At 36.6% G+C, this 72089-nt stretch overlaps 3 protein-coding genes and 1 long non-coding RNA gene across 8 annotated transcripts; 2 read left to right on the forward strand and 2 right to left on the reverse strand.

Annotated features, from left to right (window-relative positions):
* Positions 1–306: 306 nt before the first annotated feature.
* Positions 307–8040, reverse strand: LOC137823349 (cytochrome c1-2, heme protein, mitochondrial). Of its 3 annotated transcripts, none has more exons than XM_068628446.1 (8): positions 7829–8040; positions 6707–6773; positions 5992–6206; positions 4948–5227; positions 4792–4863; positions 974–1090; positions 805–870; positions 307–713 (listed from the first exon to the last, which is right to left on the reverse strand). In XM_068628446.1, the coding sequence occupies exons 2-8, from the start codon at positions 6761–6763 to the stop codon at positions 597–599; spliced, it is 924 nt and encodes a 307-aa protein (XP_068484547.1). In that variant the 5' UTR covers positions 6764–6773; positions 7829–8040; the 3' UTR covers positions 307–596. The 3 variants fall into 3 exon arrangements, with proteins under 3 accessions (XP_068484547.1, XP_068484548.1, XP_068484549.1); XM_068628447.1 differs by having other exon boundaries at positions 7689–7917; XM_068628448.1 differs by lacking the exon at positions 7829–8040 and adding an exon at positions 7772–7790.
* A 4522-nt stretch (positions 8041–12562) lies between these two features.
* On the forward strand, positions 12563–16133 carry LOC137826816 (kelch repeat-containing protein At3g27220-like). The gene is made up of 7 exons (XM_068632954.1): positions 12563–12955; positions 13659–13847; positions 13936–14165; positions 14520–14690; positions 14902–15007; positions 15226–15432; positions 15730–16133. Exons 1-7 carry the CDS (start codon positions 12719–12721, stop codon positions 15895–15897), a joined length of 1308 nt encoding a protein of 435 aa, XP_068489055.1. The 5' UTR covers positions 12563–12718; the 3' UTR covers positions 15898–16133.
* Positions 16134–24603: 8470 nt separating this feature from the next.
* On the forward strand, positions 24604–39928 carry LOC137823990 (glutamate receptor 2.8-like). Its single transcript, XM_068629396.1, has 5 exons — positions 24604–24874; positions 27405–28666; positions 29137–29434; positions 38731–39131; positions 39359–39928. Exons 1-5 carry the CDS (start codon positions 24604–24606, stop codon positions 39776–39778), a joined length of 2652 nt encoding a protein of 883 aa, XP_068485497.1. The 3' UTR covers positions 39779–39928.
* Positions 38546–41875, reverse strand: LOC137823992 (uncharacterized). 3 transcript variants are annotated; one of them, XR_011083202.1, is made up of 4 exons: positions 41715–41875; positions 41192–41342; positions 38997–40484; positions 38546–38892 (listed from the first exon to the last, which is right to left on the reverse strand). It is a non-coding gene; the product is annotated as an uncharacterized lncRNA (long non-coding RNA). The 3 variants fall into 3 exon arrangements; XR_011083203.1 differs by lacking the exon at positions 41715–41875 and having other exon boundaries at positions 38997–40173; positions 41192–41377; XR_011083201.1 differs by lacking the exon at positions 41715–41875 and having other exon boundaries at positions 41192–41377.
* Positions 41876–72089: the final 30214 nt, after the last annotated feature.

The raw sequence follows: 72089 nt of genomic DNA on the forward strand, positions 1-72089 counted from the left end.
AAATCGAAGTATCGAACCCTCTCCCCTATCTACCATGCATATAGATCTCATTTTTTTCTCATGTTACAATTATCTGAACAAGTAACTTTCTTTAATGCAAACCTCCTTACGCATTAACAATTTCTAAACTCTTGCAACTCTGTGCAACATAAGCTTATTTTTAAGCAACTGCTGCTAAATGGCTCTAATCAAACACCACTGGCATACACGAAACAGAATACCAATGAAGAAGCCAGAGAGAAAATAATCTATCTTCCTATGTCCAACCTGGGCGTATTATCTATTCATTGTTCTTGAATAACGACCGACATGAATCCCAATGACGGGGAAGTTCCATAAAATTCAATAGTTAATCCAATCGGAAGATCTATCGGAAAATGCAACAATACACGGTGTCCGAGATGGATGAGAAAAGGTAAACGCATCTCGTGCATGGAACTTTTTTATCTCAACAAAATTACAACACTTCCGGTTGTTGTTCCATTAACCATTAACTTTGCGGAACGAATTTGAAATGATGAAAAAACTTAATCATCTGTCTGACAAATTATTGCCAACAGTATACTTTGCTTAAGATTAAATCAAACTTGGGGCAGCTAGTTGACAACATCAAGAACCAGCTTGCGAGACTTCAGAACTGACCACCTCAAGCGACGGTAATAGGCAGCCTGAAGAAGTGCCAGAGACAGTACAAATATCCATTTAAATCCCATCTGCATATACAAAAGTGTAGTTAGAAACATAGGATATAGTTATTATGGTCTCTATTGATCTGCTGGAAACATGATATCAAAGGTAACAAACCAGTTTTCTCTCTTCCATCTCGGGTTCGGCAGCCCAAGTTAGGAATGACACAACATCTTTCCCCATCTGCAACAAAACATTAAAAAAAGCTGAGCAACATTCTTTCTAATGACCACAATGATGCATTTTAAGATTTATTAAACCATTCCTACAGAAACAAATTTGCTACCTGAGCTTCTGTAGCAGGGGTACCATCTTCATATTCCACAGCACCATCATTAAGCATTTTAGGCATGGCAATTGCTCCACCAGGAAAGTAAGGATTATAATGAAGTCCTTCCCTTATCTACATTATTATTTTATATATAGCCATGAATAAAAAGTTTAAGAACACAATATTAGAACGTTAGTTTAGGGACAAATTATACATGTGGCTAGTGCCAAATATATAAATTTCACAAGAATTACCAAGTACAGAAAGTATATGAAAGCTCATCACTACTTGGGTATGTATGTACAACTCATGATCAGTGTTATCGAGGCCAGATAATGGAAAATATCCACAATTAAAAAATCCATTGCAGAAAGAATTGGAAGCCACAACAGGTTATGGAAGAACCATTGCGGATTCAAAAATCTATTACAGAAATAATTGGAAGCCATACAGGCTATGGAAGAACCATTGTGGACAAATAAGTACAATATATACATGTAGATAAATAAATAAAATGAAGAAATATAATTACAATGCAAAATAATGAAAGACAACCATACAATTAATAATAAGAGCAAGTCTAGAAATTCAAATAATAAAATCAAAGCAAAACACCACCAAGGTCAAGTTCAAAACTTAAAATGACAACTAAACACAACAAAGATGTCCTAAATTTCTTAGTTTGATTGAGTTTCGGGTGCTGGAAAAAAGTGAAGAACTTGTAAATTAGGGTCAGGGGGACTACGTTGGGAGAATGGGGCAGCAGGCAATGGTGAAACAAGTTGCAGGGAGTGGCAGTGCAGTGGGTCAATGACAACAGAACATATAGCTGACAACAGAATAGGCCACAGGCAATGGTGAAACAAGTTGCAAACGGTGTCACCAGTGGCAGACTGCAGTGGCTATAGTAGCTGAACCAAAACAGGAGGACTGGGTTTTGGTTCGCAGCAATGGTAGCTTAGGTTTTTTAATTTTGATTGGGTTTGGGTCCCAGTTGTGTGTAGTGATTAACAACAATCCTTACCTGTGGATATCAGTAAGTAAGCTCCATATTGTGTACAAAATGGATACCTTTATCTAATACCTCTGGATAATGGGTATAAATATTTTAACTATCTGTGGATATCAGGAAGTAAGCTCCATATTGTGTACAAAATGGATACCTTTATCTAATACCTCTGGATAATGGGTATAAATATTTTAACTATCTACCTGTTAATGGGAGAATATTGGTATCCTGACATCCATACTTGCTGATATGGGCTACCAGCTAATATTTAAGTATTTGTGTGTATATAATTTACATTCTACATCAACTTCTAAAATTTTATTTTTTAATATTTAACATCAATTTTGTCAATAATATCTTTTATATAAACCTTTTTATTTAGATATTCACTTTAGAATCAAATGACCAAAGTAAAGTTGTTAGTGAGGGAAACATCAACAATTGAAGAATTGTTTGGAGTTTGGTTTAATATATTTATGTTTTATTTAGATTTAAGGACTTAAAAGTTGGCTTTAAAGGAGATGAATTTTATTTAAACTTATAATTTGCATTGCAACTTATTTGAATTTACATTTAGAAAGACTAATTTTATTTGTACTAATGTTTTAGGATGCAATTTTATTTAGATTATTGATGAGTTCAATAATAGACAAGAAGAAAATAAGCAAGAACACATTTCCTAGAAGAATCACAAGAAACAAATTATTTGAATTTACATTTTAGAAAGACTAATGTTGTTTTGACTAATGTTTTAGGACACAATTTTATTTGGATTATTGATGAATTCATGAATAGACAAAAAGGAAATACGTAAGAACATGTCCTTCCTGGAAGAATCACAAGAAACATGACAAGACAAGTTGCTCAACATAATAGTCCTTCTTTCTCCTTATTTTGTATTCCTTAGACTTGATAATTGTAGGATTTATTTTTCTGAGTGGTGTAAATAGTAAATATCTAATTAGGCTGTCTCCAGCCCAAATTCATCTCCAAGAGGCATCTACAAGTGGACATGAAGAATAGAAGACCTATACCAATTGAAGCCCAATTTTAACTTCTACATTCATGTCCAAGGAAGCATGAACAAGCAAGGGAAGCAGCATGCCTCCCATTTTTTGCCAATAGGAGAGCTTCTTTTAATTCATTTTATTGGATTTTGAATTTTAAAGCTTCCCTCCTTTTTCTTTTAAAATTATCAGCCAAGTATCGGTAGATTCTAGATCCCCCTTTTGCATTTAATTAGAGACACATCTGAGTGTCATTAAACTTGTAATTTCCGGAACAGTTGGCTATACTAGTCATCAATCTCATTTGTAATGTCACTTTGGAATTTAAGAGAATTTGAGCTTGTGAGAGAACTCTTGTGTGAGTGTGATCATCTACTTTAGATCTTATCTTGAACTTTTAGCAGGCAAGTGAAGATGAAGGCATCTCTACCTTAGGTGACGCTCTTTTTCTACTTCTATAAGTCTCTTCCACCTTTGCTTCTTTGTTTTGCTTGTTTAATCTTTTCTCATCTCTCGGAAGCAAACATTTACACTTATATAATCTTCTAGGATTAAATTCTTGTTTAGTGGTAAGCTTCCCATAGTAGTTCTTATTCTTGTTGTTCATCCATAAGAAATTAAACAAAACTTAATTATCATTACCTTTCAAGCTAAATCCTATTAAGATCCTTATCAATTATACTCTAGGATAAAAGTTTTATTTGAGATTATATTTAAAAGAATAATTATTAAGTAATTTAATTTTTTAAAATTTAACAAAAGAATAAATTTCAAAAATATACATGGGTACCCACTGTAAATAATCAATGGGTAATTTTTAAATGGACTCGCACCAAGTAACTATTGATTTTTTTAGACGGGACTCATAGAGGATAGCTACTACCTAGTTGAATGACCCTACCACTTTTAAGAAAAAAATCTATTTAACTTGGGTTCTATAGACCTAGAACAGCTTAAAAAGACCAATTACGGTTTCGTTGGCCTTGGGTTGGGTCACATTGACTTGAGGCTTCTTCCTTACAAGTTACAACAACACAAGGGGCTGCAGCATGATTTCCACTATGGTCACTATGCGATGCTCAAGGAAGTCGTGATGTGACTCCACATTAAACCACATTCACCACTGCCATACTGGGCGGCCAACAAGAATTCTGCTTTCTGCCATGACACCACCATGGCCATTTCTCAATAACATTGCTAATATGTGGAGTCTCGTGAGCACACACAAAGCAAGAAGAGTATTTATAGAGGTTAGGAAAATCCATCTTGACTGTTAGATTTGCTTGGATGGTAAAAGTCATATTTCATTTAGTGGCCACATGATCACGTGAACAAGTTGTTTGCATTTATGTTCAACGTTGACAATCTACCAAAAATCTGAAGATTAAGATTCTCTGCTCTCACTATAAGCACTTCTTGCTTTATGTATGTGCATGTGTGTGTTTTATCATTTATGCAATAGATTGAACCTGAACATGGCATATATGATACGCAAGGGACATAAAAAGGTATGGTTCAAGCTATCCATGAAACACTCTACACAAAATAAATCTTAAGAAGATAGAGCAAAAGGGTCTTCAAACACATGCTCATTAGTGTGCAAGAAAAAAGGGGAAAGAAAAGAATAAGTATTTGACAGTTGTTGAACATGCACTTTTTTCAAAACCACTGTAACATATTTGCAACATATCTTATTTTGGTTAAGAACTAAATATTAGTGGCCAAGCATTTTTCATCAGTCAACTATGCAGAATGTATAAAGTTACTTTACTAAATAAAATAAAACATTTAAGGAAGCTAAGAAAAAAAAAACTTACCGAGACACCAGCAGGAGGGTCACGATAACCAGTTAGAAGGGAAAAAACATAGTTCTGACCATTGTGACGGGCCTGAAAAATCAAAAGGGATATATATTTCTGGTATACTTACATACGAAAATTCCAAAAGTATTACTGTTATATAAATAGCATTACTTTGGTAACAAGACTTAGATCAGGAGGATAAGCTCCTCCATTAGCAAACCTAGCAGCTGCTTCATTTGGATATGGCTGAGGAAAACGGTCACTAAGTTTACCAGGGCGTGTAAACATCTCACCCTCATCATTAGGGCCATCAACCACCTCAATCTCAGCTGCCATAGCCTTTACCTCTTCTTCTGTATAAGCAACACCAACCAAATCACGGTATGATATCAAAGACATGGAATGGCAGGAAGCACAGACTTCTGTATAAACTTGATGACCACGACGAATCCTGCCCATGTAAAATTAATTGAAAACATTAAGAACTTAAGACATTAATTATATTAAATTATAGATGTTAATACAGTCTTAAGGTGAAATGTGGATTAAATATATGACAGCAGCTGAACATGTATTCACCAGTATGAACCCTGTCACAGCTAATATACTTAAAGCATGAAATTAAATCTTTGGCAAAATTAAATAAATGTATATAAATAGAACAAACCATGTTGGTCCCTAAAATATACAAGTGTCATCACATTGGTCTGTACTACATAAGGCAAAAAGTAGAAAGATAACACATCATATAGCTGTCAGTAACGGCTTCCTCCCAGATCGTGGGCATTTGAATGAATGTGATATTGTTTATCTTCATTGAAGGACTTAATTGATGTTGAATATGAATGGAGGACCAATGTAAAGCAGAGTCATGTACAAGATTCAAACCATGATATCACATCAAAAGAAATGAACTGCTGATCTAAGGATGGGATGGGACAAAGATAAAGTGGAGGACGAGCGAAAAGTAGATCCACAAACAAGATCCTTATATTACATCAAACAAAATGAAATAACAAGGGAAAATCAGGATAAACTGCTGATCTAAGGATCGGATAAAGATAAATAAGGTTATCAGTTACAGAGAAAAATAAATTAAACTTCATTACAGGAAACTCGAGAGGGATAAGATTGAATATCTTAAATTCTAATTTGGTAAACGCTATTTCCGTGCAAAAGATAAGAAAATATAGGGAAAATTGAAGCCAAACTTACGAAGCATGGTCATATGAACTAAGAATTCCCTTGTGGGGCCATGGATAGCTTGGACATGCCAGGCCATGCTCAGCTTCATCAGCTGCTGCCATTGTAGAAAAACTGAAAAAGCCTGACACACCAGCTCCAACTAATGCAAGTACTCTTAAGGACCTACTGCTGGTAGAGCCAGCACCATCTTTCTTCACTATAAAGGGTGACAACAAGGATGAGTTCTGCAGTAAGTATACAGCAATTATTAGCAATAGCAGCAGAACATGTTCCATGGGAAGCAAATACAATACAACAAACATAAAATCCACATATAAGTCTGTAAAAGGATTGAGCATATATTGGAAGATAGATCTCATTATTTGGATCCAACTTATGCAACATCTTGCAGTTTTTGCTACTGCTTGTTTGGGAAAATAGTCACTTTCTCTAGAAAACCTCTTCAAAAAGCTGGCAAAGAATGCATCTCAAAATAAGCTAATCCAAGACATACTTGAAAAGGTAAAGAAAACAGCTAGCACATGGACTAATTCATATAAATATTTCAAGAAAACTGTGAAGTAAATGTTTGAGATTGGCATTTCATATTTAGCCAACTCCTCCCCCTCCATTTGCTAACTATGTTCTAAAGATCTCCATTATAGGTCATGAAACCTATAGGGACCCAAAATATTAATACGTGCTGAAGCATCCAATCAACATGAAATGGGGGGCAGTGGCTTACAGTAAATTGAGGGTGGAGTTTCCTCCTCAGTAGCTGCTGAAAAACACCTCCTGTCATCTCGGTCACGCTGTTATGATTCAGAAAAATACAGAAATAGATAATAAATAAGATCATAAGACCAAGAAATGGACATAACGTTACAGAAATAAGCATATAAGTGAGGTTTACAGAGTTAACCAAATTTAATCTGCAACATAACAATCATGTAAAATAGTAATGTGAATTGCCAGAGGAAATGCTAACATACTTATAAATGTTTGCAATATTAAGATATAATGTTTGCAATATTAAGATATAATGTTTCAAATATTAAGATATAATGTTTGTAATATTAAGATATAATATTTGCAATATTAAGATATAATGATTGGTAGACTATGAGGCTTACACACGACTCTTAAATAGTGTGTCCATGTCGGACATTCGTATCAATGAAGTGTTCAATTCAGAAAAGCTTTATAAAAATGCATATAACTAGCTAAACAAAATTCAAATTCAATCACAACTATATGGTCATTATAAAATATATATCAACAAAGAGAACCCCAAGAAAAGAAAAATGGGATGAGATGTTCTAAAATGCTGAAGAGCCATGGATTTAATGGTACCTTCTTAATCACTACGAATGTAAGCAATCATAGATCCAAAACTAATCCTGTATCGGCATGGTATCAACAACAACAATAAAAATAATACAACAACAGAACAACAATATCGATCACGCAACATAACGGGGAATCATGTAGCTCCACAAGCTCATCAACTACACACACCAAAGCTAAATTACAGACAATAATCCACTATTCGATGACACAACACTGGCTAGTGTCTACTATATAATTGTAACCAGCATATTTCCCGAATCAAGATCATGTCATCTCCAATAAGTAACTCTTACAATTTCCTGATAACACAAATGAAAAATTATGGTTTGCTCTAAATCGTATTTATAACAACACACTCCAAATTTCGAATATCTTACATATTCACAAACGACGATAAGACGGCAAAGACGAGAAGACAAAACGCAATTGTGAGGGATTAAACGGGAATGGAAAAAGAAACCTAGAATCGAAGAAGAGTTAGGAACAATAGATGCGGGGAATGGAAGAGTGGACCTACGAAATCGAAGCAAAGGAGAAGGTTGAATGGTCAAAGGGAAGTGAGGTGAGGGTGTTCTGTTCTGTTCTGTCGCAGATTCAGTTGAAGCCAACACAACCAGATGGACAAAAAACCAAGAAGCAGCGGCAATAATCGTGTTTCCACCACACGTTCCGTTCTCCTCACCACAGTTGCTCTTCATTTTGGGCTTTACTTTTTCAGCCCATATCTCTTTCTCAAAGTGTGGGCTCCCCTCACCTTCATATAGGGAGTTTACGGTTTTCTTCCTGCACCCCCACAATATTCTACAAAGACAAAATTATCTTTATTATTTTTTAAAAGCTCTAAAACACACTACTCACACTCTTTCTTCTTCTTCCTTACGCACACCACATACCTACATTTTCTACATCTCTTATCCTTTCTCTATGCACGACGACTTCTTCTCATTGCACAAAACCGTGAGGTGCATTTCGCTTAGTGGTGGTTCGGTGGTGTCTCTTCATCTCCACCCTATTGTTTTTTATTTCTGAAATCGTGATTCCGCAACATAGTCCTAGATTGAGTGATCCAAAAAATTTCCTGGATGAATATGTCCATAAATTATTTGGATTGAAATGCATTATGGACCACCAATCCATAAGCCAAAAAAATACATTATGGATCCACCAATCCGTAATGAAAAATCGCATCTGGATACAACAACCTGTAAGTCAACAAATTGCTTCTAGAACACCCCCCTCATCCATAAAACATAAAGTTTTACTTACAAAACAATCAATCCGTAGATCATATTTTCACTTATGGATTGATCAATCCGTAGCACAATCCCCATATCCCAATTCCCAAAAACCTAAAAACATAATAACTATCCAACCTCTTAAAAAAACACAATTCTTACCTCAACATTTCGACAAGGCAACCCACCCAACACCACCAATGAACAAAGAAGAAGAACGGTGGCAAAGCAACTCATCCACGACACCCTTTTCAAATAAAAATCTAAGGGTAATTTGGGAGCTTTAAATATTTTGGAGGTGCAGGAAGAAAGACATAGAGGTGCAAGAAGAAATTCTTATTTGTGTGTCTTTTGCTCCTGCATCCCTATAATGTTTTATACACCCCTATTTTCGAAATGACCATTTTTTCCCTTTTATTTTATAACAATCATGGTAATGGAATTGTCCAACACTGATTCTCGAAGTTTATTTCGAATTTTGAAATCTGAAAATCTTTTGCATTAAACAATTTGAAATAGTAATTTAAGTTGTAGTATTATTACAGGTTTTCTAAAAAAATATTCTGAATCATGAATTTGTAATTAGAACGAAATAAATTTTAAATTACGCAACTTAAAAAATACCTTATTTTTTTTAAAAAAAAATTATGCAATCTAAAATAATATTTTTAAGTTTGAAATAAAAAGATTTGTTTCTCATGTTTTAAAACATGGTTACATTTTTTGGATTTGGTAGTAAAAACATTTGTTTTCACTTGAATCTATAAATTATTTATGAGTTCTCCTTTATGATTTTGATACCAAAATCCTCAAAATCTCAATATGGTGCAAAAATTGTTAACATTGGCTGAAAAAATATTACTAAGTAAAATCTAGTTTTACAAAATATCTAATAACATATAGATAAGATATAGGAACGTGCTTTGGATTAGGATGTATGGTTTAGGATTTAGAAAAAAAAAATATATGAAACTACTTTAGATAGTTAATGATAAACATAGTATGAAAGATGTTTTCAAAGACTACAAATAATGTTGAACTTCGTCATCACAAGAAGGAAGAAACTCTCTAATCTAATGAGAGACTAAGTAATACCTTATATGTAATTGTTATGTATGTGGCTGAAAAGGCATCGACACATGCGACTGAGCTCCTACAACTATGTGGTTGATGATGCATCGACACATTTAATCGAATTCTTGTAATCCAAACACAAATCGGTCACCCAAAGCTAAACCCCATTTTAAAACAACTAATTAAGCATAACATGCACGTATGCTACTCTTCCTTAATCAAAAGATTAACTTGATAAGTTGTCTTAAAACTGACCTATATACACATGAATGAATATATATATATATATATATATATATATATATATATATATATATATATATATAAAAGAACAAGATAAATGCACGCATTTTACCAATCCCATTTCTAACCAAATTGAGAATTGAAGCCTAAGACTAAAACTAAAAAAAATGATGATGATGAAGATAGAAAAGGACCATTCCCAACCAGTGTAAAAACAATAACTAAATTGATGCAAGACTAAATTAGGTAGGGGCAAATTTTACTTCCAAATTTAAAAAAAAAAAAATCCAAATTACTCGAACTAATTTTAGAGCATATAGTATGTTGTAAATGATTACTTATTTCCTTCATAGGCTTCCATTTGCATACACCAAAGTACGTTTGAGTATATGCCTAGTTGGACTCTATTGATATATCTCTAACACGAACATAGGTTTAACTCTTGTGTTTATGTCTATATTCTTTCAGGTTATAAACCAATGAATGTGATACCAAATTTCTACCATGTGCATGTGTAATTTCTGATTTTTTGGGCTTGTGGAGCGTTGAAACGAGCACGCTAGTGTATAGAGAGTATAGAGAATTCAGAAATTGTTGGTGCCCATTCCCACATTGAATAGCTTCATTTAGGGTTTTTTTCTTTGACTTTGACAACACTTCGCTATCGTGACAATGAGTACACCATGACAAGATTTGCGAACACAAAAAAAAAAATGCTCTTTGTTTATTCTTTTATTTTCATATCTCCACGTTTTCAATTCAGGTTTTACATAAATTGATCTATTTGGGTATAATAAACAAATTACAAAATATTTATTTTATGATCACTTTTCATCAAAAACCAAAAATATAGAAATTTGTGTACCCAAATGAAACTTTATTTTTCTTCTGAAAATTAAAAGAAATGTACTTAAAATTTTGTATTTGGTTAAAATGTCAATCACTGCAATACAATTTCTTAAAATAAAATGGAATAAAATTGTAAGGAAATGGAACAAAAAACTCAATTTTCTGGGAATTATCACTCCGCTAGAAAGGGGATTCCGTTATTATCACGGTGAAAGCGATGGTTAATTACATTATGTTTGTATCATTTTGGCATGCGACAATAACATAGAACCACGAAAGGAAAACAAAAAATGTTAAACACAAAATAAAATTTGTGAGATAAATAGTTTTTCCTTCGTTCATCAAATTAGTGATAAATACACAAACGATAAAAAAAAATTAGAAAGAAAAAATAAATTGAAAATGATATTTCATTACTTCCTTTTCCACTCTTATAATACTGATAACAGTTAATGGCATTTTTCAGAACTAATCAATCAAGTAACTGATTAATGAAGTATTTTAAAATATTAAAATATCCTATCAATTTTATTTTATTTAAAATTAGGAAATATAGACAAAATGTTAGAATTATAATTTTACATATAAAAAGGATATGGCTCAACTATTAAGAAAAGTTAAAATTATAGTTTTACTAATATAAAAACTTTCTATGTAATATATAGGTTTCACGACTGTTGTTCCTCTGTGAATTATTATTTTTTATTAATAAATTAAAATTGTTTTCACTTTGTGAAGAAAATCTTTGGAACTTCTTTCAAAAATTGTTTTAAATTTTTATTTTTTAAATTACTTTTAATTAACACATTGTTTGAATTTTTTGTCTTAAAAATTATGTAAGAAACATTAAAATAATATTTGTTCACTTTCTTTATTTTCTGTTAATTTTTAAATAATAAATAACAAAGTGGAATTAATATATCATTTTTATAATTAAAAGTAAAATTAAAAAAAACTGTCACTAAAGACTGCACTATAGGGTTTTTATTAAGTAAAAGAAATAAAATAATAATTTTTGGCAGGGATTAATATGGAATATTATTATATTTTAGAAACTAAAGTTGCATTTAAAACAAAATCTTCTTATTTTAGTCTGAGCCAATTATTCTCAAGTGAATGAATTTTAAGCTTGTCTGAAACTAAGCCACACTTTTTTTTAAATGTTCCTTATTTATTATTTGTGTTTTGTTATTAATGGAATTTCTTTAAAGAAATTATTTGGTTAAAAAGAACGATGAAAAAAATTCGGATATTAATATAAAAGTATAAAAAAAAATAAAGAACGATGAAAAAAAAACTAGCTATCCACTGGGTACAATTAAACTCTTAGTGTGTAGAATAGAATGCTTCTATATAATCAATTTTTTTTACTATATAACTTTAATACTATATACAATAAATAATATATTTATAAAAAAATCACAAAAGGCATGTTTGAGATACACAACGTGTGTTTTTCCTAATAATAATAATAATATATGTTGTATAATATTATAGATTATTTGAAGTCTTAAAATAAATGATATTTATGTTTTAAAATAAATATCTGAAATTAAAAAAGTAGCATGGTTTTAAACAATTAAAATGATTTATTTAAAAGGGAAGAAAGTCAATAATTTAAAATTAAAAAGCGGTAAAAAAATTAAAAAGCGTAGTAAAATTGAGTGATTTGATTTAAATAAAAATATATTTAAACCTTGAACTAAATATAAATTTTTTGAAGTTAAAAAATTAATGGTGATAAAAGTTAATGAATTAATTATGCACATAAAAATCTTAATTAGATGAAGAAAGAAAAAAGAATAGCAAAGTAAAAAAAAGAAGAGGAAGATTTGCGGTGGTATAGTAGTGTAGAGAGGTTAGATTGTTTTTTGATGAGAGAAACGAATAGGCAAAACCATTGGCGCCAACCAACCGCTGTTTGTTTCCTCTGCCATCCAAATTTCTCTTCTTTTCTTGCAAATAAATAAATAAATGTCTCTCTTTTCGTTCCATCAAAACACGCAATGGCTACGCCAACCAGGTTCCACCACCAACCCCTTAACCACCACCACTCCGCCTCCAAAGTCATCATCTTCTTCTGCCTCTCCGCCTTTCTCGGCGTCGCCCTCGTCGCCAACCTCTTCCGCGCCTCCCTTTCCTCTCACTATCTCTCCATCGCCACCAACTGGGTCGACACCAACGCTCCCGTCCTCCTCATCCCCAATGCCACCGCCACACCCGACACCAACAACAAAAACAACGTATGCCTCTTCTAAGCTTTTCTTTCCTCTTTCTGCAATCTGCCTTTCAGCTCAATCCAATCCCAAAATTACCCTTTTCTCTTCTATTTATACACACCATTTTTCTTATATTGCTGCTTCAGCTGAGATATTCTTTCGTCACTCATCAAGTCAACCTTCATTCAACATCTGCGGATTATCCAATGCTGACTTGTTCCAGAGTTGAGAGTTATCTCTTCCTTGGTCTCTCTATGGGCATGCTTCTCTCTCAGCACTTCAAGAAAATTAAAAAAATAAAACATAAAATTTTCTTTGCACACAAGTTAAGAAAATAATTTAGAATGCTTCTAATTAGGGTGGTATGATAACAATAGTTAAGATAGATTTCAATATATTTTGGCCAATAAGGGTGGTCAAGGATTGTTCCCTGTTTACATCGTCAAATTTGGAGTTAACTGAGATTTTTAACACATTTCTACACATTTCTTCACATTAAGGATTGGATTTTTTAAACGTCAAGTTTGGGCATAACTGAATCTCTTACGCACACTGTTTTAGCCTGATAACGGATTAAGAGATGCCCTTTACGTATATACACTATTTTGGCCATATTATATTAGATAACCAGACATTTGCGCTGTTATTTTGTCTGGATATGTAGTCAATGTAGGATTTTTGAACATCTAGGAATTGATTCATTTGTTTTGTATTTTGATTGTTGCAGGAAAAAGGTGGGAAGAGTGCAAAAAGGAGGGGTCCCGAGAGATTCCTTTCATCTACATTTGCGGATTTGCCTGCTCCCGAATGGCATTGGGAGCAGATGCCTTCGGCTCCAGTGCCTCGGCTAGATGGGTACTCTGTACAGATTAAGAATATGTTTTATGTGCTTGGAGGATATGCCAACCTTGACCATGTGAGTGTTTCTAGTTCTTTATTTATTTCCCAAGTAAACTAGTTCTTATTAATGAGCTTGGCGAGTGATTAATATGTTGTTTCTTTAGGTGCACTCCCATGTTGATGTGTTCGATTTCAGCATCAACAAGTGGGTTGATGAAATTAAAATGCCAAAGGAAATGGCTCATTCCCATTTGGGTGTGGCCACTGATGGGAGGTATATATACGTTGTCTCAGGACAACATGGCACCCAATGCCGAGGGCCTACTACAGTTTCCTTTTCGCTAGACACTGTAACAAAGAAATGGAAATCTTTGCCACCGTTACCGGAACCCAGGTACAACTTGGAACATATGCACTCCTTCTACTCATTTTGATGTTTGAAACTGTGAATTGCATGTTATTTTTTAAATGTGGAAATTATAGATAAATGCAATTGATGTGATTGCAATTGTGGTCATGATGCTGTTGTGGTGACCCCAAAACCATAATGTTATTGTGGCTGCAATTGTAGTAGCAAACGGGAATTTAGAACTTCAGGCCTTGTATCTAGCAATTGAAATTCCTGTTAAATTGCCCACTGTTCACTGTGATGATTGATCGAGTTTTACTTTTACTAGAGGCTGACACTTTGACAAGAACTATTTCATTGTGAAATGGATTATTTTAACACGAGACTTTCTTGTACCAGGTATGCTCCTGCAACTCAATTGTGGAAAGGAAGACTCCATGTCATGGGTGGTAGCAAAGAGAATCGCCATACACCTGGACTAGATCATTGGAGTTTGGCTGTGAAGGATGGAGAAGCCTTGGAACAACAATGGCGAGACGAAGTTCCCATTCCACGCGGTGGACCGCATAGGTTAGCAAATTGCTCAGATTCCAGTACTAGGCTTCAATTCATCTTCAATAGTTCACTATGATGTTTTCATTTAACTTTTTTTAAGTGTAGGAATACTGTGTTTCTAAAGCCTGATTAGCTTTTTGATGGAATACTTGGAAAGTGGTATCATATTCATTGTCTTCAAAAGGAATTTGATTGTTTTTCATCTAACTGTAGTTATTTGGTGCAGGGCCTGCATTGCAGTCGATGATCGACTTTTTGTTATTGGTGGACAGGAGGGTGATTTTATGGCCAAACCTGGTTCACCCATATTCAAATGTTCACGCAGGCACGAGGTATCATTTTCTCTGTCTGTCAACATCAAACATGATTTAAAGCGAAAATATTATAATTTGGTAGTTGTTTTTTGAAGATGAATGACATAGGAATTAGACGTTACCAGTATGCTTAAGTTGTCTTTTTCACAATCACATACCTATGCTGAGAAACGACATTTATTGGATAAATGGTCTTTTCAAGTGAACTCGTGTGACTTGAATTTGTTACATTTCAGGTGGTCTACGGAGATGTTTATATGCTGGATAAAGACATGAAATGGACTATTTTGCCAGCTATGCCAAAACCAAATTCACACATAGAATGTGCATGGGTTATTGTGAACAATTCAATTATCATCACTGGAGGTACCACAGAAAAGCACCCAGTAACAAAAAGGATGATGCTGGTTGGGGAGGTTTTCCAGTTTCATTTAGACTCTATGGTACACTTTTCAGTCTTTTACTCATGAGAAATAGAATGTGCAACTCTCTTTATCCATTAATACCTCCTAGTCTCTCACATTGCTTATTGGCCATTTGTAATTTTATGAATAGTGATAAAATGAATGGATCATTCAGGTAATTAACCAGTCAATTGTCCACAGACTCTTGATTTTTAGAAGCAACAATGAACTTCATAAAACCAGTCAATAAGAATTGGTCCCGTAGATTAAAATGAGTTCATTGAAGTGTCACTTTGTAACATGTGATTCACTATTGTTTCTGATAACTGATTGCAGAAATGGTCAGTGATTGGAAGGCTTCCTTACCGTATAAAAACAACATTAGCTGGTTTTTGGGATGGGTGGCTGTACTTCACGTCAGGACAGAGGGACAGAGGACCAGATAACCCACAGCCAAGAACGGTCGTTGGAGAAACGTGGAGAACGAAATTGCATTTGTCTTAGTTTTAGATAAGAAAGCAGCATGTTGTGAAAAGCTTTGTTTCTGCCTTGCTTTTTGTTTCTTTTTCTTTCCAATTTTCGGTTCACATTGCTGCAACAGCCTATTCAAAATTATTTATCTTTTCCTTTTTCAATTAATTCAATGCCCTGTTTGGGCAATACATGTGTAAAATTTGTCTACTATGTACAGAGTACAAATCTAAAGATTTTGGAAATTGCACTTATTCTTTTGTCTCTCACTCTTTTGGTTTACTACACAGTTGATTTACACATGCAAAACAACAAAACAGCAACAAATAGACTGTGTTCCGGATTATCCTTCTTGCATCTCCATACAAAACATAGAAAATATTTTTTTATCCTTCTGGTGTCACCTTCATATTTTGGATTATATAATTCAGAATGGTATTCCGGATTATATAATCTGGAAGTCTGGATTTGATAGTAGCTTCTAGATTATGTAAAATTCAGACACATATTTGAAAAAAACACATCTGGATTACATAATTTGGAAGTTATAAAAGATTTCTGGATTATGTAATCCGAAAGAAAGCTAATCATGCATATGAAAAAAGATTTCTGATTTATGTAAACCGGAAGCTAATTACGAATGTGAAAAATGACTTTTGAATTATGTAATTCAAAATATTACAAAATGACATTTTTGAAAATACGAAAATTTATGGAGGTGGAAGAAGCTATGGAATTGTAGGAAGAAATAGTCCAAACAAATGTTGTCGTAGCTTACTTCAGAGATATATGAAAGCCCATATACTTAGTACAGTATGGGTACCATTGGATACAACACATTTTATAAATTTATGATACCATTCGTCATGGATATGTTAAAAGAGTTTATAAAATGTTTTATATAGATTTAGAATATATGAAGAAACATTCGTAATTACCATGATCACAATTTTTGAAAGTTAAAGAATTTTTTTTTTCCTCTAATATAACCAATCTTGATTTACTATAAAAAGAATTAGGGTAGAATTCATAATAAGTATTGACTTTATTCAATAGTTTATAATTTAGATGCATCCCTAAATTTTTATATAATGTTGTCAGAAGCCTAATTAGGAAGTAACGAGTATGGTGTGATTTTGACTATATTAATTCATGTTTTTTTAAGTAAAAATTTATACTTATTTCTACCGCTATCTCTCTTGGATATAAAATTTATGTCTTATCTTTATTCTTTATGTAGTATGTATATATGTATTTATTTTGTATTGTTTTAAATATTAATTAAATAATTTGATTATGAATAATAAAAATATAATATTATCAAAGTTTTAATGTCAAAAGAATATACATATTTTTTTAATGTCAAATATCATTTTTTTTTCATAAATCTTAAAATAAACTAATAATTGCATAAATGTCAAGTAATTATAAAAAAAATAAAAGTTACACAAAATTTAAATTATGACAATTACAACTATAATATTTATTACTTCTACCCTTCATATGCATTGTTTGCTTCCACTGATGGAATGGTAGTGTGGATGGACGAGCGGGAGGATCTCGTGTTTGGATCAACATGTTTGAAGGGGAGCAGGTTGCATCCATTTTGCTTTCCTCTCTCATATGCAAAGTACCACTGATGTACAAGTAGGATATGAGTCTTTTACTTCAATACCCTTAACCTAATTGTGCATGGATGAGATGAGATTGGTATGTGACTGACACCACTGTGAGGAATCAATGCATGAGATATTGGTCTCTGAACATAGTGCACCACATTGTGAGGAATCTTTTGACTGCTTTTTGATTTTTTTTTCTTCAAAAGCTTCCACCCCGTGAACATGATTATGATTTCATTCATTTGAGTCTCGGTCTTGTGAGAGTTGTGCCATGAATTTTCCTTGATCTAGAAAGAGTAGAGGTCTTGTGAGAGTTGTTCCTTGTTGCAGAGAGAGTGAACCCTTAAAGTTCTTTGATGTGGTTGAGGAAGAGCCAAAGAAGACATACAAAAGAGGTAAAATCATTTTGCATGCAATGTTTTTCGGATTAAAATCGATTTTCTGTTAGTTCATTTTTTTTATCAGAATTGACTTTGGTTGAAGTATAAGGCAGGGAGAATCGATTCTCATCATTGTGTAAAACAAGGAAAAAACGATTTTTCTATCTTGGTGCCACAATTGAGAATCAATTTTGGCTTATGAACATATGTAAGCGAATAGATTCTCTTGGTTGTCATGTGCTGTGCTGGAATTGATTTTTGATTCATTTTAACTGAATGGAGAATTGATTCTCTTAGTTTGAATTGTTGTGCTTGAATCGATTTTGACTTCATTTACACAACAACGAGAATCGATTCTCTTGCTTCTTTGTTGTTTTGCAGTTTTTTTTTTTTAAGTTTGAAAAAATTGTAATCTTGTTTCAGGTTGCATCTTGACTTAGTTGGATCTTATCTACATTTATTGAGGTTATGTTCTTCTTGAATTTGAGTGGTTGAGTGTTGGTCTTCTTCTTCACTTGTCTTCACATATAAGTTCATCAATCTTTATTGTTTTTTTTTTTGTTTTTGTTTTCATGTTCACTTTTTTTTTATGAAAAAAAATGTGTTTATAAAATGTGAGTTAGTTTTGAATTGATGATTGTTTTTAGAGTTTACTTGTGCTATGTGATATTTTTTTTTAAATATACACAGTTTTAATTTCTATATATTAATGAATCATGTATTTCTTTCTTATTTAGGTTTTACAATTTTTTTTTGCTTGTTTTGTTCCTATTCACTGTTTTTATGAAAAAAAAAGTGTTTAAATGTGAGTAATTTGGTTTAACAATTCTGTTTACAATTTAATTGTGGTAGCTTCTGTCATAATTTTTTGGCTAAGTATATGCACTGTTTTAATTTCCATATGTTAGTGAATTATGTATTTATTTTGATTTAGGGTTTACAATTATTTGATTTTTGTGTTCCTCTACATTGTTTTTTATGAAAAAAAAATGTGTTTATATGTTTTCATTTATATTTTTAATTTTTTTATCCAGTACAATTTATATAACACATAACTCATCACATTAGCAAATTTATTGCCATATGTTTAATATTAAAAAATTATATGATGTTATAGTTGTATTTTAATATTAATTTATTGTTATTGTGTATTGTAATTAAGTTGACATCATTATGATTTGAAATAGATTTAGAATTAGTTATAAATTTTTGTTTGTTTATTATTATCATTATTAGTAGTATTAATCATGTATAACCCTAATGGTAAGCATTAAACTAAACCCTAACCCTAATACTAATAATAAATCCTATCCTGAACCAAAACACTATACCTAAACATAACCCTAACCATAACACTAAGACTATACATACCCTAAACATAACTTAACACTAACACATATATCTCTTACTCTTACTATACCCTTAACATTAACCCTACCATTAACTCTAATCCTAATCATAAACATGAACCCTAACCATAACCTTAACCTTAATCATAAACATTAACCCTAACCATAACCCCCATCCTTACCATAACCATATAGCCATACCCTAAACCTTAATCATAACCATAATCATAAACCCTAAACCATAACACTAACCTTAATGCTATTGCAGTAACTCCAACTCAAAGTGGTTAGAGTTATCTGTAGCATAAACTATTTGAAGCGTATCCATAAACTATTTTATGGTTGTGAATGAGAATGTCAAGATTACATGGATAATGAGAACAATTGTCCACCACTTTTTGACAACGACATGCAAGAATTTAAGGACACAATTACAATTTATAATGACACTTGCTCGTGCGAACATGAATCTAATTTCAAAAATACAAGAAGAATTGAAAATAAATATTGAACTTGCATCAGTGGTGATCCTTTGCACCATTTCTTTGGTTTGAATTTGATGCGTATGTTAAGTGATACAATGAACTCTATTACTAAGTTCAAACCACGAAAAGAGCATCATAGATAAGAATTGATGGAGTATTTGGTGCACACCGAATGTTTTCGTGACATTATTCGCATGGGACCAAAAGTATTCATTAAATTATGTGAACGGATTATGGAAACCAAACTTGTTAAGGATGCATATCGTTGAATAGTTGAAGAACAAGTTGCTAAATTTCTTCATATTATTGGACATACCGTCAATAATCAAAGTGTTACATTTTTTTTCCATTAGTTTGGAGAAACAGTTTCTCATCACTTTCACAACGTATTAAATGCAATTTTGATGTTGGAGGGACAATTCATAAAGCAAGCAGATGGTATTTATGTTCAACCCCAAATCTTACACAACAACCAATTTTTTTTCGTACTTTAAGGTTTGTTAAAAGTTGAAGAACAATTTGCTAAATTTCTTCATATTATTGGACATACAATCAATAATCGAAGTGTTACATTTTTTTTTCCATTAGTCTGGAGAAACAGTTTCTCGTCACTTTCACAACGTATTAAATGAAATTTTGATGTTGAAGGGACAATTCATAAAGCAAGTAAATGGTATTCATGTCCAACCCCAAATCTTACACAACAACTGTACTGGACCAGAGCGCTCAGAGCTCAGTGCTCGCTGGTCAAAGCTCAGCATTTGTCTTAAACAGGTCAGCTCGGCTATTGGGCAAAGTTGATGGGCCATGTGTTTGGGCTCGAGAGGTGTGTTTACTCTTTTCCTGTATACTTAATGTAACCCCTTGTGCGCAAGGTTCAGACGGTCAACAAAGGGTAGTAATGGACCTAGGGGTGCGCTTAGTGTGTATGGGTCTAAAACGAGCAAAAGGTTGTCTCCAAATCTAAGCCCATGTGTTAGGGCACAATGAGTAGGTTGCATGCATGATACGTAGAGATTCGCCGAGGGCGCCACGTGAAACAGATTGGACCCCTGATGTTGGTACATGAGTTGGTACCCTGATGGTTATTCTGTTAAGATTTGATGCACTCCAGTGAAGGAAAGGTTTTGTTCAGCTGCGACACTAAGAGAATGTGCCCTAAACAGAATATCTTCCTAATGCATAGGCTTTCAGTTGAGATAAGACTCTTGTGATAGAAAGCTATTACAAGAGGTAGGCTATAAAAGGGACTTGAGATCCCAGGTAAAGGTAGGTTGTTTCTAATGAAACTAGTTACTTCTTGTTTCTATAAGCCCATTACTGACTTGATCGTCAGAGTGCAATCAATAGGTAGGGTCCCCTCTATCTCAACGGAGCCGCGTTCCAACACTCAAAAGGGGAGAACAGATTCCACCAGAGATAGAAGGAGTCAGAGCTTGGGATTGGAGTCAACCGACAACCAGGTCAACCGGCCAGAACAACAACCAATTTTTTTTCGTACTTTAAGGTTTGTTTATTACAAATTTCCTTTACAATTATCATATTGTATATGTATTTCTTTAGACCTGAAATTTGGTTACCACTAGGATTGTTTATGGGCCATAGATGACACTCATGTACGTGTGAATGTCTCACATGCTGATGCATCTCGTTTTTGAAGAAGAAAAGATTGGTCAACTCAAAACATATTTGTAGCTTGTGATTTAGAAATGAAATTCACATATGTTCTAGCAGGGTGGAAAGGAACAACCTCACATTCGAGGATATGGAAGGAGACTTTCATATGAGATGATCCTTTGATTATTTCGGAAGCTAAGTTTAAGGTGTTTGAGCGTGCATAACAATATTTAGGTCATACTATAGAGAACTAATGCATGTTTCCTTGTAAATCTTTGTAGGAAAATACTAGTGATGCATGTTTTATGTTAAATCTACAAATATTAACACCTTATCATGTGTTAGATACTACAAAGGGTACTCTCAAATAGGATCACAAAATACAAGAGAATTGTTTATTAGTTGGTGATGATGTAATGTATTTTGTTAGGGAAATTAGTTCCCCAAATTTGAAGTATATGTCATCTCTCATCTTGCTTACAGTTTCAATATGGGAAACTAAAATTTCAAAGATTACAACAACTTGGAAATTTCCCTTTATAGACTAAAAAACCACTTTCTTGAGCTGCATCACCACCAATTGACTTTTTCTAGGCATATTCTTGCATTTGTTTGGTTTCTGTGGTTGTATATGAATACTTGTTTTAACGGTATTATATATTATCCCCAAAACTCATGCTTCCTCTCATACATCATCCATGATTTTATATTAACATATCTACCATCAATCACATTTATGGGTCAATAAAATACCCTAGATAACTAAAATATTGGAGAAATTTAGCAGAAAAGAAAAAAATAAAATAATTATAGGATGAGAAGTATGAAGAAGTCAAGGAAAGTATTTATTTTGTTAAGAATTTGTTTCTAGTTTGATATTTTTTCCATGGTGAAGGGTGCTTCCAGGCAGATAACAACTTCTAACTTGATTAAGGGTGCAATCTTTTAAGAATGTTCAAGCTTTAGTTCTATTACCAAAAATTAATATACTAATAGGTTCTTAAAAAAAAGAAAAGCATACATACTAACAAAAAAAGGAGGTCTCTTTCAAATATTACTTCAGATCTCATTTCTGCTGTGCAAGTATTAATATCTTGAACACCAAACAACAAGCCTATATATTATTTATATACAAGTAAATGATACAAATTAAAGTCTTATAAGTACTTGAGAAACTCTATAAATTATTGTCGTAATTATAATAATTAAGAATCAAAGGTTATTCTTGTAAAAAATAATGATTTTGAAAACATTAAGACTAGTAACAAGAAAATATAGTTTCCATCAATGTCATGAAATTAGTAAATTTGAGGGCTCTTTTTCTTAATATGAGGGTAGTTCTTACTTTTTAAATTATTCAAGTGAGTAAATTATTAAAAGAATACTTGTACAGGTAAGCCATGCTTTTGTAACATGACATTGTATAGAGAAGTTGTTTTTTTTTTTTCACAACATGGCATGTTAACATTTAAAAAAAAAAAAGAATCAATTTTATTTACTTATTGTTAAATTTGGATGCCTGATCGCAAATTTTAATTTTTTTTGGGTGAAGTCTTTCTTCTTAGCACAAATTTCTATTTTAAAGAAGATATTTTTTATTGAATCATTTCAGGAAGACAAACTAAGATTTTATCCACTACATGTTGAGGACTCAGTTCTTCACAAAGCAACCTTATACGTGTAACCACCTTTAAAAGATGGTCAGTGAACTCTGATAATTTCAATGTCCTTCATTATGAATGTTTCAAATTCTCTTCCCATATTTAAAATCCACATTCTCTTAATTCTTTCACTCTTTTGAAACTCCTCATTCAATTGATCTCAAGTTTCCTTGGCAGTTTTCAAAAGAATAATGTTGATGAAAATATCATGTAAAGTTGACTGTAGTGTTTTTCCTTCCTTTTCTATTTATTCATTATGACTTATGAGTTTTTCTACTATTAGGTTTCCAGGTGAAAAAGTTTGAATATTACCATCTTCCACTATATTCACAACCTTTAAGTTCTCAAGTAATTCCTCTTCTTTGCAACCAACAAATGAAAGCTCAAAAAAGAATGGGAAATGAAGGTAAGGAATTATTGGAGATCATTTTTGTTTTGGACGATTTGTGTGTGTACTTTTTCTCTCGTCATCCTTAAAAACATATTTAAGCTCAATGTTAACAATGAAAGAAATTATTAGATAAATACAAAATAAAATTTGGTTGAATACCACTAAACAAAAATTAGATTAGAGAATGTATTGTATATTATCACAAGATAATGCTTCAGAATCATAACAAACTCATATAAATGAATTCCTATAATTATTTTGTAAACTTGAGAAAATGCTCACATTTACTCAATAGATACTAAAATATACATATTCTCATATATTATTAAAAGTAATTTATTTTAATCTAAAAAAGTAAAGATAATAATAAAAAAACCATCAAAAGGTGTAAAAACAGGATGTGGTGTTGAATTTGTTGGCTTCTTTGTTTATTTGTTTTAAAAAAGAGAAATTAGGATCTTTTGTATGAGTAAATCTATATTATTTATTGTTTTATGAATAATGCAGTATAACCCTAGTGTACATGAGGACCACATTACAAAAGAAATGAAATTTGAAAATTGGTATTGACATTAAATCTTAATATTTATTACCAAGGATATTGAATTAAGATTCTTCTTAGAAATTTCCCTAATACACACTCCATCTCCAATCACTTTCATATGTGGCATCGACGACCATTGCTACCACTAATTTATGGTCTTCCGTTGACATTTCTCCATGCATATTCCTAGTTCAACATTTTATTTTGATGTTCTTTTAGTTATATATAAATAAATAAATGTTCCAACGGATATATTAGCTATAACTAATTATCCCCAAAACTCATGCTCCTTACTATGTAGGGATGATTTTATACATAATCTAATTAGAAAATATCTCTATTAACACTTCTAATATAAAAAATTAAGAGAAAACTTAAAAAAAAAATTCTTCCTAAGTTAATATCTCTAATATTTTATCTTATGTATAAACTAATTTTAATTTATAAAAAAAATCATTTTAATTATTTTTCTTTTAAAAGTATTAATGAAAACATTTTCTAAGCATATTATTAATATCTTTCAAATCTATCATATGATTAATAAAAAATGCGAATCATAAAGCAAAGAAAAAGAGGGTAGTAAAAGAATAAAATATTAGTGTAGCAGAAGTTGGAAAAAGTCAGAGGAAAGGAAATTAAGGAGGTAGGGCTTATTAGTACTCTTGCTTAACGTTTTGATGTTGAGCATTTTCAATGGGAAGAAGCTCTCCAATGTCACTCATTACCTGCTTCTTTGTCCTGCAATGGTTAACATGGTCAAGGGTGCTTCTGGCTCATGGAAGAAGTCATTGCTCAAGGTCCATTATGAGCATAGGTGCTGTGCTTGATTTGAGTTCACAAATTGGAAAACATCAGAAGATAGCCATGGAAATTGCAGTCCAAGACTTCAATCGGTTCAGTTGTTCTAAGCTGCTTTTGAAGATAAAAAATTCCAATGGGAGTTCAGCTCAAGCAGTTGCTAGTGGTAACATTAACTTCCACTTCCAACTTTGCCTTTCTTAAGTTAGGTCCTGGTTATATGTTTTTTTCATAAGCACTTACAATGAAAGAATACAGAGTAAGAAGATAAAATATTAAACTCACTTTTTGTCATAAACTAAGATGAAGTTGTGTGTAAACTTTCATATGCCTTCTCCAAAAGCTATTATATCAATAAATTGGTTTTAACTAATGGAAAAAAATCTAGTTCATTATTTTTTACCTTAAACAAAAACCACAACAAATATTGTGGCTTAGAATCACATTTCCTCATCCTTTCTTTTACTACGGCTTATTTTTCTTTCGTTAAGTTTTTTTCATTTTCATTAACCAGTATTGCCTAGGTTGCCGAAAGTACAAAAAAAGATCTGTTTTTTTTTTCTTAATTTCATGATTATGTGGTTAAAGTAAAACCTGGTACTCAATATGTTTTCCTTTATTTCCCTTATTTATTTATGGCTTTGTTATAAAAATAGTATGCTAAATTATTCATATAGTTCTTATAACTTTTAAGTATTATAATCTAAATTATAATATTAATTTACAACTTCATAATCTCTAGTATACTTTGAGATTTGGTGATATCATCATAATTTTATTTTTAAAAGAAATTCTACTAATGAGTTAAGGATAAAAAATATATATAAAATTTTATTAAATTCGACTTTTAAATAACGTAAGATTACTAGACCTGTGGGAAGATAAAATAACGATAACGTATTTTTATCTTAAAACGGTCAACGTGACAAAATATAAAGAATAAAAATATTAAAAAAAAGTATTTTCATAATTCTAATGTAAAAATTGACTCTTTAAAAATTTTGGACTTAAATAGATAGAGTTTCAACTTTATTAAGCCATTAAGCTCCAAACCTAAAATGTAATAGACAATTATAAATGGAAAAATTCTTCTTACGTCTTCATGCCTTTCTTCTTTTATCTCATATTTTTGAAAAATAGTCAAAATATTCTTTGACATTTTTCATTGATTTTTTTTTTAATTTTGAAATGTGGAATCCAAATAATTTATTTAATTTTGAAAGTTAAAATTTGTGATTTTTTACTATGGAATACAAAATTTATATTCTGAAATGTACAATGGAGAATACAAAATTTGTATCCAAAATACAATTTATTCCATATTACACCATCCAAAAAAATAATTTGCACTTCAGATTGTACATTTTAGAATGCAATTTGTATTGCAAATTACACCATTTGAAATACAAATTTGTATTCAAGATTGTAAAATTCATAACGGATAATTTTGATACTTTTGTAAGTATGGGTGTTGGAAGAAATCATACGGGTCTAAGAAGAAATCATCTTATAAATGACATTATGTTGAACCTTTGTTAACTTGCTATGTCGGTAATTGTTTTAAGAGAATCCTATTTTGATATTTTGTATGTAAAATTTTCTTAGTTTTGTCAATTAACCCATGTAACGTGCTTCCCTTTCGTTGCATTCATCCCTCTGTTAATAAAAAAACATTAGATGAAGATTCATACAGGTTGCAAGTAGTGACACCAACCATGTAGGTAGGGATGCCTCCTTTACCAAGGCATGTGAAAAACACCTAAATATTACGTTTGAATTTGCTTCCTTACCCTTCTATATTCGCAAAACGTTGAACATTCTAGTTCCCTCAATTACCAAATTCATCCCCAGCTCCCTACAATGGCACACACAACCTACAGATGTACCAACACCTATAAATTCCTTCTTATCCTTCCGCTCTCCTTTCCAGAGATCGATCGATACTCCTTCAAATCTCTATGAACTTATCCGCTGATCACTGTAGTGTGAAATACCATAGATATACCAAATACTAAATTATATCAAATACTGATTTGAAGAACATGTAAAAGTCTAGTGAATATTTTCAATTATTGTTGAAATACATCCTCTATCTCTGTTTTTTCACCAGATTCTTGTTCGTAGTTTCTTTTTATGTAGATAGATGGCAATATCTGACCATTACTCTAAGTTTCGTTTTGATTATGATAATAACGGTTAAACTTTGTTATAGATGGAATTAGGGAAGAATATAACTAGATTAATCATTCAGTATTAGAGGTCTAAAACTTTTGTGTCAGAACTAATTCCTTAAGCATATTGGAATAATAATGTGTTTGGTTTGGTTTGCCGTTTAGAGTTTTGGATTCACGTTTCGTGTCTGAAAACAGAAAGTACTCAATAATTTCAGTTCAATGTAGATGTAGATCATAGATAAGTGTTTAAGCCGATCTGATTCGAAACCAAACATGCATTTAAATGATTATACTTTAGTCACGTCATTTCATGCGTCCACCATGTAAACCACTCTTTGACACCATTAATATAAATGTAACAACAAGAATCAATCTTCAATAAAATAAAATATGGTTGTGGACAAATTTATGTTTTTTGGTGTAGGAACTAATACTAGTGTCAACTATTGGTACTAAATGAATGGTTTGACTAAATTTGTACAAACGAAGCATCCTAACACAATTTTCTTTTGATAAATATAGCTATGCATCTGGCCCAAAGCAAGCAAGTGCTAGCCATCATAGGTACAATAACACACAATGAAGCAACTATCGCAAGTGAACTTAATGACAAAATAAAAAATATTCCTGTCTTGTCTCTAATTTCACCTGTAGCCAGATCAGAGCAAGTATCACCTCTATTGCCGTACTTCATCCAAGTGGGATATAATATCAACCTTCACATGCAATGCATTGCAGCCATTGTAGGAGAATATAGATGGAGAAAGGTGACAGCAATCTATGAATTTGATGACAGATTTTCTTCTGATCCAGGGATGCTACTCAACCTCTCCTATTCTCTTAGACTTGTTGGTTCTGAGATTGTCAATCATGTACCTTTTCGTTCCTTGTCCTCTCTATTAGACCCAAATTCTACCATTGAAAATGAGTTTAATAGTCTAAAAAGCAAGAGTAACAGGGTCTTCTTGATTCTGCAATCTTCTATAGAGCTCGCTAACCTACTTTTTGAGAAAGCAAACCAAATGGGTTTAATGGGAAAGGGTTCTGTGTGGATCATCCCAGATGGGATTGCAGGTAATCTTGATTCAGTTAACCCGTCTGCTATCCTTAACATGCAAGGAGTTATTGGATTTAAGACACACTTCTTGGAAACAAGCAAGGAATTTAGAAGGTTTAAATTCAAATTTCGTAGAAGGTTTGTGTTGGAGTTCCCGGAAGAAGAGAACATTAACCCAAGTTCCTTTGCACTTCAATCGTATAAAACAACCTGGGAAGTTGCTCAAGCTGCAAGAGAATCACAAGGGAAGTTAACCCTTAAACAATTATTAAAAAGTAATATCTCCAGGACTGAGAAATTACGGCAATCATCGACCCTCAAAATAATTAACGTGATAGGTAAAAGTTACAGAGAGTTGGCATCATGGTCTCCAGCATTAGGTTTCTCCAAAAGCCTTGTTACAGAACAGCTGACAGAGATGAACACAAACAGTGGTTCAAGTGGAGTTTTGAGTAAAGTTTATTGGCCTGGAGGTATACAATTTGTTCCTAAGGGATGGACTCAAAGCACCAAAGGGAGGAAACTGAAAATAGGAGTGCCTGCAGAAGGTGCATTTACTGATTTCGTGAATGTGGAATATGATATCATCAGGAATATAACTTCTATTACCGGATTCTCAATTGATGTCTTTAAAGCAGCTGTTCATAATTTAGCTTATGATTTGAATTTCGATTTTGTTCCCTTCAATGGATCTTATGATGAAATGGTAGATCAAGTCTACAATAAGGTATGCTAACAGTCAACTGTTTTGAGAATTAATGTACAGGATTTGCTGATTATTGTATTATGGAATTAAATATTTATTTTATAAATTATACTGTATAAATTGGAAAGTAAAACTCTCAGTCCAACTTTTCTTGTTCTCTTAGATCGACATTCTCAGAATTCTCTATTATATCTTGTTTGGATGGTTGTTTCACACACTACCAATGCATCTAAACAATCATCTTTTCTCTGAACAATCTTCCTTTCTATTTTTTCTGTATACTTGATCTATAACCCTTTCAAAGTTTAATTTTTTATATGAATTTTTAATTATATTAAAATATTTTTTATTTTCAAATTTAATTGGATAAAAATCAGCGTTTATCCTATACAATACACTTACAAACCCCATGTTTTTTCCTTCGATTTTTTTTGTCTGATAAAATTGTTGGCTTTTCGTAATGCAAATCTAAACTTTTATTTCTGGCGTAGACATTGGATGCTGCAGTCGGAGATACATCAATAATGGCATATAGATATCATTTAGTTGACTTCTCACAACCGTATGTTGAATCTGGTATTGACATGGTGGTTACAGAGCAGCCAGCTAAATTGAAGGAAACATGGATTTTTTTAGAAGCCTTCACAAAAGACATGTGGATAATGATGGCAGCATTGCACATTTTTGTGGGATTCGTCATATGGTTGATCGAAAGGCAAGTTAATGCAGAACTAAAAGGATTGGGGTCCATGCTTTGGTTCTTAGTCACTGTAATATTCTATGCACACAGTAAGTCCTCTAACCTGGTGTTTTTACTTCGTTCAGAAGAGTAAAATTTCATAGCCACTATATAATATCATCAGTACGAGGTTGTAACGCTAGAAAGTTTACATAAACTAATGGAGTTTTTGTCTACTCAAATCGAAAACTTGAAAGAGTTCATCTATCATAAAAATTAATATTAGAAAATCTATTAAAGAAATATATGCAAGACAACAATAATTCAACATTTCAACTGTTAAAACCCTAAATGTTATTGTAATAACCATTGTAGTGACAGCAGTCAAAACAGAATTTAATAATCCTGTTTAGTTCAAAAACAGTTTTGTTGTATGTTTTTAGGGAATAATGAGAAGTTCTCCAGTTTTCTGTATCCTCTACAATCTTCTTTGAAGTTGCGAGTGAGTGTTGGTAGGTTGGGTGTGTGTGGTTCGAGTGGGCAGAGTGAGGTGTTCAGTCCAATAGAACCCATGAGGGTATTATACCAACAAATAATTGGGTGCTTACCGTTGTGTGTGAGAGGCCACCGAAGGAGTATGTCGGTGCTGGATTGGCACAGTGTGGTGTGTGCAGAGCGAGAGAGATAAGGAATTGGGTGACCTGTAGCATTGAGAAAAACATTTATAACAATTGGTATCAGTTTGCTGGCTGGGTGATGATGGTGAGCACGAAAGAATTGGAATCTAGGATGGATTCTTATGAAAAGAACCGCTCTGATCATCAAGAATTTGTTCAACATTCTTTGGAGTTGGTGCAGAAGTCCATTGAAGGCCTCACGGTAGCATTTGCAGCCTTCAAGACAACCAACAAATCTATACCACAAGATGATATGAATGCTGAATCTGCTGAAACGGTTGTTTCAACGTTAGAAAGGGCACAAATTCCATTTCCTTCATTTGATGGATCAAATATTCAAGATAGGAAGGCCAAAGTGGAACAATTTTTTGAGTTAGAGGGAACCCCTGAGTCACAGAATTCGTTTACTGCTTCTTTCCGTAGATGGTAAAGTTTTTTTCTTGGCAAAGGCATTACATCCACAATGTTAATAATAAAGGAAAAATCTTGGAAACAAATTCTTAAAGATGTATACTTCTCTACTTGCTCGAGCATTCGGATACTTGATCTGCACAATCAAAAAACAGGACTACCTTTTTTTTGTTTATCATAGGAAGACCATCTTCTACTATCCTCACCTCTTAGATACTGCTTGCCTTAATGCGCGATTTTTCTTACACCTATCACGGCTTATCGCTACCATGAATGCCTCAACCACGCTGAGTTGCTTTTTCTTGCTTACCTTCCATTAGCCATTAGCTAGAAGTCATCTCCGTCCTGGAGTTTTACCCCATGCAAGAGTGCTGTTCATTTTATTTTGGTCGGGAGTGAAGTGCCAACTTACTATGTTGAGCCTTGCCTCTAGCCTTTAAGAGAATAGAGTAGGTAGAAAAGGGATGACTAGCAGATTTGATTCCGGTGTTGGTGATGATCTTATAGCTGATTTAGCAAGACTGAAGCAAGATGGGACCTTGCTTGATTATCTTGAAAGATTTGGTACATTATTGGCTCGGGTTGGAAGTGTTGGCTTTAAGTTTTTTCCTTTCTGGGCTAACATTAGAATTAGAAAAATCAGTCAGGGTGCATAATCCGACTTCTGTGTATGAGGCAATCCGTATTGCTAGATCGTAGGATGAAGTTCTTCAAGTTATGGCACATAAGTTTTCTCCGGTAAGTCATTTCCTTGAAATTTGGTGAGAGAAATGTTTTATGGGGTTTGTTGTTTCTTCTAGTACTTGGAATTATCCTATTACTACTTTCAATCACACTCAAAGCCAACGTCCCTCTTCTACATCATCCATGACGCATTCAAAAGGTTCAACAAGTGAGTGAACGCATCGGTAAAGGACTTTGTCGATATTTTTTTGAGAAAAGTGGGATAAGGATCATAAGCAAAAGTGTAAAGTCTGGGGCAAGGATCATCGAACAGTAAAATTTTAGTGGATTCTATAATTGGTCTTCCAAAATCAAAGGGAATGACAATTATCCTTGTGATATGTAATAGATTTACTATGTATGCTCTTTTTGCACCATCAACTCACCCTTTTGGTTCAACTAAAGTGGCACAACTTTTCTTTGACACAGTTGTCAAACTGCATGGAGGCCTTGTGAAATAGTTTCAGATAAAGATGCTATTTTTAATAGTTCTTCTGCCCCTTTTGGCACAACTAAAGTGGCACAGCTTTTCTTTGACACAGTTGTCAAACTACATGGATGGCCTTGTGAAATAGTTTCAGATAGAGATGCCATTTTTAATATTGCCTTCTGAAAAGAGTTTATGTCACATCATTCGGTTAAATTGTTTAAATTCACTGCTTTTCAATCCCAATCCGATGGCCAAACGGAAGTTGTCAACAAAGTTTTAGAAGGTTGTTTACGTTGTGTTGCCAGGGACTATCCTTTGTCTTCAGCTGAATTATGGTACAATACCAAATTTCACACAACAACTAGAATGATACTGTTCGATGCATTATATGGTTATCCTCCTTCAATGCTGATAGAACCCAAAATGATTCATGGGCCCAAAAGAATGTTCAAGCTGATCCAGGTTTACATAGGCCTAGAATATGGCGTGTGTACACTAGGAGAAACTGAATTGAAAAGGCTAACAGAGCATGATGAGGTGGCAGAGAGAGAGAGAGAAAGAAAAGGTTGGGTGATAGTTAGTTACGGGATTTGTGGGTGTGTGAGGCGTGTATCCTTATAGGCACAGCCTAGCATGAGAATGGGGGGGAAAAAGAATATTGCAGTTTTGCAGAATGGAGAATGCTAATTCTCTATAGGAGCATAGCTCTGGACAGTAGCCTCCTACTGTATTTTCCCTTTTTCAGTATCAATAATATACCACGTTTACCTCCTTTCTCTTATTTTCTGTGTTGGTCTGTATCAAACTGGTCCGACCTGCCGGATTTGCGAGGAAGAAACCAGTGCTAGGAGGTGTGACAATTCTGACGAATGCCACCGAAGAAGATGGAAGCCAAAGTATCTGCTCTGGAAAATGAAGTTGCTAACCTACGTGCAACACTCAACACAATGCAATTGAAGGCTGAGAGTAACCAGGAACAACTATTGGCGATGCTGAGCCAGAGTTTGCAATTGAAGCGGACTGATGGAGACAAGGAGACAGGCAGTAGCGGAAACAAGAATCGGAACGGTGAGGAAAGAGGAGATTCCGGCAGACCGACGTTTGGCTCAGGATGGTTGAAGCTGAACGGAGAACTGTTGGACGAGTTTCGTCAATCAGTGAAGAAGGTCGAACTGCCGATGTTCACTGGTGAAGACCCTGCTGGATGGATTGCTAGAGCAGAGGTCTATTTTCATGTCATGGAAACCAGTCCTGAGGTACGAGTGAACTTAGCCCATCTTTGTATGGAGGGATCTACAATTCATTTCTTCAATTCTCTGCTGCATCTGGATTCTGGTTTGACTTGGGAGAAACTCATCCAAGAGTTGCTGGAGCGTTATGGAAGCACTAGTGAGGGAGATGTCTTTGAACAATTGTCTTCACTCCAGCAGAATGGTTCAGTGGACACCTACGTTCTGGAATTTGAACGTTTAATAGCCCAGATCCCAAAATTACCAGATGAACAATATTTTGGGTATTTCATCCATGGGTTGCGCGATGATATTCGTGCGAGAGTGAGGAGTATGCGTGCGATGGGGCCGTTGCCACGTTCACGCCTCATTACATTGGCGAAGGCAGTAGAGAACGAGTTGCAGGGTCGCAATCGGGTTGCCACTGGGTCGAAAGGTATGGGTCCCCGATTCGGGTATGGGTCTGGTCAATACAATAAGTCGACCCACCCCACTATGAATGGGCCAGTTTCTGTGGGCCGTGAACAGGGTCAAGGCTGGGTAATGATCCAAAACAACGATGAAAAACAGGGGCGGCTACCAGCGACAGAAAAATCACGTGCAACACAGAAGGATCGTGGAATCCGCCATCTTCCTTACCAGGAACTTTTGGAAAGAAGGCAGAAAGGGTTATGCTATAAGTGTGGGGGGAAATTTCACCCCCTTCACCAATGTCCGGATAAACAATTGAGGATAATGGTGTTAGAAGAATCTGAGGAAGAAGGTGAAGCGCAGGCTTTGATTTCAACGGAGATGGAAGAAGAGAACCTGGAAATTGATGGTGAATGCACTGTATTGAGCCTGCAGACATGTACTGTTCAACCCCAGACAATGAAATTGGAAGGTGCAATTAAGGGAGTACCCATTGTGATTTTAGTTGACAGTGGGGCAACACACAACTTCATTTCTAAGAGGTTGGTTCAAACCATGGGATGGGAAGTGGAACTCACTAAGGAAATGAGAATTCGCTTGGGAGATGGTCATAAGGTTGTAGCCAGAGGAGAATGTAAGCAGGTGGAAATTGAATTAGAGGGAATTAAATTATTTGTGGATACCTTGCTGTTTGATTTAGAAGGCATTGATGTGGTTTTGGGCATGTCGTGGCTGGCTACCTTAGGAGAAATGGTGGTGGATTGGGGAAAGCAGACCATGAGATTCCAACACAACAAAGAGTGGGTCATGGTACAGGGACAGAGCACAAAACATACTGCACAAATAGCTTTACAAAGCTTTGTGGGAAACACACGTAAGTGGGTTGAGGAATGGTTTTTTGCCTCTGAATTGGTGCCCCAGAACAGAGTTGCACAGACCACTGAGATGACGAGTTTGACTCCAATTCAGAAACAGCAGCTCGACTATTTATTGGAGCAGTTTGCAGAAATTTTTACAACGCCCGTTGGACTACCACCAAGGCGACAAATAGAACACAGAATCAACCTGTTGGAAGGACAAGGTCCGGTAAATGTTCGACCCTATCGCTATTCCCATCATCACAAAGATGAAATAGAAAAACAGACCAAAGAATTACTGCAAGCAGGGTTAGTACGCCACAGTCAGAGTGCTTTTTCTAGCCCTGTTATTCTGGTGAAGAAGAAGGATGGATCGTGGCGAATGTGTGTGGATTATAGGGCTTTGAATAAAGCAACCGTGCCGGATAAGTTTCCAATTCCCGTGATTGATGAGTTGCTTGATGAGTTGCACGGAGCTATGTATTTTTCCAAGCTTGACCTCAGATCCGGGTATCACCAAGTGTTGGTGCGAGGTGAAGATGTCCACAAGACGGCGTTCCGCACACATGAGGGGCACTACGAGTATTTGGTAATGCCTTTTGGCCTGATGAATGCTCCATCTACGTTTCAGTCCCTAATGAATGAGGTGTTTCGAGCCATGCTTAGAAGATTTGTGTTGGTTTTCTTCGATGATATACTGGTATACAGTCACGATTGGCCATCCCATCTTCAGCATCTTTCCACAGTGTTGAGGATCTTACGTGACCAGAAGTTGGTTGTCAACAGGAAGAAGTGCGCTTTTGCTCAGTGTTCAATAGAGTATTTGGGTCATGTGGTTTCTCAACAAGGGGTGACTATGGATCCTGCCAAGATTGCTAGTATCATCAATTGGCCAACTCCCAAAAATGTGAAAGGTGTGCGAGGCTTTCTGGGACTTACCGGATATTACCGGAAATTTGTCAAGGACTATGGGAGGATAGCACGTCCCCTGACGGAGCTGACCAAGAAAGATGGATTCACCTGGAATCCTAGATCTCAGCTAGCATTTGACACTTTGAAGATAAAGATGACAACAGCCCCAGTTCTTGCTCTACCTGATTTTTCACAACCTTTCATCATTGAAAGTGATGCTTCGGGCTGTGGAGTAGGGGCAATTCTTATGCAGAATTCCAGACCTGTGGCTTTTTTTAGCAAGGCTTTGAGTGAAAGAAATCAGACAAAGTCAGCATATGAAAAGGAATTGATGGCAATTGTCTTGGCTGTGCAGCACTGGCGCCCTTATTTGTTAGGTAGGCAATTTATTGTATATACTGATCAAAAGAGTCTGCGGCAGCTATTGCATCAGCGGATTTCCACCATGGACCAACAGAATTGGGCTGCCAAGCTTTTGGGGTACCAGTTTGACATTGTTTATAAACCAGGGGCCACGAACGGAGGGGCAGATGCTTTGTCCAGAATGTACGAGACAAGGGAGTTGCATTCTTTAATTTCTTACCCTGTGTGGAGTGACGGAGGGCAGTTAATGGAGGAGGTTCATCAAGATGAGGCTTTGGCTACTATCATTGCAGCACTCAAAGCAAATACCACAAGTAAACCTGGTTTCTCATATAGAGAAGGGGTTTTATACTATGAAGGGCGCTTAGTAATTTCAGCTCAGTCCATGTGGATCCCAAAGCTGTTTCACGAATTCCATGCCACCCCTCAAGGAGGGCATTCGGGTTTTTACCGTACCTACAGGAAGTTGGCTGCCAACATCTATTGGATAGGGATGAAACGAGCTGTTCAAGAATACGTCAGGAGTTGTGATGTTTGTCAGAGGCAGAAGTACTTGGCAACCACTCCCGGTGGATTATTACAGCCTCTACCTATTCCAGAAAAAATTTGGGATGACTTATCCATGGATTTTATCAATGGATTACCAAAGGTGAAGGGAATTGACTCGGTGTTTGTGGTCGTGGACCGCCTATCCAAGTATGCTCATTTTATTCCCCTCAAGCATCCGTACACAGCTAGAGTGGTAGCAGAACACTTTACCAAGGAAGTGGTTCGTTTACATGGAACACCGAAGTCTATTGTAAGTGACCGCGATCCTATCTTTGTCAGCAACTTTTGGAAGGAGTTGTTCAAGTTGCAGGGAACTCACCTTACCATGAGTACAGCTTATCATCCCGAAACGGATGGACAAACAGAGGTCGTTAACCGTTGCTTAGAGACGTACTTACGGTGTTTTATTGCTGACCAGCCACGAACATGGATCTAGTGGGTGCATTGGGCGGAGTATTGGTATAATACTACCTTTCATGAGTCCATTGGGGTCACCCCATTTGAGATCGTTTATGGACGCAAACCCCCAACTTTACTTCGATTTGCTGTCGGAGAAACTAAGGTAGAGGCTGTTCAGCAGGAGCTGTTGGACCGGGATGAAGCGTTACGACAATTAAAAGGCCACTTACTCAGAGCACAAGTTAGGATGAAGGCTCAAGCTGATAAGAAGCGATATGACCAGAAATTTGAAGTGGGGGATTGGGTTTTTGTGAAATTACGTCCACATAGACAGCAATCCGTAGCTCATCGAATCAATCCTAAATTGTCTGCTAGATTTTATGGACCTTTCCAAGTGTTGGAATGCATTGGTTCAGTTGCTTACAAGCTTCAACTACCTGACAGCTCACGTATTCATCCAGTATTTCATGTGTCCTTACTGAAGAAAGCAGTGGGAACTTGCCAGGTGGAGAAAGACCTTCCTGAGAGTCTGTCTGGTGAAATTGTTGAGACAGCAGAACCAGAATTGGTGTTAGCTAGCAGAACAGAGTCTCGGCAGGACGACGAGGTGAAGCAGTGTTTGATCAAGTGGCAAGGCAAATCAAAAGATGAAGCAACATGGGAAGATGAACTCACAATTCTCAATCAATTTCCCGCTTTTAACCTTGAGGACAAGGTTGTATCTCAAGAAGGTGGAATTGATAGAACCCAAAATGATTCATGGGCCCAAAAGAATGTTCAAGCTGATCCAGGTTTACATAGGCCTAGAATATGGCGTGTGTACACTAGGAGAAACAGAATTGAAAAGGCTAACAGAGCATGATGAGGTGGCAGAGAGAGAGAGAGAAAGAAAAGGTTGGGTGATAGTTAGTTACGGGATTTGTGGGTGTGTGAGGCGTGTATCCTTATAGGCACAGCCTAGCATGAGAATGGGGGGGAAAAAGAATATTGCAGTTTTGCAGAATGGAGAATGCTAATTCTCTATAGGAGCATAGCTCTGGACAGTAGCCTCCTACTGTATTTTCCCTTTTTCAGTATCAATAATATACCACGTTTACCTCCTTTCTCTTATTTTCTGTGTTGGTCTATATCAAATGCCCAATATCACTTTGCAGGGAGATTCTCAAGTGGAAGCGGTTGACTACACCATAAAATCTAGAGAACGTATCGCTAAAATCTTGCACCTCAATTTACAAAAATCTCATAATAGAATGAAACTATATGCGGATCGGAAACGGATATATAAGGAATTTCTTGTGGGAGATTTGGTCTACTTAAAGATACAGCCCTATAAGCAAATGATATTAGCCAACACACCATTCCATAAGTTGGCTACAAGATATTGTGGACCTTTTTCAATCTTAGAAAGAACTGGTACAGTAGCCAATAAGCTTGAACTTCCTATTGGAACTAAAATTCATGCTGTTTTTCATCTTTCTTTGTTAAAAAAAACATCACGGTGATCACATTGTTTCCAAGGATCTTCCAGTCTATACTGAGGATGGGGACATTCAGCTTAAACCATTGGTTATATTGGACAGAAGAATGAAGAAGAAAGCAAACAAACCTATTACTGAGGTTTTAATTTAGTGGTAGCATACTTATCCTGAGGATGCAGTTTGGCATGAACTCCACCAATTGGAACAGCTATTGTTTTCAAATTCGCAAACTGGCCTTTTGATTTGAAAGTTTAATCGAGTTTATCTAGTAAAGAGTTTAATTGTGAGTTAATTCATTTTCTTTGCTTAGATTCATACAATATTATAAAAATATGAGATTTCATGTTTTTCATATTTAGAGGAAAGGGAATCATTGTGCTGATAGGCTAACATGCTTTTACTCACTGGTGGCATTACGTTCCAGATTTTCTTAGATACCATTTCTTTAAGAATAGGTATTCTCAACCTTACTATAGATTTGTTTCTTTAGTAGGTTTTGGTATAGTCCTACTCTTCTGTACTTTTCTTTATTTTTATGCTATTTGGGTATGCTGCAATTGATTGATATAAAATAAAGTGTCAACCTACTTGGGATCATATATTATATGATGATGCTTTTTCATACTCTATTTTTGATTAAAAAAAATAAGGTTAACGAGAGAGCTTGACAACTTTGATCAACATCCGATAAAAGACCAAAACTTCAGCTAACACTAAGATACCGCATTTCTTTGTCCAACTTCATTAAGATTTTTCGTATGAACATTTTCAAACTGTACGACTAAGAAGAAAATGAAAATATAGTAATAGATGGTCAAAATCCATGTAGAGATATCCCTGTTTCGTCAGCAGTATTCACTATTGACTGTATAAAGAATATGATACTGACCAAGCCTTTTCAATCACACTTCTTTCTTCCTCCTTCTTATTCCTAATTCTGTGTACATTTCTAAATTACAATAAGCAGGAGAGCAGATTAGAAGCCCCCTGGCTCGAACTGTGCTGGCACCATGGTTATTTGTGATCCTCATTGCAACTAGTACTTTCACAGCAAGTTTGACTTCCATGATGACTGTTTCACAACTAGAGCCATCTGTGTTAGATATCCAGACCCTTCTGAAAAGAAATTCTGCAGTTGGTTGTAATGGAAATTCGTTCATTGTGAAGTATTTGACCGAGGTACACAAATTCAAGCGTGAGAACATTAAAAAAATTAACAATATAAATGATTACCCTGCTGCCTTTCGGAACAAAGATATCGAAGCTGCTTTCTTTATTGCACCTCACGCTAAGGTCTTTTTGGCAAAGTACTCATGCAGGGGTTTAATCAAAGCAGGGAACACTTTCAGGCTTGGAGGCTTAGGTTTTGTGGGTGGTCTCTCTCCTCTTATTCTCACCATTTTATGACATTGTAGGCTTGTGAAAGTTTTCTTATATATACCAATAGTCAAGGACTCATCTAATGCATTTCTCCAATTTTCTCTCCTACCAAACTTAACTTATGAGATACTGCACATACTATTTTTCAAATGTGATTTTCCTATTTCTGAAGCTGTTCTAATTAGCATGTTTATTTTGGTTGTTTTATTACTTAGGTATTTCGAAAGGGTTCAACTCTGGCTACTGACATATCTGAAGCATTGCTGAAAGTGATAGAGAGTGGAGAGACCGAACAACTAGAAAAAGATATGCTAACGGTAGGAGGCAATACCACTTGTTCTCCTTTAGAGAGCAAGGCAAAGGCTAGGTCATCGACTGGATTTCAACCTTTCCTTGGCCTATTTTGCATCTGTTCTATTGTTGCTATTCTGGCATTGTTATATAGTATGATTTGTTTGTTGATGAACAATGTAGAGACCTTCACTTGCTACATACATGTAAGATTGACACAATTAAGGAGAATATGGAGATGCACAACCACAGTTTTTTTCTGGGAGCCGCTCAAGACTCCAATCAGAAAGTCTGGGAAGTGTAAACCCGACACAGTAACAAGAAATGCAGAGGACAGTCATTGATAGTCAGCAAAGCACAGTGGTTATACGTGTAGTATGGCTGCGAATGGTTCCTGACATACCAATTTTTCAAACTGCTGAAAACATTTCACTGCGAAGCTCTTGATGTTTTGAGATTATTCAATTTTAATAGAATTAAGAGTGGGTTTCAAATCCTATGTGTCTCCTTTAACTTTTCATTAAGTGTTGCACCAAAATTTATTCCATAAGCTCTAACGTAACAATAGTTTATTATATATACATTTATTAAGCTGTTTACCTATACACACCAGCTCAAACAAGACAACTAGAACTTTGTTGTTTGAGCTCAAAATGAGCCAACCCAACCTAGCCTAGTTCAGTGGTGAATTAATTGGCCAACCTGACTCAACCCTTCTGGGTTGGCTATCTAAAGAAAACTGAAAAAGCACAAGAAATGGAAATAACAGAGAATTATAAAATTGCAAGAAAAAAATAAGATTATACTAATCATACAAAAATGTTATGCAAATTAATAATTACAACATCCATTGACCAAGCAATACGTGCCCTTTTGAAATTCACACTAAATACATATAAATTCCTATAATCTCATGGCTTAACCTCTTTGCTCAAAGCTAGGGGTGACAATACGAAGCGGACCGGTCTGCGGCTCACTACCAAAAAGTGCAAGTCGGGCTCACTAATCTAATCAGCTAACCCGCTTTGGCCTGTACTACAGGTTGGTCCGCTGGCCAGCGTAATAAAAAAATAATTATTATTTTTTTGTAAAAAAAGAATCATACCTCATTCATTCATTATTGCAGTGTGACCTTTATTTTATTTTATTTTAAAAAAATTGAATTTAATATACTAAAAAAATGAATGTTTTATTTTAATCATATAAAAGAGCTAGTATTAAGAGTGACATTGGGACGGAACAACCCAATTCGCATTTTGCAGATCAATCACAAAGCGAACCTATGCGGGACGGACCAACTCGCATTGACACCCATACTCAAAGCCCAAAAGAGATCACAATTACAATGCAGACAAGTGCAGAAGTAGCATTAGCATAAGCTAATACTTATGCAACATTCTTAAGATTAGTTTGCTAAATTCTAAATCTTAAGCATATATTTTAATTGCACAATTGACAGTCTATCCTCTCAATTTTATTTTTCACTTGATATCCTTCCTACGTGGTTACTAGTATTGCCTTGCTTTATTAAATAATTTTATGCCCAAATACAAACCTAACAGCCTCAACTTAAAAGATCATGATCTATAAAATTCTTACAAGAACAAGTCAGAAACTAATAAAGCTATGCTGATCCAGAACCAAAAACACATACAATCCAGTCCTTTGAAGAAAACAGTCAAGCCTAAAACGACCCAAATGAAATAAAACCCAAATTCATAAAAACCGAAAAAAGAAAGAGTGGTGGTGAGGTTTACTTGCAGGGGAGCTAGGAGTGGAGACACTGGTGTAGGTGGAGCATTCTGGAGCCTAAGTCACTCACACGTGAAAGGTGGTTTGGTGGCAATGGCTGGACAAAGCAATTCTTGAAAATGAGGCCGAATATTTGAAGTCTGCTAGATCATAATCCTGCAGCAAAATTCAAAATTCATTCCTTAATTGATTTTTTGAGATAAGATAGCACAAAATATTAGGAAGCCAGTCCAAAATTATCCAAACAGGAGTAATTTTAAGAAAATTACAATTTTACCCTCACCTCTTTGGCTTTCCTATCCTATATGAACGAGTAATAGGACAAAGATTGTTTTGTCGAGTATTTATATTATTAAAACAATGTAGCATAATAATAGCACATCAGAAGTTACATAAGTCATTAGAAAATTCACAAGGAATCGAAGAAATATAAGATAAGTATGTGTGTGTGATCTAACAACTAATCCAAGAAAAAGAGAGACATAACATAAGCATTTTAACAAGCACCTCGTGTGCTAAACAAACTACCTTGCAAAAATATTTATTGTGGGCGAATTGGGGATTTTTCAAGTTATTATTAGAGTTTAAGGGACTGGATTCGGAGAAATAGTTGCAAATGGGGAAAGGTGCGGTTTCCCGGTACTTTCAAATGGCAATGCCCTCGCACTTTGTTTTTTTGAAATGATTTTTTTATATAATTTTGGATGAGGTTAAAATATGAATTGTATCAGTATAATGCAGTGATTGACTAATAACCGTGAAACTTAAACCTTTTTCGTAAGCTTGAATCCTCAAATTCTAGGAAGGCTGATTCCGCATACAAGATGAAATGTCTGTTTCATTTTTAATGATTTAAAAGATTTTGTTTTTTAGATATTTATATTCGTAAGTTAAATTACGAACTTCTGAATATGAAAATTCGAAACTAATATGTTATTTTTGGATTTGACGATTCGGAAGCTTACCTAAATAACATAAATGACATTTTGGATGCCAAAATTCATAAACAAACATAAATAAGTTCCGAATCTCATTCCTCAGCATCATTTACAGCATACCATTTTGGACTTGAAAATCCATAACTCATAACTCATTTCCGGATATGACCATCCAGAAGCTTAAATAAAGGACAAAAATGACCTTCTGGATATCTAAATCCAGAATATATAACAATCACTTCCGAATTTCTGTATCCGTAAGCAAACATGAAGCCAAGAACAATGTTGGATTTTCAATTTTATCTTGGGTACATGTCTTAAATGATATGGTGCAGGAAAAAATTGCCTTCGAGGAAAGGCAATGCGACTTGGGCACTCAGAGCTGGCATGTGACCTGACAAAAAACACACATGACAGTTTGCTTATTTTAATTTGGGCAGTTTCTTCCTACACTCCCATAATTTTAAAAATTCTGAAACTGGCCTTGACCTTTTATTTGAAAAAGGGCACCGTGGTTGAGTTGGTTTGACATTGTTCTTCTTCTTCATTCATTTCATGCGCTAGTGGAGGGTCATTTTAGCTGTGCAGAGTAAGGTGGATGAGTGGATTGTGTTGTCGAAGTGTTGCTTGGCTTTTAGAGGTAAGAATTAAGTTTTTTTTTAAGAACATTGGTTGTTGTGGAGTTTTTATGGTTAGCAAAAATCGGGATCTGGGGGTGTGCTACGAATTGATCAATCCGGAAGTGAAAATGTGATTTTTGGATGCACCAGTATGTAAGTAAATCATTTTATTTTCTGGAAGAGGGGTTGTTCCAGAAGCAAATTTTGAATAAATTGTTGATTTCTGGATTGTTGGATCCAAAAGCCTAATTTCTGTTACGGATTGATGGATCTGGAAGTTATTTTGACTTATGGATTTTTTAATCTAGAATGCATATTTTGAATTATAGATTGGTGGATCGTGAATGATTTTTTTGAATTATGGATTGTTGGATCCATAAGATTTACTAATTCTCCAATTCGAGAGTTCTGCGAATTCAATAATTTGGAATGTGAAAAAACAAATGCGGATTCTCTATTCTGTAAAATTTTCAAACTGCATTGTTTGGAATACTACATATAAACCACGGAAACGGAAAAAAAACAAAAAACAAAATGGAATTACATATCTGAAAACCAAAAGATTTTCTTTCCTTCTTCTCCAAACAGGAAACTGCCAAGAGAAACCATCCAACCACCACCAAGTTGTCGAGACACCACCGACCACCACCAACATAAATGTTTTCCTTTGCCAAGAGATGGAGCAGCACCGCTACCGTTTAGAGAGAAATGGAGTCTGCAAAGTATGTTTGTGCATTTTAGGATTTTTAAAAAATAATAGGGACAATTTTGCCTTTGCATAACATTGTGGGAGTGCAAGAAGAAAAACATAAGGGTGTTGGAAGAAACTTCCTCTAATTTGCTCCTTCGCCTAAACCCATCCTGCATGATTTGCAGCTTGTGTGGGTCAAGTGTGAAAAAGGGTGATCGACCCACTTAATTTGTATATATTAAAATTTTAGAAATTTCTTTTTGTACCTTCATAATTTCTTCCAATGTGTTTTTGTGTTTCTGAAATACATAAATTGTTTATATTTCAATACTCATATCCAATGAAGTAGTCAAATCTAAATTATTTTTATAATCAAATTTAAATATAATATTATATATTTATTTGTATATTATATATTATAGATATTATTTTTTATTATTTTTCAATTAGAATAGTAATAATGTGTCTAATGTATTATCTTAAAAAAGTGTTTTTTATCAGCATCTTAAAAAAGTGTATATATTTAATAAAATATTTTATTAGTTAATTTATTAGTACAATTAAAATCCAAATTTCATTAAAAATCAAAATTTAATAATAATTTTTTTATTCATATCTTATTACACATGTGTCGTGAGAATTTGTGAAACCATTTAACTAATTCATCTAAATGAGAAAAAGCATTAATTTAATAAACAAAAAATAAATTTATTCAAAATTTATGTTTGAAAATTTATTTTTCATTAATTTAAAAAAAAAAAATTATGTGGGTTGATTCGTAAGCCAATAAAATCAACCCGCATTTCCTATGTAAGATGGGCTAACTTGACCCACATTTTGCGAGCCTAAAACAGAACAGGGCAATGTGGGACGAGCCAACCAACATTACCATCCTTACCAAATTAGTTTATATTCAAGAAAATTATATAACTTAAAAGAAATGTTAAAACATAATATGTCACCTTATAAGTATTATTATTTTAAAAAAATAGTTTTTGACCTTTAGATGATGCTTTTATTTGTTAAATGGTAAGTATCTTCTTGCATATCAAAGTAAAATATTTCTAAAATGTTTTTTTATTTTATTTTTCAATTATTGGATTAAGTAATTTATTAACATTTTAACAAATACAAACAAATAATTTCTTTTTTTAATACCATTTTTTTTCTTGAATTTTCAACTTTTTTTCTAAATGTCGTTAAATGCTTTTCTTAAATTAAAATAAACATTTCCAAAATTTTCAACTATTTAATTTTTTAAATTTAACTAAGTTAAATTCGATACATTAAAAATGTTTGTTGAATTATGTGTCTTATAATCTACTACCTAATCTCAAATTTCTACTCAAACCTTTCAAAATGTACTCTAACATTTTGCAAGTCTTCTAAGATATAATTCTCTTTCCTTGTTAAAAGAAGTTATGTACCAATGATGAAAAATAGTTCTCAGACAACTGGTCAGTCTCAAATTGTCAAAGAGAAGGGTTCCTTTAAAAAGAGGAAAAAGCCTCTAAGATTGAGACCATTAGAGCAGCTCAAAGTCTAGCTCAGATATAGATGAAGAATACTTCATATGAAAAGAAGAGTCTTATAGTATGAAACTAGTTGATCTATGTTTTCTAGACAATAACACAACTATCTTCTCAAAGAATAACTGTTATAGAGTTTGAGAGTTTTTAAATTCAATTCAACAAAGTCTCACCTCACCAATCTTATGATCTTTACAAGACCAATCTGCTAAATGTTTTACTTGAACTCAAGAAAAAGATAAAGGATAGTCTTGCTGTTCGAGAGAAGCTTGCCTGAGGGAAATGGTAGCTTTATGAGCCTATTGTTTGAAACTAAGGCCAGAGCTAAAAAAGAAGTTGAAGTCAAGATATGAGTAGAAGCTACTATTAAGAACATTGAGTGTAATAGACGATTTGAAGATATTACAACTTCACAAAACATGCATTGGAAGCTTCATAATCATAACACAATAGTGTGAAATAACATCTAAAATATTTGTTCTTATTTGTTATCGTCAAAAACGTTATCCATTGAAAGAAAGTCTAGAAGTTCTAGACAAGAACATATTATTTAGGTCTTCTCATTTTTTTTTGTGATAAATACTAAATATTTTAAATTAGAGCAACCAAGCATATTAATGGAAAAACACCATTATTCCCAAGCAGGGAAAGCTAAAAATTATTAAAACTTCCAAAGCTTCAAAAGATGCTCATACTTTCCTCTCTCAAGGAACCTTGGAGAGAATTAGGAGAATATTACTCTTATTTAAGACTTTAAGAGAACAAGAAGACTAGCATTTAGCAAATCATTTCTCATTAAATAAAAAATTCAAGGCAAAGGATGTTATTTATAGATACATAAGCCCCTTACATTTCATGATTTAGAGAATGTGGGACTAAAAACACACACATGTAGTTGCACATAAGAGAAATTTCGGAGCACCATTTTGTGCATATTATAAGTTATGTGTGACTTCAAGCTTTATGTGTCTTTTCTTGGACAAAATTGACTATGTTCCCTAGGATTTTTGGATGACTTTTTAAGCCCAAATTGAGGCCTAAAACTAGCTCACATGTACCTATACAAAATCCTAAAAAGAATACAAGAGCAACTACACCTATAAAACTTGTACAAGACTAAAAAGAAGAAAGAAAATCCTAGTATTTTACTATTTAAATGTAGAGTCTTCCTCCATGAGGTGTAATCTTTTATTTCCTTTTAGCCAATATTTTTTAGGCTTGATGGTTTCCATCACATATATAGATAAAGCATAAAGATATAAAATATATTTGTATCAAAGAGATAAAACATATATCATAGAAAGAGATACATAGACACAAAGAAATGCATAAAAGGCATACATATATGATAAATTTGATAGTTGTCGTTTTGCTTTCAAATTAAAATGATTCTAACTTAGATATGTTTAATGCTAGAGAGATGATAGTATAATTGCAGTCAGATGACCCCAAGTCGTCTCCCAACGAATCCAATAGTTAAATTCGTAAATCAATGTTCAGAATCTATCTGCAAACAAGAAAAATTAGCAATAACAATAAACGTAAAAGGGGTTGAGATTAAAAGAAATTAAAACAACAAATAAAAAGCAGTTGATCTACCAATGAATTCTTCATTGGTCATCTAAAGATTATCATCCTTCAATTCTCACACAGAGCTAAACGAAAATGAACATGCGTCAATCTAATTCAACTTAAAGCTCACTAGTAAAGCACGCATCCACTAGTTTAATCCATACCCACTTTGTTCCATTGCATGAGAATGATTATCTCCTCTCTCTTGAATCATGCGTCCAAGAAGTTAATTAAAACAATGTGAACTAACTAAGAAACCAAAGTTTAAGATAAGGAAGACTCTCAATCATGCGTTCAAGTACAACCTCTTACAAAAATCAATTTTCCAGAGATTAGAATATTAAAACAACTGCTATAGAGAGTTGAAAAATGAAACTTTTATTGATCAAAACCTCAAAACTCAATGGGGAATTACAAAGGAATTAACCAAAAAGGTTTAGCATTTCATGTGAAGGAAAACCAAAAGAATTACAAAGAAGAAAAGAAAACTAGGTCTAGAATGTGTTTGCTCCTATGAAACGCGATCTCAAAAGCTCCTCTCTTCCTTCTTCTGAAGTCTCTTTTATAATCTTCTTTTCTTGCACAAAATTAGGTTAAAAATATGCCTTATGATATTGTTTTACAATTATTAGATGCTTCCTTTCCTGTTTCAAATTATAAAACATATATCTTCATTCTCAAACAATATCAGATTTTATTATTGCTTCTCTTCCAAATATATTGTTTCCAATTTTCTTCAGATTTGTTCATTGACGGTAATTGATTCCAGCATTGTTGCGCGAGATATTGCAAAAGATTTTCTTGAATATTATATTCAAAGTATATTTGCTCTATTTTTGAAGGATTTTGTAGAGAAATTTTAATTGCAGGATTTTGAGAGAATATCCCTACAAAAATTTGCATTCAATTCCTTTTTTGAGATATTTGCAGATTTAATTCTCTAATTCTTTGTTTTAGATTTTGTTTCCTATTTTGATTCTAAAGAAACAACTTGGGTTAAAAATACAGAATTAATAGAAATAATAATTAGGCCCAAATAAAACCAATTATATGAATCTTAATTAAAACAATGGATTTATTTATTATTACATTCCAATAATTTATGATTAAAGTTAATAAGTGTGAATAAAATTATATTCGTCAGTATAGAAGGTATAAAATGAAACACAAAGCATCTAATACACTTGAAATAACAAAATGTAAACCACTTTGTCATAATCAATAAAAGGTAGAGGTAGCTCATCATGGTTGCGATGTCAGATGAGGTGATAGTGGTGTTTATGATGAATAAGGTTGATTTTTTGGTGGGCTAGGGTGAAATGTTGATGTTTGGGTGGTAAGTACTCTGAGTAGTTGTCACATTGATTCCTAAAGCTAAGCAACAAAGGATGTTAACAAAACTTACATTCTTCCTTTATCCCATCTCGAGAAACTAGAGTTTCTTTGCATTCTTTTTCAATGACTTTTTTAGACTATTAACAAAATTGAGCCCAATATATTTGTAGGGGCAAAACTTGCTATAACAATTGGGATAGGTGTTGTGCCTTGAGATTCATATGAAGGAGTATATATAAGTACTTTCCAGTCAAATATGTTAGAATTAATGGCTTTAAACAAGATGAGGGATGGATTGTTTATTGAAAGATTTTCGCAAATAGTGTATAAGAATGAAGATTAATGATGAAGCACAGAAGAAGCAATTAGATCAACCAAGCAGCAAAGCAGTTTTAAGTTGATTCCAGAAATTCAATCGGTTGTTTATGCGAATCAACTGATTTTTTTTACAACAGTTTATAAAATCACAGATTTAACAATTTTAATGAGTGAGAGAAAGAGAGAATCACATAAGTAATTATACTGATTCACTCCTTACCAGAGCTACATCTAGTTCTCAGAAAACTACTGAGATTCCACTATGTAACCGACAACATATTACAAACACACACACCAACAAAGAGGTGATCTTGACCTCTCAAGAACACTCACCCTCTTTGATACACCACACACACAAAGTCAGAACACCCTCTAACCTTACTGTACCAACAATTTACAAATATACAAACTTGAAAACAATTACAAAAGAGAATAGGAAATATTACTCCTTTTATAGGAAATCACAATTGATCCTATTCCACTCTTTAACCAATGCAAAGCCTAAGCAATCTTGCAATCTTCACAATCTTTCAAAATGTGTTTTGAATCTCATTTTTTTGTATTTTTGAAATAGGGAATTAATCCCAGTTTTATAGCTTTCAAAAATAGTCGTTTAAGGCAGTTAATCATGAGCCAAAACAGATTGAAACCATAGAAAACAAATTTAACAGACTTAACTAATTCTGTTAAGTATTTTTGAAAAACAAACAGTTGAAAGTGTGAATCAACCAATTGAATTGACTCTAATGGCTAAGTTAGTCAATTTCAGCTTTTTTCAAACTATAACACAACAGGTTGTTTTTCACTACTTTGAAAAACACTTTTTCTTTAAAAGATCTTGATTGATTTAGTTTTGCATCAAGCTAAGAGTAGATTTGCAAATTCTAATCTACCCAGAACTCATGCCCACAAGCAGCAATCCAGCCTTCAAGCAATCTTCATGGATTTCGAGACATCAAAGCTTTAAGTTCAATAAAATCTAAGGATCAAAATCATGAATAATTTCAAGCTTTGAGAATAAAATGATAATACCAATCATCAATCAATAACTGAATATTATAGATAAATATCACCTCAATACATAAGAGTTTAAATAAATTACTCCCAATCCCAAAGAAAAGAATTAGCCACTCATGGTGGTTATTACAAGCATAGACAACAAGAAAAGAAGATCCATATCATTTCTCCTTAACGAATGCCTCCTTTAGGGTTTCCTTCCTTTGGTTCCTCCCAATTATGTCTAAGGTTATGCCTTAAACTTTCTATTTAACCTAATTGGGCTTGGGATACGTGACATATTTATTCATAATATATCCTTTTGCTTCATCTCTCCCTAGATTCCTGAAATTAACACAAATTTGGGAATTAATCGTTTCTTATTCATCTTTTTTAATCCAAAAATATATAAAAAGGTTCAAATTCCTAAATTAGAGGTTGAATTATAACTATTTAACAATTAAAGTCCATAAGTGTGTATCTTTTTATATGAAATATTAATGAATTATGACACTTATCAACTTCCCCCAACCTAGAATCTTGGTTCTCCTCAAGCAAAGGAAATGAATATAAATAAATCATCTTTGAGTTAAAATATCAAAACATCTTTATTTACTAAATAATAGATTAAATTAGAAACTTATGATACTTTTAGCTACAAATATAAGATATAGATACAATTAACTTTCAAGATAACAACTAAAACAATGAAATGACAATATATAAAGGAATTTCTTCTCATATTCTGACAGGTAAGTGTTTCTCTCTGTTTCACTAAATTCTAACAAATCACAATTGCTTTTCATTTCATCTTCATATCACCATCACATTAGAAACATGAATCTTAAGGTTTTAAAAAAAAAAGTATTGATTTTTTAGATAACAAAATGCATACTTAAAAGAAGAACATACCTACAATATAAATACCGTACATATGTGCTATCTAATCACGAATTTCTCTGACTCTAATACTTTTCCCCATTTTCTTTACGTATTCATGATTTCAACATGAACTTATTTTTTTCAAAGATAATAGAAATAGATTATTACTATTTCCAACCAAATAAATTGTTTAAACTTTAAAACAACTAAAACCAACCATCCCCTCTTCTATATATAAATTGCATCTATGTTCTCCTTCCTTAAATATGCCAATAGGTAGGAAAATATATCAGTTAAGGTTCAAGGTGAAACAATAATAATAAAAAACAATTCTTGGCTAAAAAAAGGCTATCACAAAGATATAATCAATTTAAATAAAAGTTGGCTATCTGGTCATGGGTTTCGAATTAATACAAATTCCTTAATCATTTTCATGCTCTTTTATGATGTAACATAAAATAAAAAATCTAGCAACCACAACTATCAATTCATCAGTGAAACTCTCAACTGTTTAAGATTCACACACACTTGACTTAATTAGTCTCATTTCTTATTAACATTCTTGCATTATTTGTTCCAACTAATCATCCTGTTTAATTTTCATGTACCACAATCTCAATTAAATTTGAATATGGATTCAACACATTTTCTTTTCCAACCTATGTCTATATCATTTCATTGTTCTAATATTTAAACACAAAGTTTAATTAATATTTTTCCCACAAGTCAAATTAATATTCAAGTTCTTACAATCATTTAAGAACAAAATAAAACTAGAAAAAAAACTCAACGATTAAAATAAAACTAAAAATAAATAAATAATTAAAATAAAACTAAAAATAAGCAAATTATACAACTAAAAATATAAGAAAATCAAACAACTAAAAATATGGGCATAGATAGGAAATTGATGAAAATAAAAATTCCAATTTAGTTGAAAAGAATAAATCGAATAAAACACATAAATAACGACTTAAAGATAGAGAGGGTATAGGAAAAAAATTAGAAAGTGAAATAGGCTTTTTGGGGATAGAGGGACTTGAACCCTCATGATTTAGTAAGTCGACGAATTTTCCTCTTACTTTCAATTTCATTGTTGTCGGTATTGACATGTAGAACAACACTCTATCTTTATCTCATATGATGGATCAGTTCTTCAAGGATTTTATCCTATTATGATAAAGTGAATAATTTCATTAAGAAATATTCCATCTTTTCTTCAACTTCGAATTGGTTTGATTCACATCTTTCATTTGTTAATATTTTTTATCACAAATCGATTTTCATTAATAAATAGTAATAAATTGAAAGAGTATTTCAGTATATATATATGTTTCTAAATGTTTATCTTTAATCCATTCCTGGAATTTTTGTGAAAGAATTATTTTACTAATGCAAGAAAAAAAAGTCGTCAATTTCGTTTGTTAGAACATCTTCCATAGAGTCTTTGCACATATCCCTTTTTTATTATCACTTTCTTAATTTTTTTTTTTCTTTTCAGAAAACAGGATTTAGCTCAGGATTGTCCATTGTGAATTCTAGGGTTTCTCTGAATTTGAAAATGATCACTTGGTAAGTTTCCATACCAAAACTAAATCCAATTAAGTCCACAATGTCTACCAATTTCGCCATATCCCCATAATTTTGTTGATATTTGAATATGATTATAATATAATGTATTTTTTCATTTCTATTGCGGAAACTTTTGAATTCATTAAATCCATATTATTCTATTAAATACTAAAAATCTTTTTTTCTCTCTCCAATTTAATTGATTTGATTTCATTTATCCTCGATACCTTTATTTGCTTGACTCAGATTCTAATATCTATATATTAACAATTCTATATATAAAGATATAGACCACATATCTACTTATCTTCTATGTACCTACTTATATTATTTTTTCATTCAATTTTGAATACTCGAATGGTCCATTCTTTTTTATTTTGCTGAAAGAAAGAAACAATCCATTTATTCATATGCAATTGATATAACTCAAACGAATCTATGTACTATAAAAAATCATTCTTTTAATGTAGAATTAGACAATTAGACACTTCTTTAAGAATATGAAATTCCTTAATATTTACAAAAATCTTTTTGAAATCAATCAATTTAATAATATATATATATATCTAGAATATTAGATAAAGAGATTATATTAATATTCATTATTATCTTACACTTTATGTTATGGACTAACATATAAATTATAGAAATTCTAAATATTGGGTTTGATTTTCTATATTTTCTATATTTGTATTAATTTGAATTTGGTTATAAAGAACTAAAAATTTATAACTCAGATCCCATGAAATTCTTTTGTATATGTATATTTCATTTACGTAATGCAAATACGATGGTCATCGGTTCGAGTTCGATAACCGACTTTTTCTCAATTTGTTTTTTATATAATTAATAATATATTTTTTAGAAATAAAAAATTGGGAGAGTTCGATCTCTCTGAAAAAAATCAAGAAATAAATCTACTTTGTTGTATTTTTTTTATATATAATACAATAAAGTTTGAATAAATTCGTCTAATTCTTCTTTGTACTATAAAACATTAGTAGATTTCGCTTTCTTTCATTTATATATAAGATTTTTCATTTCGTTTATTTTTCATTTTGATTTATAAGATTTTCATTTTAAAAAAGGAGTTTTTATGTCACATTACTGAGGACCTCGTTTCAAAAAAATACGCCGTCTGGGATATTTACCAGGACGTACTAGTAAAAGACCAACAGTAAAAAACGAACTTAGAAATCAATTGTGCTTCAGTAAAAAATCTCAATATCGTATTCGTTTAGAAGAAAAACAAAAATTGTGTTTTCATTATGGTCTTACAGAACGACAATTGCTGAAATACGTTCGTATCTCTGGAAAAGCTAGAGGATCAACGGGTTAGGTTTTATTACAATTACTTGAAATGCGCTTGGATAACATACTTTTTCGATTGGGTATGGCTACGACTATTCCTCAAGCCCGCCAATTCATAAACCATAGAAATGTTTTAGTTAATGGTCGTATAGTAGATATACCAAGTTATCGTTGCAAACCTCAAGATATTATTACAACAAAGGATGAACAAAAATCAAAAACTCTGATTCAAAATTATCTTGATTCAGCCCCCCGTGAGAAATTGCCAAATCATTTGACTGTTCACCCTTTCCAATATAAAGGTTTAATTAATCAAATAATAGATAATAAATGGGTTGGTTTGAAAATCAATGAATTATTGGTTGTAGAATATTATTCTTGTCAAACTTATACCTAACTAAAATAACACGAGTTTTTTTCTGTTATTCATATATCATAGACATGGATATGGAAAAAATTTATATTCCTTGCCCACCTGTTATCTACTATTTCTTTTATTATTGAAAAATTAGGAATAGACTGTTATGTCATAATAGATTTGAACACTTGCCCCGAATTGACTTCAAGATCTCCTAACATCTCCTACATTTTGTTGTGTTGGCCATTCTTGGATGGCTTTGATTTTTTCGGGGTCAACATGTACCCCATTTTTGTTAACTATAAAACCCAAAAACACTACACTATTAACACAAAAAGTACATTTATTATTATTAGCAAACAAACTATTAACTCTAAGCACTAAGAAAACTCCCCTAAGGTGTCTTAGGTAGTCATCAAAATAAACTACTACATATTTACTTATGCAATCCCCCTTTAAGGATTCTTTTTTCACTATGCTTGTAGGGGGTGTTGTAAGATATTCCTCATTCTTTCTAGATTCAAACAACCCCTCACTTGGTTTTTCTATTCCTTTCTTTTTTATCTCATTTTCTTCACTCTCACTAGTTTCTTCTTCTTGGCTACTATATTCATCTTTGTTCCTTAAGATCATAGATCTTTCATTGGAACAATGAGATGCTAAATGATCCTTACCAAGACATTCTAAACATTGAATTTCTCTAGCTTGAGTGTGTGAGATAAGCTCGTATTTGGATAGGTTTTGGGAAGGTTCTAGAGATGTTTCTTTTATATGTTCTTCCCCTCTTTTGGAACTCATCCTTGTCATAAGATACAGAGTATGAACTTTGTTTTTGACTTGATTGTTTTGTCAAAATTTGTTTTTCAACTTTAATGCTAAATTGAATCAAGTCATTTAAATCTCTATAAGGTAAAAGTTCAACTTTGTTTCTTATCTCAAGTTTGAGACCACTTAAAAACCTGGATATGGTGGTATGGTTTTCTTCATTAATCCCTGTCCTTTTCATATATAACACCATCTTTTGCCAATATTCTTCTACACTTAGAGTTTTTTGATGAAGTCCTTGGAGTTTGTCGATTGACTTCCTATTGTAGTAGGGGGGAATATGGCGGCGTCTTAAGGCTCCCCTAAGGTCATTCCAATATGTAATGGGAGGGTCCTTATGAAGGCGCCTTTCTCTCTCAAGGACAGTCCACCAATACATAGCATTTCCTTGAAAACTTAAGGTGGTTAAGGGTACCTTTCTTTCCTCACTTACTCTATGGTAAGCAAACAATTGTTCTACCTTCATTTCCCAATCTAGATATGTTTCAACATTTTCTTTTCCATAAAAATGAGGTAGCTCTACCCTAACCTCCTTTGGACTTTCTTGTCTTTCTTTTCTAGCTCTCATAGGAGGTGGTTGATAATAGTCATTAGTTCTAAGGTTTTGTTCCCCAAAAGAATCATTCACCCTAGAGCTAGATGCATGAGTACTCTTTTTGGATTTGGCGTAATCATCTATTTCTTTAACCATTTTCCACTCATCTTGTATCAAAGCAAATTGAGCATCCTTTTCTTTGAGTAGGGTCTTGATAGAGATCAAATAAGAGAGAATTTTACCAATGAAGGAAGAGGCCATTCACCCAAACATTTAAAGTTCTTCCTTCTAGTCTTCTCAAAAATTAAAGAAGAATTAAAATAAAGAGAGAACCAAGCCTAAAGCCAAAAGAAGACTACAAGCTTTCAAGAATGGGCTTCAATTAATATCTCTCTTTATAGTTTCTTTTGTATAAATTTGTAAATAATATAGAATAGAGTTTAGGAAGATGCTAAAGAGGGAAACCTAAAGATACCTCTTGTGTAAAGCATCTTTAGACATTAGCATTAGGAAAAGTCTAGAAGGTATCCCTTCATTCTCCACTTTAGGCGCTAGAAGTGGAAGAGTTGCAAGGCAACCTTGGATAACTTCCTTTGTAAGCTTCTTGTAAACTCATGACCGGTCCTTTCTCCTATAAAAGGAGGACTTGAGTCCTTGAAATAATAGATTTGATATTTTGAGTATTGAAATTCTCCCAAATTGGTGAGTGATTGAGAGACTTGTGTCTTCTCCTCTTCTAGTCTCATCTTGAGTGCACTCTTGGAACCTCAAGTGGTGGCATCTACACTCATCTTGGAGCCTTACATCCTTCAAGTGGTGTGTTCATCTCCAAGAACTCCAACCACATAAGTTTCCTATTTCATTTCATCTTCTTCATCCATTTTCATTCCAAAACAAATCCTAAAACATGTCTTAGATGTTTCTTTCAATTTCAATCGGTTAATCTTGTTTTGTTTTGTGTTTTCATTCGGTAGTTCTTCTTAGTTTGTTGTTATTGTGTTGTTAATTGAGTTTCATGGAGATTTAATTGGTTCATTTGTGTTCTTTTATGTTTCTATTCGGTTCTTTTGTATTTCAATCGGTTCATTTGCCTTTTCATGGGTTTCTATATGAGTTTGGCTTGGTTACTTGTGATTTGGTGAGTTCTTGAATGTTAAGAACATTGATCCAATTCTTAGAAAGCGCCTAATCATATTCCAACTCAAGTTGAATCAATAACATGTCCATATTATATCTCTATCGTGTTATTGGAATCATATCATGTGGTATCATGAATCTTAGGTTTGTTCTTGTTTGTGTTTGAGTTGTTTTTGCACTTTTTAATTCAAGAACTTTACATTCTTGTTGTTACCTTTCTGTTTTAGGTTTATTTTTGAGTATTTCTTGTTGTTTTCTTGTTGTTATTACATTGTGTTTGTGTCATTTTGATTTTTGAATCCTGATCCTGCCTGTTGACCAGAACGCGAGAGCCTTGCCTCGTCAAAGGTAGCTTCCTCTGGATCGACTTTGCACCGTGTTAGCTCTCGTCCTTCACCTTGATTCACCTCAAGAACCTGCAAAAGACAGAACGGCGCCGCTGCGGCCGATCGCGCTCCGACGCTCAAGTCAACGACTGAACCACCAAAATACTAAGAGGAAAACTAAGAACTTCAGGAACCGTGCAATGTTCTCTCTCAGCGTACTCAAGTTCTCGCAAGCGTAAAAGAAGTATTCTAAAACGCGCGTACCTCAGAAGTTCGTTAGGATCCCTTATATACCTGTGCGCTTTCTCTCTCCTGACAGTTGCACATCTGGACACGTGGCTCGCATCCAGCTGTACACGTGTCACCATCTGGAGCATCCTCTGCTTGAGCGTCACTTCTTACTCCTCAGGCTGTTCGACTAAGTTACCTATGCAGGAAGCAACTCAGCGTATAGCTGCCTTGGAGCGCGATCTCTTCTGTGTGGCGAGTACGGGTGTCATCACATACACCTTCCCTGTGGTCTTGCCGGCCGCCATTATATTCTACTTCACTTACTTCACTGTGCATGTTCGGGTAAGCTGTTCCCTGACCTCAACCTCTGGCCAGCTAGGGAATGACCATCTGACAACTTCATCCTTCGCCTCGAAAGCCTGGAACAAGCTTTCCTGATCTTTCGGCGATGTCCTCCTCTAGACGATCTCCGATCGCCTTGTCGCCTGGGTTCACATCCGGCGACTACGACACAAACTTGGTGACCGCCGGTTTAGGTATGCTAGAGATCGGGGCACGCCAACTTAACGACTGGCGACTACATGAGCCCCCCGACTTCCTTCCCTTCTGCCAGCCAGGTGTCCCGTTCAACACGCCTATATTATAGCTTGCTGTCACGTCATCAATTCCGACTACCTGGGCGGTACACAAGCCCCCCAGTCTTAAGCGAAGACTTGTCCAGCGAAAAGACTAAGAGGTCACATCACTGCCGATCTACGTGGCGCTTGGCATGGAATTCCAAACGTTCGTACCCTCTGCTTTTCTGACGCTCCACCAAACCCCTTTTTCCAATCGCTCGACACGTGGCTTCATCAACGGTCATCTTCCGCTGTCGTTTGCGCTTCCAAAAACGTTTGAAAAACCCTTAAACCCTTTCATTTCCACTGTTTCATCATCTCTTTGCATTCTCAAACGCTCTGAGTTTTCTCTGCGAACCCACGACGCTCCTCAACTCTCTCAATGTCCAACTCCCTTCAACGCTCATCTGATCATCGAAAGGTACCTCTTTTACTTCTTCTGTTGATATCTGCTGCATTTTAATCGATTCGCATCATCCATTATCTGTCTGGTGCATACGCTGTGGGTTGTTTCCTCCTCTTCTTCCCTCTCGTAACTTAGGGCTTCGTCTTCCATTAAATTCGTCACAACGAACTCCCGTTCGTTCGTTCTCCATTCTTCGTCCACAATCGAGTCGTTCTCTGTAACCTTTGTTCATCCTTTTTCCTTTTTCCTTTGTAGTTCCTGCGATGGCTCGCACGAAAATCACCGCGAACCCTCCTCCTCCATCGCGAAACCCTCCACCCCAAGCGCATAACCTACCACGAGCATCTGGTGCTCCTTCTACCCAGGCTGAGAGGCCTGCAACTTCTCACTCCAATCTCGCTCAGGCAACTCCACCAGTCGCCGGAGGAGCCTCCATTCCCACACAAGACTGCAAGAAGCTCTACCCGTGGGCCACCTCAGCTTTGTTGAAAGAAACCTCTTCCATAAACACAGAGTTGGGCGTGCACCGACTAAGGAAAGGGGACCAATCCGAGCTCTCATTCCATAAGGAGCATGACAGCAAAATGGCCGTGCTGCCTTGCCACCCGGATGAACCGATCTGCGCCGACGATAAAGCGAACAACGACAAGCTGTTCTGCTTCCTCTACGCGACGTTCTTTAAGAAGGTGAAGCTCCGACTTCCCTTCACTCGCTTCGAGAGGGAATTATTAACCGAGCTCGATATCGCCCCCGCCCAGCTTCATCCCAACAACTGGGCGTTCGTAAGGGCGTTTCAGATCATGTGCGCACACCTGGGATTGCCAGCTTCGGTTGACGTTTTCCTCTTCCTTTTTGAAGCTAGGAATCCAGGAGACCGCCTCTGGATTAGCCTGAATGGGATTGCTGGGAGGTTAATCCTCTCCATCTTCCAGCAATCTTACAAAGATTGGAAAGGAAAATTCGTGAAGGTGTGTGCCAACGACCAAGATCCTTCCCTACTCGACGGCTTCCCCTTGTACTGGGTACACAAGGGGAACAAAGACGCCAAAGAGAGCTTTAGGAGGCCTAGAAGTCCTGACAACATGGGCGAGCTAGACAAAGATCTATGCCTTTTTTGGAAGAAAGTAGCAGCCGCCAACATCACCTTTCCCACCTCCTCAATAATCTCCTTCTAGTTCTCCGAGGGCCAACTCGAAGCTCATATAGGTTAGCCTTTACCTCGACACTTAGGTTTTCGTTTTGTGTTGGGACTGATTTCGCATCTCTGTTATCTACCATCGGGCGTCCTGCTTGTTGCGTACTGGACTTGGTTTTTAATTCATGCGCCATTTGTTTGCATTATTCACACACATACTCGTATAGTTTGCCTTTGCTCTTGTGCTTACTTGTCTATTTTTACCCTGTGCAGACTTCATGTTGGGCAAAGGCAAATTAGCTGAACTGAGGGCGCTCGCCCGAACTCATAAGTTGGCGACGGGTTCCCAAACCGTGCCCAACTCGGTGGTGGAGATCGTCGCTGCCCAGGGCAGATCGCCTCCTCAAGGTCCAGCTCCTCCAGAGACATTGCCCGCCCCTCAACGAAAAAAGCTCATCTTGAGGAAACCAAAAAGGAAAACCCCTCAAGTGGTTCAAGAGGATGAGGGTGACGAGGCGACTGAGGACGGCCTTGTCACCAAAAGAAAAAGGGTGGCACCTTCTTCACCACCCGCTCTCCCAACACCAACACCGCCCTCTCCCCCAGCTCCAACACCGCCCTTTCCCCCAGCTCCAACACTACCAGTCCAAGCAACACCCTTGGCGGTCGCGCTCCCTGTGGTTGAAGGCAGCGAGCCCAACTTCATAGAGAACCCTCCTAGTGCCTCCACGCCGTTTGTATCTGCTGGAGAGGGTCCTCCTTCAACCACCTCGATTGTTGGAGCCGCACCAGGTGGGGATGAAGGTGCCCACAACTCGCCGATACTCATAACCGAGTCCCCCACTTCACCACCACGCCAGGAAGCCCCCCTCGCTCTACCAACTCAAGAGGGTGGTGGTGAAAGTCAGCACCAGGCTCCTTCAGCACCTCCACCAACAGCAGCTGCAAGCCTTCCCCCCTTGGTCAAAGAAGTCTGGGGGCCCTTCACAGCCAAACTCAAGATGATGGCAGAGGACCTCCCCTCAATCATAACAAAGGCTGTGAAGAGCTCAAACAAAAAGCTTCAGGACGAGATCTCAACACTCCAGGAGGAGAATCGCCTGATAAGGATTGAGGCAGAAAAACTGTCTTGCAATCTGATGATGGCAGAGATCGATCACTCAAGTGTGGAGGACGCCATGAGTGCTGAGCTGAGGGTCGCACGCAAGGAGGCCTCCGATTTGCGCCAGAAACTGCACCTCCTAGCTCAAGAGAAAATCGAGCTGGAGAGTAAGCTGGTTCCCTACAGGCTCAAGGTGGCCAACTTGGAGGCATCAATGAAAGCGGATGCAGCCAAGGTAGAGAACCTTGAAAAAAGGTCGGCTGATCGGGAGGTTCTCCTTGGAAAGGTTGAGAAGGAGAGGGACGACGCCGTGGATGAGCTCGCCAAGGCTCGAGAGGAAAACAAGAGAACTGCTGCAGAGCTGGCCCAGGCGCGGGATTAAGGCAAGAAGGTTGCTGAAGACCTTAAGCTCGTGGGGAAACTGAAGAACTGAAGAAACGAGCTGACGAGCTGAAGCAACAAACCGAGGAGCTCAAGCAGCAAACCGAAGAGCTCGAGCAAAGCTCCGCGCAAGTCCTTGCCGTCGGGTTCGACGCCGCCCTGGAGCAAGTTGCTTGCCAGTACCCCGAGCTCGACCTCTCCATGGTGTCAATATGCAACGAAGTGGTGGATGGGAAGATCGTGCCTTCTGAAGATTAATCGCTTCCCTCCATCATTTATTTCCTGAGATTCAACGCCTATTTCTTTTTGCCTGATCTTTACTTGTAATAATTTTTCTTTTCTTCTTATGCATTTGAACTGATACTGCTTCTATTATAACTTCTTCCGCTTTTGCACCTTGTCTCTCTGTTTACTTCGCTCTTCCTTGTAGAAATCGCTTTAAACAAATTAACTTAGCGATTCCTCGGGCTCAATCGTTTACTCACTGCTTCAAACTCGAGCAAACTATCAATCTTATATCTACTCGTCAATTGTTAACTCAAAGTGAAAACTCGAGCAACTTATTATTCTTCAAATGATGATATTTAATATAACTTGCAAACTTAAGGCAATGAACTTCAGCGTGAAACTACTTATTAAACAGCAAGTTTCAAACCAAACTGATTATTTAAGGTACAGTTCACCTGATCTGCTCCATCGAAATGGGCCCTTACTCCTGTCATCGCCTGGACTTCTTCTGATCGCCATAGGGTCCTGGCGATGTAAGCTTCCTTTTGCCTTCATAACTTGGCTATTGTTCCCTCATCTGGGGGTAGAGGCGCCTTTCGGATCCTTCTCTACCTCCCTGAGTTTTAGAACAATAAGCCGGATAGCTATGTGTTCTCTTTGAACCTACCCCAGCCATCCTTTAAACTTCTTCCACCCTTTACACCATACCTGAACTCGTTCAAGACGAGAAGGATTTTATCTTGCCTGAACTCGCTCAACGGCGAGAAGGTCTTTATCTTGCCTAAACTCGCTCGACGACGAGAAGGTCTTTATCTTGCCTGAACTCGCTCGACGGCGAGAAGGTCTTTATCTAGTGCCTCTACTTTGCCCAGGGATTACATCTCCTCTTACCTGGATGCACTGAGGACTTTTAATCTGTGCTCGCCTGCACTCGCACAAAGTCGAGGAGGACTTTTATCTCTTTCTCGCCTTAGGACGCGCGAGGGCGTTGAGGTCTTTTAATCATTGCTGGTGCCTCCGATCGCCGAAAGACGATGAGGACTTTAAAACTTTAACTGTGCCGCCGATCGCCGAAAAACGATGGGGACTTTAAAACTTTAAATGAGAGTATGCACCTTTCTACAAGCTTTCAACACAAACATGCATGCAAACTCAAAAACTTTAAGCTTGAAAACTCTTCTTTTATTGGGTGGCCTCATTAAAAACCCTCCTTAGGGGAAAAAAGAGTGCCCCCTTCAAACTGTTTTAGTAGAAAGCTTGCAGATCTCTTCGTGTTTGTTTTTTACTTACAAAGCTTTAACTGTAATATAACTTGAGGTGTGTGGCGTTCCAAGTGCGAGGAATCGCCCCTCCTTCCAATGTCTCTAGGCGGTAGGCACCGTTCCCGAACGCCTCGGTTATTCTGAACGGTCCTGTCCACTTAGGCGATAACTTGTTTTCCATCTCGTACTGGTGGGCCTTCCTCATCACCAGGTCGCCCTCTTTAAACTGCCTTGGCATCACCTTCGAGTTGTATCTTCGTTCGATCCTCCTTTTCACTGCCTCGGCTTTTACTCTCGCCTCCTCCCTGACCTCATCCAGCAAATCCAGATTCAACCTTATTTCTTCATTCGAGTGTTCCGCTACGAAGTGCTGGAATCTCGGCGAGCTCTCCTGGATTTCCACTGGAATCATTGCGTCGCATCCATAGACCAGGCTAAACGGGGTCTCATGGGTTCCTGACTGCTCGGCGGTGTGGTACGCCCAGACAATGCGGGGTACCTCCTCAGCCCACGATCCCTTGGCTTTCTCTAGCCTTCTCTTCAAGCCTTTTAGCAAGACCCGATTGGCGGACTCTACTTGGCCGTTTGTCTGAGGGTGCTCGACGGATGCAAACACCTGCTGAATTCCCACCTCTTCGCACAGCTTCTTCAGCAGGTGACTTGCAAACTGAGTCCCGTTGTCTGACACCAGGCGTTTAGGCACACCGAACCGGCACACAATGTTCTTCCATACAAAGCTCTCGATCTTGTGTGCGGTGATATGGGCTACTGGTTCTGCTTCGATCCACTTGGTGAAATATTCAATTGCCACCACCAAGTACTTCATTTGCTTGATCGCCAAAGGGAAAGGTCCCAGGATGTCAATTCTCCACGTATGAAACGGCCAAGGGCTGTAAATCGACTTTAATTCTTCTGGAGGCGCTTTGTGCCAATCGGTGTGCTGCTGACATTGCTTGCAACATTGTGCATACCTCTTGCAGTCCTCCCTCATTGTTGGCCTGTAGTAACCTGCACGGAGGGTTCTTGTAGCCAGAGCTCGACCCCCGACGTGACTTCCACATATCCCTTCATGGAGCTCAGCCATAATTCTTGTACATTTTTCTCTGTGCACACATTCCAGGAGTGGGTGTGTGAACCCAAACCTATACAACTCGCCATCAATCATTGTGAACTTGCTGGAGTTCTTCTTTATCTTCCTAGCCTCCGTCGGATCCAGCGGGAGAAGGCCGTCATGTTCACCACGTGTCTGGCTCATGCGTAGCGCAGACCTGCGTCATGTTCACCCTCTCCCCCCGACATGCTCTTATTCTCGGCGATCTCAAGGTCTCCTGAGTCAAAGACCTGTGACTCCTCGCCGCTTTCTCCGTCGACTTGCTTATTTGAAGAACCAGGTGGTCTGCCACAAATGCTCTAGGCGTCTTCAGAGTTTCTTGGATCACCGTCCTCTGCCTACCCCCCTTTCCCGAACTGGCGAGCTTAGCTAGCAAGTCTGCTCGGGCATTTTGCTCTCTGGGCACATGCACTACTTCAAACGAGACAAAGGAACCCTTCAATTCCTGCACGTACTCCAAGGAAGCCGCCATTTGTGGATCCTTGGCCTGGAACTCGCCTGTTACTTGTCCCGTGACTAATAACGAGTCACTCTTAGCCATAAGCACCATAGCTCCCATCTCCTTGGCCAGCAAGATTCCGGCGATCAACGCCTCGTACTCTGCTTGATTGTTGCTGGCTTTGAAGGCAAACCTCAGGGACTGTTCTATCAGTACGCCGTTGGGCCCTTCCAGAATGACTCCAGCACCGCTACCCTGCTGGTTCGACGATCCGTCCACCGAGAGCACCCAACGAAAATCATCCCCTTCAACTCGCGCTGCTTCTGACGAGAGTTCGACCACAAAATCGGCGAAAATCTGTCCCTTGATCGGACCTCGGGGCTCATACTTGATGTCGAACTCCGACAGCTCCACCGCCCACTTCACCATCCTCCCAGCTACATCAGGCTTCTTCAGGACTTTCTGGATGGGCAAGTCGGTCATCACCAGCACTGTAAAACTGTGAAAATAGTGGCGCAACCTCCTCGCCGAAAATACCACAGCCAGTGCAGCTTTCTCCAAGGCCTGATACGTCACCTCCGGGCCTTGCAACACCTTGCTGACGAAATAAATAGGCTTCTGAGTCTGGTCTTGGTCTTGGGCGAGCACCGCACTCACCGCCCTCTCAGTCACAGCAAAATACAACCTGAGAAGGGTTCCCACCAACGGTTTGCACAAAACCGGCGGGCTCGCCAGGTACTCTTTAAGCTTGACGAAGACCTCTTCACACTCCTTCGTCCAGGCAAACTTATTGTTTCACCTTAAACACTGGAAGTACGAATGGCCTTTCTCTCCGCTAGCCGACACGAAACGAGACAGGGCGGCCATCCGACCTGTAAGTTGCTGCACCTCTTTCACGGTAGCCGGGCTCCTCATCGCCAAGATGGCAGCACACTTATCAGGAGTTGCCTCTATTCCTCTTTCAGTTAAGGGGAATCCAAGGAACTTCTCTGCCTCCACGCCAAAAATGCACTTCTCGGGGTTCAGCTTTAACCTGAACTTGGCGATTGTGGTGAACAACTCCTCCAGGTCCGCAACGTGCTTGCTCTTTTCCGGCGAGGTCACGACCATATCATCCACGTACGCTTGCACATTCCTTCCCAGCATTGGTGCAAGTACTCTATCCATCAATCTTTGGTATGTGGCGCTCGCGTTCTTCAGCCCAAAGGGCATCATCTTGTAGCAGTAGCACGATCTCTCGGTCATGAAGGCGGTCTTCTCTTCATCCATGGGATGCATCTTTATCTGGTTGTACCCCGAGAAGGCGTCCAGGAAACTCAGCAACTTACACCCTGCAGCGCTGTCGACCAGGGCGTCTATGCTTGGCAAAGGATACGAGTCTTTTGGGCAAGCCTTGTTCAGGTCAGTGAAGTCGACGCACATGCGCCACTTCCCATTGCTTTTCTTTACCAGCACGACATTGGCCAACCACTCAGGGTACTGGACTTCCCTGATATGGCCTGCGGCAAGGAGCTTCTGTGTTTCATCCCTGATCGCCTGCCTCCTCTCCTCGTTAAACTTCCTTCTTCTCTGCTGTACTGGTTTGACCTGGTTGTCCATTGCTAGGTGATGGCACAAGAAGTCGGGGTCGATTCCGGGCATGTCTGAAGCAGACCATGCAAAAGCATCCAGATGCCGCTCTATCACCTTGGCAATCTGGTCTTGGAGTTCAGCCTCCAAAGATCTTCCCAACCTGAAGACCTTTCCCCCGATCTCCCTTTCGAGCCACTCCTCGACGGGTTTGGGTCTGGTTTCCCTGGCGATCACCGCCCTGGCGATTCCCAGTTCCCTCGCTTCCTCTGGGCGGTTCTCCCCCCTGCTTCAGCATCTACCATGACGACATCGCCGCCGGCGGTCGCCTCCATCGCCGTCGGCCTGGGCTTCACACCGGGAGGCGGGGTGGTCGTGATGTAACTTACCGACCTCTTATTCTTCAGGCTATTCTCATAGCACTTCTTTGCTTCCTTCTGGTCAGATTTGATGGTGATCACCACCCCCTCCATAGACGGCAACTTCACCTTTATGTGCCTGGTCGAGGGCACAACTCCTATTCTGTTGAGTGTTGGTCTTCCCAACAGAATGTTATATGCTGAGGGAGCATTCACGACGAGGTACTTGATTTTCTCCGTCCTCGAGCCCGCCTCATCCGTGAATGAGGTTCTTAACTCGATGTACCCCCTGACCTCCACCTGATCGCCAGCGAACCCATACAAGCACCCTCCATAGGGCCTCAGCTGGTCAAGGGGTAATTGCAGCTGTGTGAAAGTCGGCCAGAACATCACATCTGCCGAGCTTCCTTGGTCCACCAGTACCCTGTGGACCTTCCTTCCCGCTGTGACAAGCGAGATAACTATGGAATCGTTGTCATGAGGCACAACGTCCCTGAGATCTTCTCTTGTGAACGTAATGTCCACATCTAGCGAGTGGTCCTCGAACATGTCCACCGTCATCACAGACCTTGCATATTTCTTCCTCTGTGATGCGGTGCATCCACCACCCGAGAAACCTCCTGCGATGGTGTGGATCTCTCCATGAGTGGGCATCTCATGCTGCTGAGCCTCACCACCCGCCGGCTGGGAGCTCGACGCGCCCCCAGTCCTCCTGTCCAGCAGGTAATCATTCAAGAAACCGCTCTTGACCAGGTCGTCGAGCTGATATCCCAGTGCCAAACACGAATCAACGGTGTGACCAAAACTCTGGTGGAACTCGCACCAGGCGTCTGGTTTTGGTCCTAACACCTTGTCGCCCACTTTCTCAGGTGTCTTAAGCCTGGCCGCTATGTTGGGAATGGCGATCAGATCCGCCAACCCCATGACAAACTTATGCTTTGGCGGGCGATTGTACTCCCTGGGGCGCCCTGGGCCCCTTCCCTCATTTTTCCTTGGATCATAAGGATGGCGAGTCCTTTGATCCCTCTTGGCCGCCGCTGTCTCCAGCACCCTCTGTGGCTGGATCCTGGTCTGGGCGCGTGGCCTAGCAGGGGCCACGCTCCCTCTCTTCTCGGCGACTTCACTTTCGTCGGCGATGTGGGCCACCGCAAGTCGCCTAACCTCAGCAAACGTGGCGGGGTGAGCCCTGATCAGCGCCTCACAGAAAGGTCCCGGCAGCACGCCCTTTTTGAAGGCGTATACCAGCATCTCCTCGTCTTTCGCAGGCGAGCGGACCATCTGTGCTCCAAAACGATTCAGATAGTCCCTGAGGGACTCTCCCTGGTATTGCCTTATGTCGAACAGGTCGTAAGACACCCTAGGTGGCGCCTTGTTCACAATGTACTGCTCGACGAAAAGCTTCGAAAACTGCTGGAAATTGGTTATGTGACCTGTAGGCAAGCTCACAAACCATTCCAGCGTTGTTCCCTGGAGCGTGCTCACAAACATTTTGCAATATACAGCATCCGAGCCTCCTGACAGCATCATCTGCGTGTGGAACGTGGTGAGATGTGCCTCAGGGTCCTCCACGCCGGTGAAAGTAGCCTTCACAGGTACCACGCTCGCAGGGATAGGCGTGTCTGTGATCGCCTGAGCAAATGGCATAGGGAAAACGCGAGGTGGCGATGACGGTGCGACCTCTTCAGCGACCGGGCGTCCTCTCTGCTCCTGAAGAGCTTGGCGCAACTCCTCAGTCACTTTGCTGAGCTCTTCATTCCTGGCCTGAGAGGCGACTAGGTCCTCATGCATCTTTGCCTGCTCTATGCGCGAGGCCTCCACATTCGCCTGCAGCGCACGCATGATCTCCATCATCTGCGCCATGGTCATGGCGCCTTCAGCAGCAACTGGCACAACTGGACTTCAACGGTTGCTTCTCATCTTTCTCATGAAAACTCAGCAAACCAAAATTCGACGAACAAAACCTCCTTCAGCAACGATCAATCCAACAACTAACCGGTTAGAAACTCTCAAACTCCCTAAAACCTCCGCAAACGCAACTGCAACAGCACGCCGATAGATTCGGACGCCGAAACCTTCACAGAAACCTGCAACTTCACCACGAAACTGCCGCTTCTCCAGCAAGCTCCCGATGCACTAACCAGAAACGCAATCGAACGAGAAAAGCACCGAACAACCGATTGAAAACCGCGCGAACAGCAAGAAATTCCAAGAAAACCGATTGAAAGCTTGAACAAACGATGGAAAACCTCACACTATCGATTAAAACCCAAACGAATGGTAGGAACCTCAATTCACCGAACAAAACTCGAACGAACGGTGGAAAACACGAATTCACCGAGCAAAAGCTTGAATGAACGGTGGAAAATGGTTGCACCAGCACACAACCACACAGAAACTGCAGAAAACTCCAAGAACTCACGCTGTGGATGGGGACAGGTTTTACACGGCCCCACGGTGGGCGCCTGATGATCCTGCCTGTTGACCAGAACGCGAGAGCCTTGCCTCGTCAAAGGTAGCTTCCTCTGGATCGACTTTGCACCGTGTTAGCTCCCGTCCTTCACCTTGATTCACCTCAAGAACCTGCAAAAGACAGAATGGCGCCGCTGCGGCCGATCGCGCTCCGACGCTCAAGTCAACGACTGAACCACCAAAATACTAAGAGGAAAACTAAGAACTTCAGGAACCGTGCAATGTTCTCTCTCAGCGTACTCAAGTTCTCGCAAGTGTAAAAGAAGTATTCTAAAACGCGCGTACCTCAGAAGTTCGTTAGGATCCCTTATATACCTGTGCGCTTTCTCTCTCCTGACAGTTACACATCTGGACACATGGCTCGCATCCAGCTGTACACGTGTCACCATCTGGAGCATCCTCTGCTTGAGCGTCACTTCTTACTCCTCAGGATGTTCGACTAATTTACCTATGCAGGAAGCAACTCAGCGTATAGCTGCCTTGGAGCACGATCTCTTCTGTGTGGCGAGTACGGGTGTCATCACATACACCTTCCTTGTGGTCTCGCCGACCGCCATTATATTCTACTTCACTTACTTCACTGTGCATGTTTGGGTAAGCTGTTCCCTGACCTCAACCTCTGGCCAGCTAGGGAATGACCATCTGACAACTTCATCCTTCGCCTCGAAAGCCTGGAACAAGCTTTCCTGATCTTTCGACGATGTCCTCCTTAGACGATCTCCGATCGCCTTGTCGCCTGGGTTCACATCCGGCGACTACGACACAAACTTGGTGACCGCTGGTTTAGGTATGCTAGAGATCGGGGCACGCCAACTTAACGACTGACGACTACACGAGGCCCCGACTTCCTTCCCTTTTGCCAGCCAGGTGTCCCGTTCAACACGCCTATATTATAGCTTGCTGCCACGTCATCAATTCCGACTACCTGGGCGGTACAAATCCTTATAAGTTTTGTCAAAGTCATGTTTCTCCAAAAAATGTTATCAATTCTATGTAGTCCTTTTGTTGATAATTTTGGTTTCTTGATTTTGTTTTGAGTACAGTTTTATGTGTTTGTTTTCTTGATCCTTTGGTGCTTTTTCTTTTTGTTTTTGAGTTCATACTTGTGTAATAGACCTATACAAATTCTTAAACATCACTTCTATTATGTCTTTTGAAGTTCTTAATTCTATTTTTCATTCCAGTTAGGTTTCCTCTGTTTTCTTGAAAACATGCTAACTGTTTCGATTTATTGAAATTTCTTTGCTTACTGGAAATCTCTGAAATTCTGGATTTGAATTCTTCAAAGTGTTATAAAAAAGTAGAAAAAAGAAGTACATCAAAATTCCAAGTACAAAAAAAATGATAAATGAAATACGTCCAGTGTGTAATTTGGCGAAAAAAATACGGTAATTTGGCAGTGATTTTGCAAATTTTATCACAATTAATTGGCTTACTGTTTTTGTGTAATTCCAGTGCCATTGTTGAGATAAGATCTTGAACTTTCTGTGGTTTAAATTTCATAATCCAGTTTGCTTTATACAGTTCCAGATAAATCTGTAAAGTCACGCACAGTTTATAAAAAAAAATAAAAATTCCAGTAGTTCTGTTTTTTTGTTTTCTTCATCTATTCTAGTGCTTTTCTTTAGGTTTCTTTTGTGTGCCATCCTTTAATTGAGTACCTTATTTTCTTGCTTGTCTTTTCTTCACTATTCTTTGAGTTTGTCATATATCTTGTATTCCTTTTGCTATAGCCTTTCTTGTTTACACCTTTTCTTGCTTGTCTTTTATTGTTCTTTAAAGTTTTGTGGTGTATTGGCTTTGAGAAAGAGTGTTTTTGCTTTGACATATTTCATTTGAGAGTTACAAGACCTCAAGAGCAGATTGGTTGAGGGAAGTATTCTTTCTTGGAGTGACTTGAGTGACTTTTAATTTTCAGTACATCTCTATATTTGTTCTTTTTGCTAACCTTGTTTTTTTTTCTTAATATTGTTTGCTATGTTTGCTGTTTTCTTTGTAAAATGGATACATATTCAAGTGCCGAATCTTCCAAGTCCCATTCTACTCATAAGGCTTATGTTCTCAATGATTTAAAAGAAGCAAAACAAGCCCTTGCTCTCAAAGATGAAGCTATAAAAAGACTGGAAGAAAGATTAGCAAAAGTTGAATTGAAGCAAGAAAGATCTTCACATTCCATTCATGGCAAACATCATTCTTCTCGGCATTCTTCCAAAGATTCTTCCAATGCTCACGGCCATGGAGAGGATTATAGAAGAAAGAGGCATCATCATCATTTCCATGGAGAAAGCCACCACCGTGAACAAGGACATCACCAAGAAGCAAAGCCTCTATTTTCTTTTGTAAAAGTACCTAGCTTTAGTGGTGATAGTGATCCTAATTTGTATTTAGAGTGGGAGGCTAAATGTGAACAAATTTTTAAAGCCTATGAGGTTGAGGAGGACCAAAAGGTGAAAATAGCCTCTTTAGAGTTCATAGATTATGCCATGAAATGGTGGCATAGTATTGTAATGGACATTTGATATAACAAGAGACCTCCCGTGGTCTCTTGGAACGATTTGAAAGAGTGTATGCGCCTTATGATGGAAACCATCCAGCCACATACATCCACATAATGATGATGAAGAAGAAGCATTGGATTTGAGGACAAATCCTTTTTAAGAGGGAGGGGATGATGGAAGAGGCCCAAACCCATGATAGAAAAAGCCCAAGCCCAAGCCCAAGTACAAGTTCAAGCTTCAACTCAAGCCCAACAAATAGAAGATATGGATAAACTAAGCATCATTGGATGTCTTTCTTTTGTAATTACTTTTGAGTATTTTTAGTAGAACATAAAGGGAGGTGTAGATATAAATATAAGAGGTGCAAATGTATAAAGCTAAGTCACACCTTCCATGTGACACAAAAGAAGGTGTAGGTATAGATTTAGGAGGTGCCAAAAATAGAAACCAAGTCACACTTCCCTTGTGACTAGGAATTGGCTCCAAATTCAAATGCTTCTCAAAGCAAGAGGCTGCTATTCGAGATCAAGCCTGAAGATCTGAGGATAGATCTTCTCAAGAAGGAGGAGATGATGGACACCATCCAGCCACACTCATCCCCCTAGTTGAAGAAAAAGCATTGGATTTGAGGACAAATCCTTTTCAAGAGGGAGGGGATGATGGAAGAGGGCCAAGCACAACCTTCCATGAAAGGCAAGAGCCAAGTCAAGAGCGTCTAGACCCCAAGCCAAGAGCGTCTAGACCCAAGCCAAGCATCTAAGACCAAGCTAGGAGCGTCTAAATATCAAGCTAGGAGCGTCTAAGATCAAGCTAGGAGCGTCTAAGACCAAGCTAGGAGCATCTAAGATCAAGCTAGGAGCATCTAAGACCAAGCCAAGAGCGTCTAAAACAAGAAGACTTGGATCAAGCTATGAATGGGAAAACGCCTAATAGCACATATTCCGTGAAGGCCCATAAAGTGTAGTTTAGCTTTTAATAAGGTGTAAATAGCATAACCATGTGGACAATTGTTTAATTTTCTGCACATTAGAATTAAGGAAGCATTAACCTTGATTAGCTAAAGGTTTCTAGAAGCCTTTACTAATAAAGGACCATGTGCACCCATGTGCTTCACATTTACATTACATTTAGCTAGCATTTCATTTTCACTTAGCTTAAGAATTGCGGCCTCCTTAGCCTATAAAAGGAGATGCCTAGCTCTTGTATTTTCAAGATTAATGAGAGTAAAGTTATGCTGCCAACATTGTGCCATACTTTGCTTTTCCCTAGTTTCTAGGATCTAATCTTCATCTTCATCACCTACCATAGGGCTGGCCGAACCTCCCTCTTTCCATACACATCATGCACCTTCAAGATCACCATAGCTCCTAGGAGGATCTTGCACATCTCAATCCATAGCTTCCGCACCCTTTGATCATGATTCCGAGAAGAGCTCCATGAATTTGCCATCAAAAGTGCTTGAATGTCTTGTGCTATTTTTTTCAAAAGAGATTTGATAGACTTTCCTTCACTTTCATTAGAATGACAAGAATGAGAAGACATGGTTAAAGCTATTTGTTGTAAGTATTTTACCCCAAAAAAGACAAGGAGAGTAATGAAGGTAGCTTTCCAGGAAAGAGAGGTGGATCACTAGGATCTCTTAAGTACCAAGTCTTTCCTTGCCAAAATCTATCCCTCAAGACTTTTCACAAATCTTTTTCTAAGTAATTTACTTATATCACAATTAAGAATGAAAGACACAATTTTATGCAATAAAGTGCAAAGCAATTAATCAAAACAAAGCAAGTAAATAATGCAAGCAATTAACTAAACATAATTAAAATTTACTAACTAGAAAGCTTTAAAGCTAGACATATCCTAAGGTGAGGCTTCTAGACACTTAGAGCCATTGAAGACACACTCACCCTCTAATACCTAATTATTCCACTAATTAATCAAGGTTTAATGCAATTACAATTCAAAAGAAATACAATGGAAATTGGACTACAAAAGTAAAATTTAGAATTCCTATTCTATGCACTTCTTTTGCTTTTGGTACTCCTTCTTGCTGTGACTCTTTTTAATGGCATCCACTTTTTGTGTATTTTTGTAAACTCACTTGCTGCAGGACCCTTGTTCAACCTCTCAAGTTTAGTCAATTTAAATCTTCAA

The sequence above is a fragment of the Phaseolus vulgaris genome, chromosome 8, assembly GCF_000499845.2.
Source record: "Phaseolus vulgaris cultivar G19833 chromosome 8, P. vulgaris v2.0, whole genome shotgun sequence".
Taxonomy (NCBI): Eukaryota; Viridiplantae; Streptophyta; class Magnoliopsida; order Fabales; family Fabaceae; genus Phaseolus; species Phaseolus vulgaris.

Coding starts and splice junctions, on each gene's coding strand:
- LOC137826816 (XM_068632954.1), top strand. CDS start 12,719: ATGGCTACGCCAACCAGGTTCCACCACCAACCCCTTAACCACCACCAC. Junction 14,166..14,519: donor CCACCGTTACCGGAACCCAG/GTACAACTTGGA, acceptor TTCTTGTACCAG/GTATGCTCCTGCAACTCAAT. Junction 15,008..15,225: donor AATGTTCACGCAGGCACGAG/GTATCATTTTCT, acceptor GTTACATTTCAG/GTGGTCTACGGAGATGTTTA.
- LOC137823349 (XM_068628446.1), bottom strand. CDS start 6,763: ATGACAGGAGGTGTTTTTCAGCAGCTACTGAGGAGGAAACTCCACCCT. Junction 871..973: donor CCCCTGCTACAGAAGCTCAG/GTAGCAAATTTG, acceptor GTTTTGTTGCAG/ATGGGGAAAGATGTTGTGTC. Junction 714..804: donor AGATGGAAGAGAGAAAACTG/GTTTGTTACCTT, acceptor TTGTATATGCAG/ATGGGATTTAAATGGATATT.
- LOC137823990 (XM_068629396.1), top strand. CDS start 24,604: ATGGGAAGAAGCTCTCCAATGTCACTCATTACCTGCTTCTTTGTCCTG. Junction 24,875..27,404: donor AGCTCAAGCAGTTGCTAGTG/GTAACATTAACT, acceptor TGATAAATATAG/CTATGCATCTGGCCCAAAGC. Junction 39,132..39,358: donor GGCTTGGAGGCTTAGGTTTT/GTGGGTGGTCTC, acceptor TTTATTACTTAG/GTATTTCGAAAGGGTTCAAC.